This window comes from Mya arenaria, chromosome 15 (assembly GCF_026914265.1).
Source record: "Mya arenaria isolate MELC-2E11 chromosome 15, ASM2691426v1".
NCBI classification, from domain to species: Eukaryota; Metazoa; Mollusca; class Bivalvia; order Myida; family Myidae; genus Mya; species Mya arenaria.
This window is the reverse complement of record NC_069136.1, coordinates 23,659,871-23,731,959: the sequence shown is the minus strand read 5'-3', so window position 1 is coordinate 23,731,959 and position 72,089 is coordinate 23,659,871. Positions and strand designations below refer to the sequence as shown.

The following is a 72,089-nucleotide window of genomic DNA, read 5'->3' as shown; positions in this document are numbered from 1 at the left end:
ACTTGCAGCGTAGTAAAATGTAAAGACAGTGTAAACCGTCCATATATATCCGAGGTTGTTTTCGATTGAAAATGGCCGAGTGTATGCACCCACTAGATTCAACTTAATTTACTTTTTTATTCGAACACCGGAGAAAAGAATGTTACAAAATACGCTCAAAATGCACCATTTCGGACTAAAAACACCCAAAACACCTTGCCAACAATTTAAACCCATTTTAATTTCGGTTCTGAGGGAGGGTTCTGTCAAAAGATTGTGGCCCTAAGTAAAGCCCTCTTTAACACCAATTCCGAGGCAGATCGAATACAATTATTAAAGTGAAATATGAAGTGGCTTATGTTTCTTAAAACATTCAGTATTTGACGCTGCAACGCTTATTCCAATACTGTTCCAATTCACGTTCATGTAGCGTACATCTTTATCGGAACGCTTGTATCACCTTTAACATTCTAGTATACAGTAATGGGCCAGTTTTCATTTTAATTGGAACAACCGTTTGAAGAATTTGATTAAACAAGTCATATTTTGTTTGAAACGCATTTTAAAGTTTGAAGTAAATATGTCCGGTCTGACATTATTGAATAAATTCGGTTAAAATCCAGACATTATAAAAAGACATACCTGGATAACATAAATGTTCCATTGTCCGTCCACGAGCCATTCCTCCGCCCCCTCTCCACTACGTGACATCAATTCACAGGCACGTGTTTCACCATGGTAGCGAGCAGCATGGCAACGTTCCCCCTTCTCCTCTTCGTGACGCGAGCACAACGTGCTGCAGCGGACTACCGAGCGTGCGGACGTCTTCCCTAAGCTGGTCCCGGTGATAGCGGAACTTCCCGTGTACTTGCTGTAGTCTTGGACTGAAATGTCTCCTCTGACGTTCGCCAGTAGCTGGAGCAGTGAGTGGCACACCAGCATCAGGCAGAGCTTCATGACGACGTGGTGCCACGAACTCCGCATCCAAATGTTCACGTGTCACCTGTCACTTCAAACTTTGCAACGGGTCACCATTAACTGAGCAAGCGGTGGTTGTAACTAAAGTTGACGAGGTGATGATTTAGACCATTTTTGAAGTTATGACCACCTTAGAAAGGAATTGGCGTGAGTTTAATTCCCACACATCTAATATTTACATTCTTCAATACAGTCGTATTAAAGCAGATTGGAAGTCTTTGAAATGTTAAGGCTGCACTCTCACAGATTTACCGTTCTGACAATTGTTTTTATATGTTTTGCCTTGGAATGAGCATTTGTTTGCGTAAATGTCTGAAAACCAGCGATAAAAGACTGCTGACAAAAGATCAGATCGAAGATTTTCATATTTCCGTTCGAAAATGAGTGTTTTATGGCTAAAAGCTTTACTAAAGGTTTAAGAAAAATGCCTAAAACATCAATTTTTAAACTTAAATTAAAAAAATGCGATTTTTTAATCCTAACCAAATATTTTTGTAAGCAGTTTTACACTTTTGGTAGCATTTGAAAGACGTTTGATAGCTGAAAACTAATGTGTTAAATGCATGACATAAACAAGGCCAAACGCAGAGTTATTGCGCACTTTAACGAACTGATTCTGGTTGGTAATATGCATTTGCAACATGCCAACTTTAGGAGTACAGTAAATTTTCTATATGCTACCACCCCGTTGTAACTGTGATGCTGTGTGTCAACATGTTAGGGTAATTTGAGTACCCTTCATCATTGGAAAGAGTGCCAAGCCAAGCAGATTTCGTGACATTAAAGACGAGACTATGTCTGTCACCTGGAAATATAACAAGAAAGCCTGGATAGATAGTGTGCTATTTTCAGAGTTGACTACCAAATTTGATCGTAAGATGAGAAAAGCAGGCAGGAACGTTGTGCTTCTGTTAGACAACGCAACATCCCATCCCAGTGATCTGAATCTTACACATGTGAAATAAGTGTTTCTGCCAGCTAATACAACCTCCAAGCTTCAGCCTTTAGACCAAGGAATAATCCAGAACATGAGCCAGTTCTACAGAAAAAAGCTTCTGAGATCTGTTGTATCAAAGATTGGTCACGATGCAGTGAATGTTAACACTGTGTCAAAGTGCATCACAGTGCTTGATGCCATTCAGTGGGTTTCAACTGCTGTTAAGGAAGTTCAAGCAGAAACGGTGAATAAATGCTTCATGAAGGCTGGAGTAACTGTGTTCGGTGAGACTGATATTGATGATGAAGATGATGACATTCCAATTGCGGAGTTAGTAGAGCACAATCAAAAATTGTGTCTGACAGTGTCATGAATGCCGAGGAGTATTTGGACGTTGATGTTGATATACCGGTTCAAGATGACATTGATGAAAACTGGGAAATGAACCTTGTACATTCCAGAAAGGATAAGTGTTCTGGTGATGATGCAAGCAATGGTGATGTTGATGATGATGACAATGATGATGACTCTGAGGCTACTGAGCCATTGTTGATAAACACTCACCAGGATGCACTCAAGTGGCTGTTTCAATTAAAAATGTATTGCATGAGCAAGAACTTGAGTGATCTCTCTTAGGATTTAGTTGGAGTTGAGGATGAACTTGAAAAACAGTCTGTCAAAGCCAAATCTTATAGTAAACAGACCACACTGGCTAGTTATTTTAGATAAAACGTCCATGGACACATTGTTCTGTATATATAACTGATACACACATACAATGTACTTGTATTTCAAGAGCTTTATGAACATTTAAACAGTGTTGTTTTAATACATGTCATTATTTGAACAATTAATGATGTAATGAATAGATGACATAACTGTTTATTTTCTCTGCTTGATTAGCATTTCCTTTAACCCAATATTAGCAAAACCGAGTAATGCATGTACACGTAAATAGTAAGAATCCAAGGAATTCCACCCCTTGACTGTTCACAAAATTAATCGGCACAAACTCAGTAATAAGACCACCCTGCTATTAAGACCATTTTCTCAAAATCCCACAAGTGGTCTGAATGGAGGGGTTTTACTGTACTTACTTACTTACTTTACTTACTTACTTACTTTCTTACTTACTTATTAACTTACTTACTTACTTACTTACTTACTTAATTACTTATTTACTATCTTACTTACTTACTTACTTACTTACTTACTTACTTACTTACTTACTTACTTACTTACTTACTTACTTACTTACTTACTTACTTACTTACTTACTTACTTACTTACTTACTTACTTACTTACTTACTTACTTACTTACTTACTTACTTACTTACTTACTTACTTACTTACTTACTTACTTACTTACTTACTTACTAACTAACTTACTTACTTACTTACTTACTTACTTACTTACTTACTTACTTACTTACTTACTTACTTACTTACTTACTTACTTACTTACTTAGTTACTTACTTACTTACTTACTTACTTACTTACTTACTTACTTACTTACTTACTTACTTACTTACACCAGGCTTAAATTATGTCCTCAATATGTATAATCGTGACGGATCCGTGGTCTAGTGGTAACACACTTGACTATCAGTCCAGGGGTGGCGGGTTCGATTCCGTTTCGAATCACTAAAACACTTATCGTCTTCCGGGAGGGACGTTAAATGGGGGTCCCGTGTGACAGTGCTATACACTGATGCACGTTAAAGAACCAGGGTGGCTCTAACCAGGGTTACAGTCTGTCGGTGCTCTATGTTCCAAAAGCCTTAACTGACTAACAATCTTAACGGGGCACTCGCCGCATGGGCAAGGCCCGGTTGCGAATATAAATAAGCTTACACACCACCACTATGTATAATTCCAAATCAGTCTTTATTCTCAAGGATATTTTAATAATGATAAACGAGTCTTCAACCAACGAATGGGATTAATTTCACAGCCCTTCCATACCAACTTACAAACCAAAACAAGTCATTCTTATTATTAACTTATGGTCAATATGAAGACGCTGGTCGGTAATAAATATGGATAAACCAAACAATCATAAACAGTACAACGCTAATGCACCAGTCAATTGTCACCCCCCCCCCCCCTCGCGGGTACTTTGACTTTCGGTCCAGCCAAGCCAGGGTAAGATCCCGATATGGGATATACGGGCAAAGGAAACCATATCGAGTTAGAGCGAACTTCGGGTCACCTTCTAACCCAGTAAATATATATGACGTCGACAAACTACTGATAAAATCCCCGCCGAATGCCCCCGCACCCAGGGACCATAGGTAAGGCCCATTCCCTGCTATTTTTACGCGAAGACAAAACCATCAAATTCACCCGGCACTGCGGGGCTACCTGGAAGGTAAAAACCTGGAAGTTGATGAATCGACTCGTTGATGTTCTATGCATTCAAAGGGGCTAGACAGCAGATAATACAATTGCAAGAAAACAAGAAAATTGTCAAACATTTGCATTAAATTGATATCATTGTGTACAACGCATTGAATCTTACATACTGATTTATCACATTTGAATCTGTACTAATCACGTGACTTTCACATACTTAATATGCACACTATAACCTGGGAAATCATTGTGCGCTTTTTTAAACGGGTTAACTCAGCTTTGCTTTTGTGTCCTTTGTCTTTGGCGTTTACCCTGTGCCATTAAATGGGGTTTATGTTTAAACTTTCGGCTACTAAGCTTGCTTCTGTAGCCTTTCATATAAATACTGTCTTGTTAAAATAATGTATTTGCCGATTTTGGGACCATCTGGTGTCTAGCCCCTTAAAAACGTTAACTCCTACCACGTTTTGCAAATATGTTATCGAAGTTATCGAATGCAAAGAAAAACAGACATAGTAAGCTACTAACATATAAACACGAAATACATATACAGCTAAACAATTCATAGGGATATTATAGGTAACGGGGTTAGTAGGTGACCCGATATGGGATATACGGGCAAAGGAAACCATATCGGGTTAGAGCGAACCTCGGGTCACCTACTAACCCAGTAACGTATATATCATGTCGACAACCCGTTACATGTTAAAATGTTTCATTTATTCATCGGAATATTCATCGGAACCGGAAAATAGACGCCATTTCGGTACGATATAAAATTGGTGACCCAATATGGAAAAATATTGGGTCACCGCATGACGAGTCCTGGACCAATGGCGTTGGGTCCTTAATGTTGGAGGCGTGCTATAATGGTATATGAAACATGTAGGTATTCTAACGTTCGTATACGCTTGACGCTCTATTACTCACGTCAGGTATTTCCAGTATGGAGCAGCCAGCCACAGGCTTACAGAGATAGACTACTTCAACTAAATATATATCAACCTTTAAGATGCATTCCCTCATGGGATATGTATGGTAGGTTTATTGATTTAAAAAAAAAAATTTTTTTATTATTGACGCATCATAGATCTGCAAGCAGTACATGAATCGAAATATGCTTGTCTGTTTTCCATCTAGTGCAATACAGTCGTATTTAATATACAATACAATACAATGCAATACGTTTATTTCGGCTTTAAACTGACAAAGTTTATAGTAATAAAAAATAACATATGAAAAGTGGTAAACAAAACTCAACAACGGGATAACTGTGATTTTTTTTATCTTAAATCTTAAATCGATGTTTAAAACTTGGGGGGGGGGAGACATTTGTTTAATATCGTGTTGGTCTAAATTGGATTCTATGATAAGATCATTTTCATATTTTAAAAATCGTGCATAAATATTTTCCAATCCCCACTATTATATGGTCTAGATATAGTTTTATCCATAGAGTTTTAAGTGATCCCATAAAATGTTCTATATCTGTCAATTTAAGACCTCCATATTTTTAGTTTTGACATATTATTTTCTTTTAATCTTATCCGGTTTATTGTCCCATGAAAACTGTTTTGTAATGTCGTCAATGGTGTGTTTACTTGGAGTATATAAATTTCGGAAGCGCAAAGGTTTGACTTCCGTAACTTTTACCATAAGTGTGAGCTTTCTGTGCTGCCATTGTTATAAGACAATATTGAATTCTTTGATTTTGTATTTGTTCTTTTGTATATTCAATTGTCTGTTATTTGTAAAAGATATTCCTCATGTAGTTGCGTTATCAGAAGTCCCCATAAATCTTTTAGTGTTACAACAGTGGGTATTTTATTTTTTTAATGATCCCACTCTGAGGATTATGGATTTATTAATGTTGATGTTTAGGCCTGAACAATCAGAGCACATTTCTTGTGCCTTTACAGGGGTTTCCAATTATTGTCTACTATCATTAGTAAAGAATGTTAAGTCGTCTGCAAAAATGTTTGTTTTGTAGTTTTACATTAATTATAATTCCTTCTATTTGGTAATATTGTATAATATAGTTAGAAAGAGGTTGTAAACAAATTTGAAACAATGCCGCATACAAATGGCCTTTAGAGGTTTCTGTTAATATTAAATCCACTTTGAATCTTATTGTAAAATAGCTTCGTCCAATTTAAAATATCTGATCCAAAATTAACATCATACACTGATTGTACCAAAAGGTTTCACTGAGTCCAATTATATTTGCTGATTTAAATGTGACTGAAATTTCATCTGTTTTTGTGAGACACAGACACATTTTTTTCACACCATGAATATATACAATTTACATTATAAATATTTTGGATTTTCATATATGTTGTTCGATTAAAATATCAATATATTGTTCAGTTCCATTACGACATAAAGATACATGAAGTTTTTTTAAAACATTTATAAATGCACTTATCCTGAAAAAACATCAACAAATACATATTTTTAACTGCTTTCTACAGAAGAAGATGATCTTAATAAACTTTAAGCTTCCGATCAAATTCTTAGATATTTAGAATTAAATGTATATGTTGTCATTTGTATATTTAATAAAATAAATATGTTTAAACCAGCAAAACTAGAACCCTCAAGCTTATTCATAATACATGTATCTGTTTTCGGTATAATCGTTACATTTTCTTTTTCTATAACTTTTCTCAACGACATGAATAAATACGGAATCACCAGGCATCCGAACATCACATTATTTAAAGATGCAATCTTTCTCCTAAATAAGATTGACCACTATAAACAATACAGTTTTAGTATTCCAAAAATGGTGAATAAATGCTTAAAACAATAAAGGAAACTGAGTTTATTTTAGAAGAAATGTGCAGAAAAAACGGTTTTCTACCTTATTGGACCATAGTAAATCGCAGTAAATCTTTTAGCATTAACCAATCATTTAATATATTTACGTTTTCAGCTATTAAATACACAGTTATAATATTGTTTAAAGTAATTTATTTTTTCCATAAATGCATTATTTAGTTAGTAGTTGAGGGTGTATCATTCACAATTTATGTTTGTTTTACATGTGTATGTATTGATTTTTAATAAGAGTGTCACTTTAACAATAGCTTTTTAACAATTAATCTGATTAAAGCATATAGAGAAACTAGCATACAAAAATGAAATTAATTTAACTCGTATCTCATAAAGGTACAACAATGTGAGTGTTCTTCAAGAACAAATATTTTTTGAAACCGGTTCGTTAGCCGAAAGCAAAAGTAAAATCATGCATAACTAAAAGAAATAGTTTATAATAAAAAAAAACATACGATCATAATTTCTATTTAATAGCACGTAACTCAACCGCTCTGACTGCCATTTCAAAATTTGATAAAGCATTATTTACTAGAAATGCCAAAGACATTTTTTAAGTGATTTAATGAAACTGAGAAATTAGTAAGGAAAAGATCTGTCAAATTTACGAACAGAATGTATCATCTTAAGATTGAATAAAGTATAGTCTTATTTAAATCGCTTCATTGTCGTCATATTATTTTTTTGCTGATTGAAAGCTAGAATGAGTCATGATGCTTTTCTTTTAGGAACTTAACATGTTGTCCGAAATATTGCTTAAAGTTTCTATTTTGTTTATGCCATGTTTTGTTTTTGCAGTGACATCACAGGAGGCAATAGAAACGGAATTGCTGAGAGCTTGTCCTTTCGGGATATGTCAAAGAGGTTCGACAAACAGTAATTCAGTAAATGTATGGACGAACGAAACGAATGAATTACAGGAAATTTATTGCAACTGTCAGTTCAGTAAGTTCAACTTTTAATTTGTTGTTAAATAATATTAATGCAATTGTATGTTATTAATAGTGTAATGATTCTTGTCTTGCCTGTCTATGTCTTTGCAAATGGAGAACTTCTCTAACCACTGCAATACCGATTATACAGATTATTAAAGATGCACTCCTACTCCCGAATAAGATTTTCCACAATTAATACAATTCTTTTAATATACCAAAAAGGATGAATAAATGTCGAAAACAATGGTTCTTATGAAGGATACCAAGTTTAATTTAAAGTAAATGAGCATAAAACACGGAATTTCCACCTCATGAGACTATATTAGACCACGGTAAATATTTTAGCATTTACCAATCATTTAATATTTTTGCGCTTTCTGCTATTAAATACACCTTTTCAATCTTATTATCAGTAATTTATATTTTCCATTAATGCATTATTTTGTGAGTAGTTAAAGGTTAAAATTGGTGTTTATTATACATGTGTATGTATTGATTTTAAATAAGAGTGTCAGTTTAAGTATATATTTATATACACAAATGCTGTCCATCATGTCTTAATTGCCACCTACGGTCAATCTGCCCTTTTGCATTCATGACATGTCTCAATTTAGACGATACGGCTCTTTTTAAGAATTTGAAAGTAATTTGTGCTCCCAAAGCTTTTGGGTTTTCCGATATATAATAAAATAGTACAATACTAAACTAACTATTCTTGTTTTTACCGGGGTGGGCGCCGACGATCGTGAAAGTTGTTACCTGCCAAACTTTTCTGCCAGTTCTCAGATGGACTGTGTAAAGGCTTCGATCGACGACAAAAACGGTTTGGCCTTTGGTTACAGAATGGTGGCGTTCTGGACTGACCCTTCCAGCGATATTCAACATACGTATGAACACAACGTTGACTGAAATACAGAAACGTCGACTACCTTCGATACTTTCCAATAAATTGAATTGATACTTGAGGAATATGACATCGACAGAGAAGTGTGGAAAGCGAAGTACTGTAGAAATGATTGCCGTTCTGCTATACGGCATTGGGGTGGGTGGCCTGTAAGTGAAATATACACAGAAACAAATGCTTTATACACAGAAACTATCTACGTAAACAAATTATGCGCACTGTGTCACTCAGCGGCAAACATAACTGAATGGGATGCAGAGATCAAGTGTGAACAGTTTATAAATAACGAAGAGAATATGAACATCATTGTAAATTTCATTCAAAATCAGAATGCCATTCACCTATGTAAGGTACTTTTTACGCCATCTATAAAAAGTTCGAATCATGCAGTTGTAAATACCTTTCTTGAAAAAAATACCCGATGTGTTCTACATAGATTAACATTGTGCAGAAACGATTACATTTTCAATGTTCCTCAAGATATCAATCTGTCGTCAAAAGACATTATCAAAGGATTCGAAATGAAACATTCATTTTCACAGAAGTTGTACGCAAACAAAATTTTCAGCAACATATTATGTGAGATATGTAACAGAATATACAACAAAAATGAAACATCAAAAGTGGTCATGCTTTTTGAAGGGTAATCCACCATGGTCCCATTTACAATGTTTCTAAACTACCATGACCTCTCTCCCTTAATTGACTGAATGAAAGACAAACACCAACCAACGCACCGGAAGCCTGCGATCAAGATAATACGGCAAGTTAATATTTGTTTTTATTTTAAAATCCTTACGGCATTTACTAAATGCATATTTTTTTGAAACTAGTACAGCCAAGCACGCCATAAATATACAGCCATGTACTTGTTAAATAGTTGGTACCTTTCATCGGAATAATAAAATTGCGCAAATATTGTATTTTATTCCCTTCCTGTAAATCATCCAGATAAAATACTGTACCGTATAAATCGTTCATGGACTACCCACTCATCCTTTGCCCCCTCTAATACATTGTGTTATATATTTTTTGTTATATTTTCTGATGTTGTTTTTTTCTGGTAACATTATATTCCTTTATGTTTTGAATATAACTCAGCCCTTAAACTATAATGATCAATTCCACTTCAATATGATAATTCATGTTCTTTGCTGTGTATTTTCTCATCCGTATTTTCTTTGATACAGTATATATGTTATATTGTATAATAAAATTATTGTAATTTTGATTTTGGTTTCTATAAATTTTTAGTTATTTTTGGTCCCCCAACTTTTGTTTTAATCTAAAGTAACATTACCTATCGAAATAAGAGTCCACAAAAGTTTATTTTATTACTATGGTTTCAGAAGGACTGCCGGCCTATTCTGTGCCCAACAATGCAGGGTAGAAATGCTGTAGGACAATGTCAGCTCCTAGATAGCCGAACCAAGCTGTCCGGTCCGTTACACGTGAGTTTAATCGTTTGTCAGTATATTGTCGTTAATCTTATTTTGAAGAGTAATAAGCAGATAATTCGAATACTGGTTTTCATTAAAATGGTACTCAAAATAGTATACTGTAATCAGTGATGCTATGGTGTAACGCTGTGATGAAATACAATAACATTGGCCTGAATTGGTTAACGAACCAACATCATCAATGACCTTTGGATCTTAAGCGCGGGGTGCTACAAACTGCTTTAAATTGTAAAGTTGCGTCGTACGGCAAAGGTATTCCATTCTCAAACTACGAAGAACATACAACCATAAATATCTCTTTTAAGTGTTGCATGATTTATATGAAACAAACTGAGCTACCATCATTTTAATAAAAAAAAACATAAAATGTACTGTCTAGTATCATGAAACATCTGAATGAAAGGATATTTTTTATTTTACTGAGATATTGTTTTCGTTACAGGACCATTATAAGTACACCGTATCCATTGAGCTGTCTTATACTCACAGGATTTCATTTAGAAACTTTTACGACTTGTGCAAAACTGATTGTCTAGAGTTATTACGTTTTCCAAACAAAACAACACACACTGTACATTACGAATGGGAAATTATATATTTGGGTGCAGAATATAAATACTACGAGGATGCAGAATATAAATTTAACATGATTAGTGAATCATACTTTCAAACTCTTGTTATTTTCCTTGGATACACTGGCGATTCAACAAATTTAGAACAAATTTTAGAAGATTCCCGAATCCTGGCAGTAGGACAGTGGACGTTGGTCCTAGAAGATTCTTTGATGTACATGAAAGCTGGATTCTTCAAGCCTATTGTGTTATCACTAGAAGAGTTCAACGACACTGAATACTTCGATTATCCTCGTCGCAAGCGATTTGTGAAAAGGGAAACCTGGGTAATGGGAGATGAACGGCGTTTAACACCAGATGAACTAGCCAAAGCTGTTCCAGGATGGGTTCTCAATGAGGGTAACAAACCGACAGTACTGGAGTATCAGAGCCAGATCGTTCTATATACGAACCCATTTCTTTCTTTAGAGCATTCGAATAGTGACGTTGACGTTAACTTTCTAACACGTATGTACATCAGATTGGCTTGGAATCACTTTACGGAAATGTACTATTGCTATCAGAATTATATGTTCGAAACAGAGTTCGATCTCATGTTTTCTGACAGTGTTCTGTATTTCAAGAGTCAGAAGAAATATTTTTATCTGGGAGAGTTTGAATTGTATGAAAATGTTTTGTCTCAAAATGGTGCAAACATGGTAAGAGTTTGTTTGAGTTCTACTAATTTCGATTCTTCGTCACGACTTCATTCGAATCTACCATTGAATGCAGCGTTGTCGTCATTGATGGCATCAATACTGGAGACATCTCTTCAAAAAGTGTGGTGTGCATTTAGCTTGCTACTCTTGACCTTTGGATGACAGCAGAATACGGATAAAACACATTTGTACAAAGGACGGACTAGAGGTTTTTCAGGTACCATAAATTGTTTAATTAACTGCAAGCGGGATTTTGTTACATGTTGTAGTGTTTCATGTAGGGATTGCAAAAATGTTTTTATAGTCGTAATAATTAAAAGAATACCTTGACAATTTAAAGGTTGCTAAATATGTCATCGGTACATATGAGTACATCATTTACAATGATATAAATAAAAAAATCAACGCTGAAAAATGTAACAATATTTTTTTAATCAAGTTTGTTGTTCTTATGTTTGATTACGTATGAATGAGTGATGTTGTTCAGCTTTTTTTTCTTTTATAAAGGGAAAGTTATCAACATATTTAGAACTTTATTCCTGTTCTCCTGCTTAGTTTTAGGAAAATCAATAATTTTTTTTGTAAATTTGTATGTGTTTAAGAGTGGCATAAAGTAGTGCGAATGCCGCTCCCTCCGGTTATTGTCAAGGCTGTTACGTCTTTGGAAATATACCTTGAATTAAAATGGCTCTGCACCTAAAGGCTTAGGTAAGATTTAGGTTAAATCCAAATATATTGCATATGGTAGTGTCCATGCAGTCAACTTGTCGTGCATGGTAAGAATTTAAAACAATAAGGCAAAAGTGACCACCACATTGTGTTTCTCGAAAGACAAAGTTTCATATCTAAGATATTGATGTCACTTTTAGAGGTTACCCGGCGAAAATACGCAATTGCACTTAAAATAACTGGGCACAAATGATTATCATGTGATGTCATGCGTGTAAGACTGCGGGTTCCTACCTCGCAGCAATTACATTGAACTTGGTTGTGTCCGGGCGGTAACTTTCTCATATATGGAACGGATTTAACATACTAGTGTGCTCACTAATGGGGATAATGTATAATTCTTAAAGAGTAATGTATCACTCGGGGGTCGCATAACTGGAAATCCGATTATGTTAGTAACGGTCATGATAATGTCTGTATAAACAGTCATCTGTATTGCAACATAACATACACTGTACCCATAATTATCAATCTTACAAAAAAGCTGGAGTATTTGGATGTAACATACCACGTATTGTGAATAAAATGATAATAACAGGCATAATGTTAGTTGTTTTTGTGTGACACAACATATATTGTAACATGAAATATATCATATCAGATAAACAGGGCTGCAATTTGGAATTCCTCAAACTGAACAGTGTATAGTACAGGTGATATTACTTACCTGACAGAAGATTATTTCATGCAGATGCCGATAACTAGGATTGACTACCTTAAACTTTTAAATGTTGTTAATTTGACGTAAGAAAGAAAGTTTTTGTACATTTCACAAAACACGCTTAGATACCTGTGCATCGGCGTCTTGATTAGCAGCAATTTGAAATCATAAATGACGTCAAATAGATCACCAATATCACATGTTTACAAAATCTGAATAATGTGAAAACGTTTGTTATCAAATAAGTAAAAAAAATGCCGTTTTGAAACGTAATAAATTGATTTGTACAAATAGTAAGTCAATTCCAATCGGGGTGGAGGATCGACGTTTCCAGTACTGTAACCAGAAACGCTCTTTTTAGCTTTACAAGAAGACATACTAGCTCAAGTGTATATACCAACTTCAAATTGTGTAATTGCGTTTTATTTTAAACATAGTGTCTTAGTACGTGCATTGTTCAGGGTAGGTGCATGTTTATGATATACATAAAGTGAAATATATACTTTACCCATATATGTTACTAACGATTTAAATATATACACATACATACGAGGGTCAGTCGGAAAGTTCCCGGATGTGAAAATCACATTTTTTATTCAATCGTTTAAATACTCACTAATTGTTAAATACGACACGTTATATTCAGGTAAATAAAAACTTACACACACACACACCACAAACATACACACACACACACACACACACACACACACACACACACACACACACACACACACACATATATATATATATATATATATATATATATATATATATTTCTGTTTGATAGCGTTTACTTTGTTTTTTTTATTACACATAAGAGGGATTGTGTAACATTACATGCACGTGCACGTGTGCACTATTGTGTGTGCTTCTTTATCCGGGTATGTGTATATTGTAAACGTTCAAAGCGTGAAGTCAATATCGATGACTTGTGATCTACGATATACAGGTGTTTGTAGGCTCGTACGAGGTGATTGAAAATGGTATAACAAAACAACTAGAACATCAAGAGTCGCATGCCTAATTTATGTGTACATTGTACAAGACGTTGCGTACGTTGTTGGCGTACATCGGGAATTTGTTAATTTTTTGCAACTCAATGCTTCATGAAATTTGTTATAGAAATACGATTGTTGATATTCTTATATAAGAAGAAAGGCAAAACTGTCGCCCAAATAGTAAATGGGAATGCATGTAGGTTTATTAATTAGTATAAATTTAATTCGACATATAACAATAGAAAACATTACAAAAACGCCAAGTAAGATGTAACATAATTTACCAATGCGCATTGTTTAGCGGCTTGGTAAATTAATAAAATTATTTTTTTCGGCTAAAAAAGAAGACTCGGTGACGTGACGTCAACTATATATGACGTAGTTTTAATCATATGCAGTTCAAGATTTCCGGTAAAAAACGGCAAGCGAAAGACATATCAAGTTGAAAAAGTAAGATTTTATGCTTTCCCGCGACCAGATTTGTTAAAACTTTTGTATTTTGTTTATCTATTGTATGTTTTCTATAATATTTATGTCGACCAAAAGTACATTAATTATACCTTTTAATTAGTAAGTGTTTGTCCTATTTTAACTCTGATTTTAACGTTTATTATATGTATACTTTAATCTAGCCGCGAAGTCACATGTGTCAAAAAATGCCAAAAAATAAATTAACGAAGTTGTAACTTGCCGAAATATTTAAAGAAATATGCATTTGTTTATAAAGCTGCAACTGCAGTCTAAAAGTACATAAAATTGACTACAAATTGGTGTGCATTTGTCTTAAGTTGAATATAAACTGAATTTAACACTTGAAAATTGCAAAATCTAGCCACGATGTCACAGCCTTTGATATTAATGTGATGTCGACGTTACGTTTGAAAACTCAATAATGTTTACGTATACGATTATATACGAACATTGCAGTATAATTCACTCATAACTTATTTGTTTAGAATTAGATTAAAATGAATAATGTATAAATACTTTCATCTCCACTATTAAGATGAAGTTCGAAACTGGAGCAGAAAAAATAGCATACTATCGAAAAACACCTCAAGTAATCTATGCAACGTTAAAACGGTTAAAAATGACGATAACGTCGGTTACGCTAATGTACGCCAACATCGTACGCAACGTCACAAGTTCAAAGCATGAAGTCATATCGAGGTCGCTATTAATTCCTGTACTCACCAGAAGATTTCATTTATATGTATATAATGCTTCCAACAAAGGTTTTATCTGTTTTCCTATTAAATCACCGTGACCTTTGACTTACGCATCCTGTTTAGTGCCTTATATTTTGACCGCATAACTGAGCGAAATACACAGTAATTCGTAGCAATACATGCTTAACATATACAATTTACAAACAAGTAATCTCAACAATTCATGCTGACATTTTTAACTGGTTTGTTATTGCTAACAAAGCTTCTAAAGACGATTGCGTATGTATACATAAATCAATATTTCATTCAGTGAGTCACGGATGAACTTGCAGCATTTGTGAATTATTTTGTATTTCTGGGGTGGAGAGTGATCGAACTTTAAGACATTCTTAACAAAACATCTAAAACAAGATTATATGGAAAAGACTATGCAACTGTGTTGTTCTACATGTCATAATGCGATACCAATACCACGAACACCAATAAGTCACCCAGCAATAATTAGGATGAGTATCGCTGCCGTGTGATGCGTTTTTGATTTGACAAAACATTAGTTATCATTAAAAAACGTAAGGATTTGCAAATGCTCCATTTGTATATCAGGTAATTAAAGTAAAAGGCATGCAATAAAGTGTATTACATGGGTAACGAATTGAAGAAATATGCATGATAAGTCTTCCCGAACGCGATGTCAACACTCTTACTCCCAGATCATATTTACCTCAATTAAAATTGTTATAATATTCCAAAAAGGATTAATAAATGACGAAAACAATGGTTCTTATGAAAGATATCGAGTTTAGTTTGTAAGAAATGAGCATAAAACACTGTATATTTACCTAATGTGACTATAGAAGATCACAGTAAATCGTTTAGCATTCACCAATCATTTAATATATTTTGCTATTAAATACACGGTTATAAACTTGTTATCAGTAATTAATATAGTCCATGAATGCATAATTTAGTAGGTAGTTAAAGATTTATCACTCAAAATTGATGTTTGTTATACATGTGTATGTATTGGTTTTGAATAAGAGTGTCACTTTAACTCTTTGATGATTTGTGGGATGTTACGTTTAGAAACTACATTGCCGTAATAAATTCTAACACTGATGCCAATTCATCCAAATTATAAGATGATGTATCAGAAATTTGTCTCAGTTTATTTTTTGTATTAAAGAAGGGCCAAAAATGCTAACGTCGTATACCTTTGGTCAAATGCATTCGCGCTATTTAACACTGTAGGTTATAATTTATGGACGTAAAATTTGCTCTATACAATAGGCATGGCGCTTATAGATATTTCACTTTATCGATTTGGACAGGCTTTTATGGTTGTTAGGTTCTTTTGGTGTTTGTGATGTATTCATTTCCGAAGACGAACGAAACGTTATCCTATTGGCTCAACTATATATATATTTGTTTTCAATGATATAGTTAAGTTATAAGATATAGCAATGTTACGTTAGTAGTGAAGAATAAGATTAACTTACTTCTTGAAATGCGTGTCATCTTATATGCAGTTTATGTCCATACCCATAAAAGCTATGACGTAAAGTATGGTTGTTAAGGTATGGTAAGAAGAAAATTTCAGAGCTTGCAACCCACTCCATCGGCTGTTTTACACCTCAACTTCCATTCCTTAAATGAACTGCTTTTCGGCAATTGCGATTAACGTCCGATGAACGCAGCATCTTTGTATATGATCGGATACCGAATCATCGCATAACAATGGCGGCACTCTTTATGCGGCATAGACTGCCCTTAGTTTCATTTAAAACGGTGTAATCAAAGAAAATTTATCTTTGATTAAAGTCTTTATTTTAAGCAAATTGCTGCCTTCCGAATAAGCATATACGACGTTATTTATCACGTGGTATACACATACTCATCAAACGCTGGGAATCAAATGAAGGCGGGCCTCTTTAAGCGATATAGACTGCCCTTTATTTCATAGAACATGCTCTTCATTTGAAGCAAATTGTTGCCTTCCGACGTAGCAATTAATCACGTGGTATACACACATTGTACAGGAAACACGGATGTTCAAACTCAGAATTATAACAAAGATATTTTAAGATAATACGTCTGCTATAAAAAAAACTCAAAAAGAAATTTATAAACAATTGCATGACCCTTTAAAACAGATGATATGAATACCACGTGGGTTGTTTTAGTTTCAGGCGGGTCGAACTTTTAAATTTGACAACCCATTCATATAGGGCAATAGCGTGGGTTGATGACATTTTGAAATTATTGTTAATAAATTGTGTGGACTCTAGAGGCAAATAAAAAGTCATTTGAATAGTCATCAGCTGTTGCTGTGTTGCCTGTTGTTTATCAAAACATTATGAGTATTAGTATTATTTTGACCTATATAATAGTTAAAATATTAAAAATCATTTGTATAAAAAACAGCTGTTGCTGGTTTGCCTTTGGTTCATCATATTTCAAACACGTTTTAGTAAAAGGCCAAGGAAATCATTGTTGTGTTTTGGTCTAAGTTTACATGATTTAAATATTGTGTAAGACGTAGTATTGTTATAGAAATTAAAGAACTTAATGTATTTTGTGTGAGAAAACTCAAGTCAATTTCACACCACTTGTTCAATGTACAATAATACGTCTATTAAATTTGAATATTTACCATTTACAACCAACAAAAAATCAGTTTGCCGTACTGTTCCTTGATTATTTAGTATAAAAACCCTAGGTTTTCCTAACACCAGCACACGTCTAACCATGAAGACTTACCTTGCACTAGCCGTATTTACGTTGTCGCTCGTTGTGGAGGGAGCAGTCGACACTGGGAGTAGAAAAATGTTGACAATGGACCCACTGTCACTTTCATGTGAGTATTTTTTTTATTGTCAATACGTGTAATTCAGCGGCGTTTACTTCAAGCACCAGCTGTCCAACGCTCATTTAACCCTTTAGCGCATGTATACGAGATAGGCAGACATAGCTCATTAGCAGATGTAAACGCATCTGACCGACCCTATACACTACTGGATGTATACGCATCTCCCGCATATTTCAATAGGGTCATTTCAATACTTCAATTTTACATCTTTCTTTTTGTAAACAATATCCCGGATGTTTATAAAGCTAAAGCTTAACCTTTTGTGTATTGATTATTCCTCGAAAATATCGTCTGCTAAAACTTGAAGGTTATTATTTATACTGCCAATCACAGGTGTGAGATCCCACTGTGACGTAATAAATCCTCGAGGAATAGCAGTACTGTACAGTATGGAATTTCCCCAAAAACATTGATGCGTAAATCATTGAATATATTATGTCAATTGAATTAACCTTTAAAATCAATAAAGATTATAATTATTTGAAGATAATATTTTGTGTTACAAACAATAGAAACAATAAGTAGCCGAGAAAATGATGAGTAAATTTTCTGCTGAGCTAATCGATGGCCAGCATGGTTCCGGTCGTAAAATAGGTCAAGTAAACACATTTGTGCAAGCGTTTCATGATCTAGATCTTTTTATTCATTACTTTGAAAACATTTCTCGGCTTTAATTTTGTAAAGAATTTTATGAGGGGGTAATAAAGTTAAACAGACACTCTGGACTGGATCTCTCAGCTGGATGACACCGGATATTCCTGTCACATTTCTGTGTATTATACACAAGAACATCAATTGTCGGCTTTTTAATCCATATGGGTCTTTTTTATGATAGGGGTAATACAATTTAGATCGATCCCAGCATTTTTTTACCCTTTGATTTAATACAATTATGACATTTCAAAGAAATGTTACAATTCCGTCTTAGAAATGCATTCACAGATGAAATAAAATAATTTTATATTTCATTATTGACACCATTTATTAGATAATTTAATTATCTATAAAAATGTATTCACATAAAAAAGATTTGGAAACAATTATTTGGAGTTATATTGATTTTAAGGTCATACTGCTGTATTCATTTTCTCATTTTCAAATATCCTGAAAAGTACCTATGCAGATAAGGACTGCTTATCAGTAAGTTGGCTATTGACTGGGAGGTGTAATCTGGCCACTTGTCTATGTGCTAAAGGGTTAAGGCTAACAGTTGCTCACGACAGCTATACCAGTGTGTGTATACCACATGATAAATTGCGTCATTAATGCTACGTAGGAAGGCAACTTTTTCGTTCGATTTAAGACTTAAAGCAATAAATACTTTACTATTTCTCTACCAATTTAAATGAAACATAGCGCAGTCTACGCCGCTTACGGAGCCCCGCCATCGGTCTTTTACCAGAGTTTGATTGAGAGTTTAAGAAGAAAAGTTATATTTGATTTAAGTTTTAATTCGAAGCAAAATGTTGCCTTCCGACGTAGCATTTATGACGTAATTTATCACGTGGTAAACACACACTGTATACTGTGCGATTGGGTTCCGAGCTTGCAGCTGACGCTTTTCAATATAATAAGGATACAAAATAAAAGCAGTTTGCTGATTGAGCCTAAACTGAACGCAAGGACGCAGGAACGTTCATTGTGCTATAGCATTTACCTATCGTCTTATTAACGTAGATGTCTTTTTGATTCCAGGGCCGTATTCAATACGCATCTTATAACAATGTTCAACTAAGTGAAAAATTGCCTTTGTTCTAATTTGAATTATATAAAAAGGAACACTCTTTTTACACCAAAAAATATGAAAATAAGCAAGAGAATGGTCTAAACAATATATGCATATAAATAGATGTGATGAAAAGTAGCGGGTATTTAAAATAATCGTTGTCAAAAATTACGAAATTATCACTAAGTTGAAAAATTCACTAAGATGCTTAATGAATACAATCAAGAAACTGGTCTACAGAATAAAAAAAATATGCAAAGCTGCGTGTCTCAGATCCGCCATTGGTAGCATACCTTTAAAAAAATAAATAACTGTTTGACGGGAATTTGCAGAACTCACTTGTTTTAACTTGTTATATTATGTTGTTTAAGATTATATGTTTTTGTCATTATGCATTTTGAGTATTTCTGTTCTCAGTAGATATACTAGACACATTTACTGTACAATTTGTCTTATATGATCTTAATATCACCTTTGATAAAAAGGTTGTTTTTTTCTCGATTTTTCATCACATCAATACAAGTCTGAAATAGGGGATTTTTTTCTTACGATACATAATTTATAAACATGTTTAGAATCTAATCGCATTCTAAAAAAAATATATTTTGAAAACGCTTCTTTTGAAAAATGTTGTATATGTATTTTTAGCCAGTGTTATTTAAATACAATAATAAGGATTATAATAGAGATTTAAAGAGATACAAACTGGCGATATCTAAAAAAGTAAACTAAATTTCCGCGCTGACAAATATTTTTTTTTCACCCAACATTTTTTATTAAAATTTATTTTTGGCGTGTTCTTTATTTCGTTTTAGAACGAAGAAAGGTAACGCATCCGATTTGAAATAATCTAACAAGGTAACAATAATTGAAATCGACCAAATCGAGTTTAAAATTTTAATTTATATATGTTGTAATGTTTCTATATCAAAATTGTGGTTCTACTGTTTATTTTATAGACGCCCTTCAGCCGGTAGATTATTAGAGGCACTGTATGTTACCTTTATTAATTACAAGGTTAATGTCATAATTACTTTAACATAGAAATGAAAAGAATTGTAGTTTAACTTTTATAATATAAAGAACAATTCCATCAGGAAACACACTAAAGCTTCCTAGTAATTGGAAGACGAAAATGAGGAAGTCTAGAGGACAGTGAGTCGTGCCAAAACGTCAAATGGCGTTGTTTTAATCGGCTAAGAAAAGCAATATACACTTTGAGAAAGATCTAGTAGCTATTGGATAAATATTGGCACATCAATACACAATATGACATATTTTGAACAGGCCAAAGATATGTGTTTAATCAGTTAAACAAACTATGTTAAAACAACAACGCCTGTTTTGTTGTGTAACTAATACCATAATAAAAAAAAATATTGCATCAAATATTTAAAGCATACGTTTTCCTTGGTGGCTCTTGTTTGGATTGACACTTGTTCCGACGTGATTTTCAATGGCAATTTCCCATTAAATTGGTTCTTCGTGATGTAGCACGTCTGTTTTGTTTTTAAGAATTAAGTGGCGGTATAGTGATAATGCTGATACCGATGTCGTAATAGGACCCTAATACTCTTTGATACACAAATGAAATGTAGAACTGATGATGAAATATTCACATCTGTAGCAAGATCAACTGTTTTGCTTATTTAAAAGTTATGCTTAAGAAATGTCCCTTTTCGACTAACAAATAACAACAACAATAACATAAGAAAGTGTGAATTTGCGCGCGGGCATGTGCTTGTGTGTGTGTGTGTGTGTGTGTGTGTGTGCGTGTGTGCGTGTGTGTGTGTGCGTGTGTGCGTGTGTGTGTGTGCGCGCGCTCGTTCACGTGCGTTCTGTATCTTTGAATCTATTCAAACAGTATAATGTTTATACGTTTTTATTCAGCATTCATCAACACTTTTGGTGAAGCCCTTTTGAACAAGATTGCAGTTGAAGTAAACAGCACAATATCAATATCTGTGCAAAAGCGGTTGCAGCTCAACAAGAGACATGTACACTTTGCGCGACCAAGAAATGCAGGTACATCAAACAGAACTATTGCATAACAAATATTTTAGCACTCACCAATCATTTAATATTTTTGCGTATTCAGCTATTATTAAAATTTATGTTTGTAATACACATGTATATGTATTGATTTTAAATAAGATTGTCACTTTAATAAGACAGGTCAAAGCGCAAAAGTAGTTAGATTTATGACAATTCCCCTAAACACTGACACAACAAAATATAACATACATTTCAATTAGACTTTTACAGGATACATCGGCTACAGTACATACAGTGTTGATATATTTAATATAACAAAGTCATATTTTAGTTCCACCCCCAACTTCGGAGACGTCATCCTTGGCGGCCTGAAACTAGCGAACCCCATCCGCTACCTTTAGCCCGAACTGAACAAAATCGGTTCAACGTTAGGCATCGTTATCAACGTCTTTGGAAATGAATCAGTCGGCTTTTTGTCAACAATGAACACACTTGGAGACTGGTTAGGTACATTAGGTGGTGAATTCGAGGTATGTAGTACACTTTAACGGGCGTAGGTATATGTTTGCATATAGGGTCTTATACCGCCATAATATATCTTTTTCATATCCTTTTGTAAAATTTAATCGTATGAAATAGTATATATTTATAAAACACGTATTGTAAATAAGCTTTAAGAATGGCCAAAACAATGTAATATCATACTTGGGATTTTGTCCGCCAATGCTAAGAAGTGCTAAGAGGAAAAAGTAATAGCAGTTTTGTCAATGAAGTTTCAATTGCTCTTTTTCAGAATTTCGAATGATTGTTTTTTATATTCTAATTGGTTGTTATAATTGCTGATTTTTATTACTCGTAGTCATCGTCGGCAACCACGGTAATTTCTTCCGTTACACTTCATACGAAGCATAGCGTAGTGTGTATCGGGGATATCCGACGATGACTCGCACCAGGTTATTTGATAACTTCATGGAAACTGCAAAGTTTCAAAAGCATATATGGTGCGATACGTTAAAACAATAATGTACTAAAGTATATAGAATAACAAGAAAAACAGATTTTGAAGATCAGTATGTGATCTTGTCAACTCGATAGCCTACATAGTGCCGCCATCTTGTTTTAATTTATCGTTTCAAGGAAAATCAAATGACAGTTAAGTGAATGAATAGGGTGAAAGTTGCTTTTTAACATATAAATGAAAATAATATTAAAAGAAAACAACCATAGATAAATATACCTTCTTCTATGCCATGATGCTGCGTTAATTATTGTTGCTTTTTGTAGCATTTTCTTAGTGTATTGCATTACACATGTTTTACACATTTATAAATACTGCAAAAGGTTGAATTCGTTAAACGTTTCTGTTTTGGTTAAAAAAAAACCCTCTTTTACCCTGTAACGAATCCAAAATTGTAATGCATCTACACTAGTGAAAAATAATTAAAACAAATTTTGTATACACAGAATGCCTACGGTGAATTGAAAAGAGCGTTCAGTTCAAAATCAATCAATAAAGGTATTGAATCATTACGGATCGATATTAGAAATGTCGTCGTACCCGGAATTGACATCATTAAATCAGGTTTCACCTCCCTTGGGTCAACTATTGGCGGTGGTTTCGTCAGTGCCGGAAATTTTGTTGGAGGTGACACCGATTTCCATATTAACCAAATAGACTACACAAACATATCAAAGCACAACTTCGACTGATAACATATGATTTAACTAGATTATACATTAATTAACGAAGGTTCAGCAAGCCAACTGTTACGATTCATAGATTCGACGATTGATTAACGGCGATTAATTAAATTACAAAAATGCTCGAATTATGACGAATTATCGCCCATGACTTGTTGATAAAAAAACTAAATAGTTAGGCTAACTAATTGAGTCGAACCGTCGAAGCTATGAGTTAAACTCTGTAAAATCAAAGTGATCCACTGAAAACGATTTACGGCAAATTTGTAAAATTAACAATATATACCACCTTTCGCAGGTTGAGGAGAATTATACTTATAAAACAATTAAGTTCAATGTTTCAAATGCAGTTTCTAAAATGTATTTATAAATGACCACATCTCTCAACTGTTGTTTTCCGTTTAACACAGACTTCGTGGGTGGCATCTTCAGTGGCCGCAGGCGTAGGGACATTAGCGCAGCAGATCGAGCGTGCATGCAACAGTGCGACTCCTGTGCACCCTTCCTACTTAGTACACAGGATGAGATCATTGATGCGGGTGAGAAATAACTACGCTCAGACCACTGCGTTGCTTTATTTCTTATTTCGTAAATTACACAGTTGCTTCCATGAGAAAGTTTGAATGGACAAGATAAATTTAAACAACAAGAATTCTTTGTCAGTTTAACTACATAGGCAGATATCATCGCTGCGGATGAGAAAGAATTACGCTTAGGCCGATTTTTTTATTTTGCAAATCCCAAAGTTGCTTCGAAGAAAACGTTTGAATGGACAAGACAAACTTAGACAACAGGAATTTAACTACACAGGCTGGGATCTTTGATGCGGATGAGAAAGAATTATTCTTAGGTCATAGTTTTTTTCCCGTTTTTATTTCATAAATCACAAAGTTGATTCCAAGAGAACGTTTAAAATGAAAAGATTAAACTTAAACCAAGTTCCATCGACAGGAATTCTATGTCAATCAGAATATTTCTGTTGTGTTAAGGTTTCTACAAAAGCAGATGTTCAAAACTCACAACGAAAAGATACGCATAGATGCAAGAAACAGCGGTATAAGAAAAGAGTTTTGTAGATCTGATGTTTTGTCCAGTTTATTTATTTATTTTTATCAACTATATATACCAAATTTTAATATATACATTATAGTATGCGGTCCTGAGATAACCGCTATGAATGCAACTCTTCAAGCAAACATCAAGAGGATTGCGATTGTGTATGACGCCCTGATTGACAACGAAAAGCCCATCGTCGAGCAGGTTAGAATTTCCTCTTAAATCTATTCTCATTAATTTAGCTCGCTTGTAAAGACAGCTTGTTTAAACCCCCAGTGAGCTCCTGTTAAAGTATCTGTTCCTACGCGGCAACCTCAACATTTGCTATAAGTCTCGATAAGTGTCTGTTGTTCCTTGACCTTTTGCTTTTAAACAAGTTCATCATAAGGATTGTCCCTGTATTTTTCCTTATGTATTATGAATAACTCTCGATTCGTTTCTTTGGTAAAGAACATTATGTTATGGAGTTCCAAAACAAAATCAGTACTGGGAACCATGAGAAAGTAGCCTAGCCATTTGGGGTATTGAACCCATAAACTCTTGGGTAAAAGCGGAACCTTTAATCATTAGATAACTATTAATTGATTATTAAGACTTAATCTATATCCTCTTTTTAATATATGAAATATGATAGTTTAACGTACTGTATGTATGTTAAAATATAAAACCAAAGTAAGCTTGTTATAACACGTTTGGGTGGAGAGGTGTTATAATGCAGACGTACTCAACCTAGGTGACATATTAAGGAGATCTCCGTTCACTTACCTGGGAATCAAATGACACCACAATCAAGTTTTAATTGGATCTTAGAACAATTTAGTCAATCAATCCAATTAGGACTCATATTGACACATTGTCTATATATTATATTACGAATAGCATATTTTATTCAGAAATGATTTTTTGACATCTTTCAGATAAGATTTGATCCAAACTCGATGGATCCCACGACGTGGGAATTTACGTTTGTCACGATAAAGGCAAATGTCAGCGGCATATTTGATGAGTATCAGACGAGCTTAGCATACAGTCCAATGAACTTGCCAACTACGGCTACCTTGATGGCGCTTGAGTACTTGGGAGAAAAATTAGCACCTACAGAGACCCTTAAAAACACCAATACCCTTTACTCTATGTGTATACCGTAGAATAAAGTCAGCAGTTCAAAAAGCAGTACCACGTGGTTCTCTTTATTTTCAAATAATAAATGGGCATGCGATCCTATACTTTCGATTTTAAAGTAAATATTATAAGTGTGCACATGATCAGCCGAAGTATTACCCGAAGGGAAGGCGGCAGTGGGCGTTAGGTGACATATAAATGCTTAATTCAAAGAATAACCCCCATGCATGTGCATCTGTCTTTCATAGCAACGTTCAGTCTAATGAATGAAACAAGTTACCGAGGTATGCATGCGACCTTTATTGTCGGGGTCAAAATAGTAATTCACATGAAGCTAGTGCTCCATCCTTCAAAGTGGCATTTCCCATTTAAACTAGTCCTCAATCTTACAAGTAGGCATTTCCCAATAAGCTAGTCCTTAATCCTACAAGTAGGCATTTCCCAATAAGCTAGTCCTCCATCCTACAAAGTGTCATTTCCCAATAAGCTAGTCCTCGATCCTTCAAAGTAGCATTTTCCAAAAAAGCTAGTCCTCCATCCTACAAAGTGGTATTTCCTAATAAGCTAGTCCTCGATCCTACAAAGTGGCATTTCCCAATAAGCTAGTCCACCATCCTACAAAGTGGCATTTCCAAATAAGCTAGACTACACTCCTACAAAATGGCATTTCCCAATAAGCTAGTCCTCAATCCTACAAAGTGGCATTTTCCAATTAGCTAGACTACAATCCTACAAAATGGCATTTCCCAATACACTAGTTCTCAATCCTACAAAGTGACATTTCCCAATAGGCTATTCCTCAATCCTACAAAGTGGCATTTCCCAATAAGCTGGTCCTCAATCCTACAAAGTGGCATTTCCCAATAAGCTAGTCGTCAAGTTTACAAAGTGGCATTTCCCAATAAGCTAGTCCTCAATCCTACAAGTGGCATTTCCCGTGAAACCTAGATCGGAAGATGATAGTGTCTGTGAAGCTAGTGCTCCAGCCTACAAAATGGCACTTACGATAAGTTAGTTCTCCGTCTTATAGAATCGCATATCTCACGAACCTACAATGTGGAATTTCCAAATAAGCTAGTGCTTAATCCTGCAAAACAGCATTTACCATGAAGCGAGTGATCCATTCTACAAAACTGCATTTACCATGAAGCGAGTGATCCATTCTACAAAATGGAATTTACCATGAAGCGAGTGATCCATTCTACAAAAAGGCCTTTACCATGAAGGGAGTGGAGTGCTCCATTCTAGAAAATGGCACTTTTCATTAATTAGGTATTTCCCCATCCTTTAAAATTGCAATTCACATGAGACTTGTGCTTCCGTATAGGAGCTCGCACTTCTTGGATGAATTGCCTGATAACCTCAAGATCGTAATCAATGTTCAGGACAAATACACCAGTCGAGACAATTACAACAGTTAAACTATCTAAATTAGTTAATTAGATGATGCAAATGCTGATGCATTTAAATATACAGTCAATAAGAGTGTGAGGTACACAGAATTCGAGTAGAACGTGACAGTACTTAGACCATAGGAGTCATATTCATAAAACAAAATAATGAATACTTTAAACTTAGTGAACATTTCATAATTATTGATAACGATTATTTTGAATACCCTCCACATTTCATCAAACTAATTCATATGGCAGACAAACAGACACACAGAAAGACAGTTTATTTCGACTTATACAATTCAAATGTCAAAGTAAACAAAATATGTTGATAAATTGCTAAAAACAGAAATTAAAAACTTCTTTGAACCAGCGTAACCAAGCAAAACCTGACAGCTCCACCACATCATACAGCGTTACAATATTCTTTTCTAAGATGTCCCCTTAAAGGACAATATTACACGTTAATTATACCAAAATATCAAAATACGCTACATATAAGAGATTTCCCACGGACTGAAGCTGTCTTGTCAATTATGGTTGTGTTTATTGCTGTTTTTTAATTTTAAGTTCGCAGATCAAACATTTCATGTAAAATGTGTTTTTTTTCTCGAATAATTGGGGAAACGGCGATGTTGTAGAGGAAACCAAATAATTCATGGAATTATTTACAATGGGTCATCTTGCACATATCCTTGAAGGGAAACATTTCAATTTCTCGATTACTTGAATAAAATTTCTAACCTCTGGTCGTGTTTACCACACGTGTTTAGATTCTACTACTTACCAACGTTACCTCCACCACTTCACCTCGCAACGATTGGACACGGTGAACTTAAACTTCATAAAAGCATGAAAGAAAGCGAATCAAATGCGATTTTAACAAATAGGCCATCTCCGTCATGTTGAAAGATAATGTTCTAGTTAGACTATGATCCAAATATAACGAAGATGGCCTATTTGTTAAAATCAATGTGGATTACGATGTTCTTCTTATTTTGGAATGGACAACTATTAGGGAATGCGGTAAGCGGTGTATTAAGAAAAAACAAACATTACTGAAAACTTTGATATCCAAATAAATCCACTTGATATTTTTGGTACAGAAATTTAAAAACACCTTCTTGAAAAATTGAGTAATATGATATATTTAAATCTTCCAAGTTGGAGAGCATTCAGTGATAATAAGGACTGGATAAAAAGTGCAGTATTTCTTCATAGCACACCCATTTGCAATCCTTTTGTTTTAAATGTAAGATAATCGAATCGGTTTGCTTAGTGTTTATTTAAACACCACGCATTAAATTAAATAACTTTTTTTGTCCAAATGTTTTGTCAAAAGTCATCCGAATCATTAAGGTCTTATATTATAACTGCGTTGAAATGATTAAGATAAACTAGAAGGCTGTTCATGCCCCAAACTGACTGTACTTTTGTAATATCAATTGCGCTAAATTCTAAACAGGGTTTCCGTATCAACACTGGTAAGGTTTCTTGAAAGATTGGTATAATTTGCCGAACGATTACAATAAGTTAAACTAGGTGGAAAAAGTGGTTTACTGTTTGTTTAATGGAAAATGTATTTAGGTGCCAATCTCTATGAGAGAGTCCTTTCCCGATATAGATAACAAAAAGGCGAAGGGCCGTGACGTCGTCAGGAGTAAACAGCAGCAGACATCTCTATTGCAAACGAAATGTCGGTGGTAGTTTGTATTATAAACCGTTATGCATAATTAACTCCCTTCGTTTTTTTTGTTCTGTTGATTTTATTAAATCCGACATCAATATTTTCTCTAAAAAATATTCATCTTTTAACGAACAGTATTTTATAGGGTGGCACGAGCTTTATTCAGAATTTAAATCTTTTTGTTAAATACACCATATGGTCAGTTTCGCATGAGAAAAGTTTTAATTGTATTATTAATAATTTAACAGAAACAATGTTTATCAATAATTTTGTTATTATTCGACTAAAGAATACCGTCGGAACATTATTCCATTGTATTATTCAAGATTTGTATAGATAGTTCTAAAAGACGTTACCTGAAAACAGATAATGATCAGGTGGGTCTATGTAATCACTAATTAGTAACGGCGTATTTATCTTCTATTGAAAATTTATTTTGCATTTATTACATAATTAGATTTCAAAATACGCTGAGAAACACTTTTGGTATTCATTTACATACTTGTCGATAAATGAAGGTAGTCAACCCATACCATGAGAGGTTATCCCCTGAAATTTTCATATACATTTGATATTATCAAGCAATATTTTATTACGAGAAAGGTTAAACCTTCGACCAAAACATAGTTTTTGGTTTTAAAATATTGACGTAAGTATCACCTTCAATTATATCCCCAGATATCTTGGATATGTTCAGGAGTTTAGCCCGTCAATGTCCCATCACGCCGCGTCCATCACATGCTGCTCCAAAAGAACTGCACATACTTTTCATAGGAATTTTGGTCCGTTGTAAAGCGCAGATGAAAATGTTGTTAAATCATAAGCAAGGCATGTTCGGGCAGGGTGTAAGACTATTGATCACGCCTGTGATAGCTCTGACTTCGGTTAAAATAAAGAACAAACAATGATAAACAACAGCAACATCGTCTATATATTTTAATAAATAATTTATCTTATTAACACAATCATACTCAGAAAATACTGCCAATAGTATTTGTTTATAATGGTGTCACTGGACAACATCATATTCACAATTTTGTCAATATAACGTTTGTGGTACTAATTTGTTATCGATTCGAATACCTTAATGAACGCACCGATTCGCAAATTATTTAAGCAGAGTTCTTACCACTCAATTGTCTTAAATCATATAAAGATTGGGTTTCAGATATTTGGGAATTTAAAATATTCTATTTTTATTTATGATCCACAACTAATTTAACATGAGTTCTTATTTTATAGTGTTCTAAATGCTATCAAAATGGGCTTTAAGAATATCGAAGCTTTGAAATATTTATATTTTTATTAATTTCTGATTATGCATATAATAGACTCTTCTGTCTTGAAATCTTGTTTTAGAATATGTTCATATACGACTTTCAAGTTATATCACGGTAAGAAGCGACATATCGGAGTTAGGATGTGCAGCAAACTGCCTGAGTTTATCCAGGAATAACCAGTGCATGTCCTCCAGTTACAACAAAAGCTCCCATAACTGCTACCTGAGTATGGACGAACAAGGATTGGCCGAACATGTCAATGATCAAGCTTCTAAAATTATGTTGTTCTTAAACGGTAAGGCTTAGGTACAAAATAGAAGCATTCGCTTCTTTCAAACAAACACAAAGCGTGTTCAGTGAGCGAAAGACAAATCATTTTGTCTATTAATGAACTTGAATTGTTAGTGTCAATCAAAGTACGTTCACATTGCGCATTCGGCATAATGACAGAGTTCTGTTACACCGCTCAATCTTGAACAATCTTACTCGACAAATATGTTCCTGAAGGTAAGAAATATTGTCGTTTTTTAAATGTAGAGGATACAAATAACGCAATCATTCGTAAACAAATTAAATAGTATTATTAAAAAAACGCTGCATAGGAAACGTCATGATTTCTAATGAGTATAATGTCCAGACAAAGATGAAACTAAAAAAATATAATATTCATTATATATGTACGGTATTCTTTCGGCGTATTTTAACACTATTTTAGAGCAAACACATCGTCTTCAGTTTCTAGGTTAGTTTTTTTATTTCATTTATGTTCCCAATTATACACTTAGAATATGTAACACGGACACAAGGAATGGAATTAATACATATATTTTATATATTAAAATAGACTTTTTTTTTAGTCTTGAAAACATTTCTATTCCATTCTATTCCCCGGTTTTTGCAGGTAAAACCGGACCCACTACACCATAGAGACAGGTTATTGAAGAAAGTTTTATGAAATGTACAAACAATTTAAAACAATTTGTAATTTTGGGAGAGTTTGTAAGTTTTTAAGCAAAAGTGTTTACATTCACCGCATTTGTGTAAATGATTGACCCCCTTTGTTAAAATGAACTCAGCGAGAATTTACCGAAAAGAAAAAATTGACAGTTACTTGACTTTTACCACAAAATAAAAAAATACGTGGTTACCGGAAGTAACATTAGCGGCATCGATTTTTGACAACCACTATCGATTGTCGCCGACATAGCATTGTCAGCGACGATTTATCGATTGTACTTGATAATCGTTTCATCACTAGTTAAAACAAACCTGTTTACAAAGATAAAGATGTTGTTTTTCTAAGGTCAAAATAATGTAGGGTTTTACTTTATACCCCCAGGCACCACATGTCCACATGATGACTTCAATTTGTGTGGAAAAGCCCTGTATATGACAGCCAGTTATCCGCCTCAATCGTCCGACAAAGTGCGAAGTACTTCTTTGACCCAACACAAGGAAGGCTGCACAGCCAACGAATTGAACACTTGAACATCAAAGATGATGCCAGAATTTGGTCGCCGAAAGTATTTGACCAAAACCAGTTTATCCAAGTAGGTTGCTTTGCGTAACTAAATTACCTAGACTGAGCTGTATAACCAACCGTACGTGTGTGGACCATCCTTTCTCCAAACCCACATATCTAGATCCAAATATTTGGCCATGGTGGAAATTCTTAGCTTGCACAACGGGCAATGATAAAAAGGAATCCGTCTGCACTTCTACGTACAAAATAGTTTCAGCGGAAAAATACAGTTTTTCTGAGCGGAGGTGGGAAAAAAAAACATCTACCATTCGCAATTCACACTGTTAAATGATAAAGATGAATCCCACGAGAAGAAATGGCAAGTTTTAAACCTCGATCTATAGATAAAATTCGCAGTAAATTCGGCACTCTAAAATAACGTATTATTTAGTCGTGAATTACTCATCATAACCAGTATTTGCTGCAGTATTTTATAATCATAATTTATTATTATTACCTTTTTACCTTGAAAGATATATATAAATATATTTGTTAATATAACAAAGTACAATACTTAGCTTCGAACATCATTAGGGGGATAAACGTTTGTGAAATTGGAAAAAATGTGTACGTGTGAGTGGATGCGTGTGTGATTGTATGCGGGAAGGTAACCACATACAAAATTTATAATGCCATTACTGCCTTTTTGTATGTGTACAGATTTGTACTTTGTGTAAAATATTAATGAGAAAAAAAGCTTGTCAACTTTTGAAACCTCTGCGGCCAAAATTGGCACATGTTTCCTATTTTTATGGCTTTCCAGAGCGGTCCTGCCATTTTCTACTGTCGCTTAATTAATAGTCTTGTTTACCAAATTATTCGAACGCGGACACGTTTAGATTTAGTGAAAGTTATGTTTTGGTCATGTATTTTTACTCAATTTATAAATTTTTATATTTTTTTATATTTTATTTTAGTTTTAATTACTCCAAAAGTAAACGTGTAACACAATATCACAGTAGCACTTCATGACAAGGTTGTTTAGTGAGGTTCCTTAGCTAAGATGAACGCATAGTACTCAATTGCTTCAAACGACATCTTCTTTTAAACTGCTTGGCTACAGGTTTCCTATAGACTCATATTTTTTTATATGAAAACTATTCTTGTCTGAAACAGCTTTGTCGGGACTCTTGACAATTTGTATGAAGCATCATACAATGGTCCTCCAACAATTTTGTTCGAATTGTGCTTCTGTGGACAAAAACGGTCACGTACTAGAGTTAAACAAATGATATGAAAATAGTTTTATCTGAAACTTCCAAGCCAAAACCTTTAGTAGTTTGTATGTAGCATCATACAGTATTCCTCTATCAAGCTTATTCAAATCGTGCCCCTAGGGTCAAAACTAGTCCCTGTCCGGGGGTCACAAGTATATGGTCGTTTACCATCGTTTCTTTGAAATAAAGCTGGATCACCTCCTTTTACCTTTTAAAGCTAAATCCATGAAATTTGGACATGTGTACTATTTTGAATTTTTTTTTTCCTAGGATGACCTTACCTGTGACCTTAGGGGAACTTACCCTTCTTTTTATGTTTATAACATATACACTTACAGAAATATGATTGTCAACATCATCAACATACGTAACTAAGTCGAGTTCATGCCACCAGACTATCAAATGAAATACGTGTTTATGTATTACAAGGTATATATAATTTATTTTTCTGGTTTTAGATATTATTGGATATTATAAAATCTAAAATTATACATAACCGTGCGTTAAACTCTGTTGTAACCTGCTTCCAACCCTCTTGCTTTTTCGAAATGGTTACGGCATCCGTTGTTTTATTCTCAATAAACATTTTATACTTATCAACAATTTCTAAAATAACATTTTTTTCTCAAATGTTTCGCTCCTTATTTATAAATCAAATCAGTCATGTATCCAGATGTACCGCAAATGATACCATTTGCCCGTGCAATGTTACGCTTTTAAGGTTGAAGGCTCTGATCAACATAACCCTGTGTAAATCTCGGATTTGTAAATCTTTTCGAAAAAACGCAGTGCGAATGATTCCGGATTACGAATTGCATTGAAATATTCGCGAGTTTACAAACCCCGGATTAACCCACAGTTAATTCGCCGGTATAAACACTGGCTATGACACTAGAAATAAATGAATACATGGTTTCATATTACCACTGCCTGAAAAAGCATTTCTCCCAAGATGAAAATTTTAAGTATAAAAAACAGGTCTCCTTTAAATGTATAAAAATATCAGATGGATAAATGAAACCCTAAATTAATCAAATAATTAGTAACCTTTGCTTACAAAAAAACAACAACAACAAGTATGGCATTAGGCAAAACATTACAATAGAATGATATCTTATATGTGTAGCAATTGTCTCCCTTGCATAAAAAACTGCACGCTGTGAAATAATGAATTTATCATTGTACAAACTTCAAAATTAATATAAAATGATGATGATAATCCTAGAAAATATAACTAGTGTAAATAATGCTGTTGTACATCTTTTCAAACTTTTTAAAACAAAATGACAATTAATTAATTAATTAATTTAAGCACAATTTTTATGCAAAAAGCTACAGAAACAAGCTCAGTAGCAAAAAGTTTAAACATAAACCCGGTTTAGTGGCACTGGGCACAAACAAGAAACATAGAAGAACAGCACAAAACTCCACAAACAGCACAGTGCATACGTACTATATATAACAAATAGGTATGTTTATCAAGAATTGTTAGGTACCGCCTTGGAACGGTCAGTAAAATGTAAATTTACTGGGGGTTTAAACCAGTTTATGTGCACAAACCTCACTCTTATCCCAACAATTCTTAATAAAGATAAAACGCAAAAGGTAAATCTTATCAAAGTATCAAATCGAAAATACACAGTAAAACGTAATAAACACATTACAGGAAACTGTCTGCTGTAATAATCTGCAAAATAAAATCAAACACAGCAAAGCATATTGCAATTGAAAAATCTAGCAAAATAGACACAAATTATGCAAACTTGATATTATAATTCCAAAATATGTATGAAATGAACACTTCATATGCAATTTTATAGATTTTTATATTGTAAACTTAAAGGGAAATTATTTCATCTGAATGAAGAGAAATATTTAAGGCACAGTAAAAATGTTTACAAATAAAGATTACTCATGTAAAACTATATTTGAAAATATCAAAGAAATCATTTATAACATAATATGAAATATATGATTACTGCATGACTTTACGCACAATATCCATTCCATAATACAAGCGTGACAATATATAATAGTAGTTAAACCATACAGCAGATACCAATCCGAGCAAATGAAATGCCAATCGAATACCAAAATGTTAAATATACTAATACTGATTATGGTTCACAATGTACGATATGTTTATAAGAGAACACAGAAAATCAAGCAATTGGAATTCAACTTTAAGAATGGATACCCCCCCCCACACCCAATACTTTCACACATTTAACACAGGAATTACACAAATAATTGTTGAGCGAGCTCCTCTCCATATTCGTCCGATGCTTTCGTCACTCATCTTAACGTGGGCTATGGTTATTCTTGGACAACCGAACTAGCATATTCACCTCGACCAGGATCTACAGAGACAAATGAAGGAGGATTCGCATCCCTCGAAGGAATCTCATAGAAGTGTTTGTAGGTTTGACAGTGACAGGACAAGGAAACGACAGTCTGGAGTCTGGAAGAGGAGTCAGTCTAGGTCTACGCTGTTGGATGATATAACTGACAGAAGACAAATAAGAAGAATCAAAATCCTCTGAAGGACCTGCTGCTTCAACAGCTCTTGAAGGCTCTAGTTTCCATCTAGGAATAGGAGAAAGGACAGGCTCTCCAAGAGAGATGGTAAAAACAGACAGAAGAAGTCTCAGTGAATGGTTCTAATTTGGACCTATCTGTGTTTTCCTTTAAATCCTCTGTCCCCACGCCTGGTGGAATATTAATATTTATTTTATTATATTTTTTAAAGTTGTTTGGATTCTAATAAATTTTCCAGTAACCTTTCGTAAGTATTAAAGATGCACTCTTGCTCCCAAATAAAATTTACAACAATTAATACAAATGTTTTGATATACCAAAAATGAGGAATAAATGTCGACAACAAAGGTTCTTATGAAGGAAACCGAGTTTAATTTTAAGGAAAGGTGCAGAAAACATGGTATATCTACCTTATGAGACTATAGTAGATCACAGTAAATATTTTAGCATTCACCAATCATTTAATATATTTGCGTTTTCAGCAATAACATATACGGTTACAATCTTTTTATCAGTTATTAATATTTTCCATAAATGCGTTATTTAGTATTTTAAGAACTTAAAGGTGTATCACTCAAAAATAATGTTTGTTATACATGTGTATGTATTGATTTTGAATAAGAGTGTTACTTTAATCCCAAACAATAACAATAAACGTTTAAGGAATCCTATCCACAAATAAGCTAGCTATCTGATAGCTCGTATACCCTTTAAATGTTAAATGTGGATGCTTGGTAACCGCATACAATTTTGGTACCATTAGAAAGGTATGTGCTCGCTGATAAATCAAATGACCGTCTACAAAACGCCATTGTGTTCTCAAGTTTTATAGCTGGTAACTGCTTCAAAACAACATAAATCGATGACATAAAAACAAACACCAAACGTAAATAAATGGTTCACCAGTTCTGTTTCACGAACATGATAGTTGTTCTTCCTGTGTTGGACGTATATGACGTCCTATGCATCTTTCTCACAGACGTACCAGGCCCCATACTCACAAAGATAGTCAACCCACCCATCGTAGCCGATCACCCAGATAACCAGGCAGTTGTACCCAGCATACCCGAGGGGTTGTACCCAAGGAGTCACTGCCCAAGCAGTGAAGCCCCAATCTTCCCCCGTCTCCCATTTAAACACGCCTTCTTGGAGCACGTCATTAGCCCCAAGCCAATAGTAGTGTGATCCGTACACGGACTCCAGAAGACCTTTCAGGAAGCCATTCTCGCCCAGGGTAGTAATGACGGCTAGTGTCGCGCCCATCTGTATACAACTATCCCGAGCCGTGTACCAATCCACTGCTGCCTGATTAGAGACAGGAAGTTTCGTAATCGTGCCAGCCCTCACCACACGCAGCAACGCCCTGTAAGAATGATTTTGTGTATTTGACCTACATGCGTAAACTCTTGGGTTAAGCCAGTGGTTTGAGAAAAAGTGAACGATTTAGAGAAATAATGGTACTCTCGAACAAACAAAGAATGAACAAAGTCATAGTATGTATACCCTGAAACATAATCCAGAACTAGAAATGTATAAACATTGGTAATTCAATATTCTAACCTTGCTTATTCTAACACTTTTATACATGGAATAAATAGAAAATAGAAACAAAAAATAGGGGAAAACCATTGTTTACTTTAATGAATCTATGTCACCTAACAATGAAAGACCATTGAACAATGATATAATCATTTACAACATATGCATGTTACCCAACAATCTAACTCTTAACGGGATGACGTCCATGGATAGTCTCGGGACATCATTAATTAATGGTCCCCTCTCAAACACAAAAAGAGGAATGATTCCTATAGGTTAATTCCAAAATTGGTAAATTAATTCAGATTTTATTTCAGAAGTCCATTTAAGGGACCTGTTCCCAGATTTCAAAGGCAAGAACTCTATTTTGACCTGTGAATTTGTTTATATTAACGAATGAAGAGAACAATAACTCGGTGTAAAGGACCAATAGGAACACCTCGGCCATTTGACGTCTTAAACAACCTCGGATGTATGCCGGTGCAATAGTAAAAGAAGTCTGTACAATTACTACTACTACGACTACTACTACTACAACAACAACTACTACTACTACTACTACTACTACTACTACTACTACTACTACTACTACTACTACTACTACTACTACTACCTACTACTACTACTACTACCACTACTACTACTGCTGCTGCTGCTGCTGCTGCTGCTGCTGCTGCTGCTGCTGCTGCTGCTGCTGCTGCTGCTGCTGCTGCTGCTACTACTACTACTACTACTACTACTACTACTACTACTACTACTACTACTACTACTACTACTACTACTACTACTACAACTACTTCTACAACTACTACTGCTACTGCTACTGCTCTGCTACTACTATTACTACTACTACTTCTACAACTACTACTGCTGCTACTACTACTACTACTACTACTACTACTACTACTACTACTACTACTACTACTACTACTACTACTACTACTACTACTACTACTACTACTACTACTACTACTACCACTACTACTACTACTACAACTTCTACAACTACTACTGCTTCTGCTACTTTTCTGCCACTACTACTACTACTACTTCTACAACTACTACTCTACTGCTACTACTACTACTACTACTACTACTACTAATAGTTATAGTAAGAGTAATAATAATAATAATAATAACAAAAACAATAATAATAATAATAATAATAATAATAATGATAATAATAATAATAATTTATAATAATAATAATAATAATAATAATAATAATAATAATAATAATAATAATAATAAATAGTACCGTTTGAACGTGATAAAGTGTTTTATCGCGTAACTTATTAAGAATCATACGAGTTTAGACCTTAGGCTTAACTGCTCAAAATAAAATTACTATGCGATCTACTTGCAGCGTAGTAAAATGTAAAGACAGTGTAAACCGTCCATATATATCCGAGGTTGTTTTCTTTTGAAAATGGCAGAGTGTATGCACCCCCTAGATTCAACTAAATTTACTTTTTTTATTCGAACACCGAATACAAAATACGCTCAAAATGCACCATTTCGGACTAAAAACACCCGAAACACCTTGCCAACAATTTAAACCTATTTTAATTTCTGTTCTGAGGGATGGTTCTGTCAAAAGATTGTGGTCCTAAGTAACGCCGTCTTTAACACCAAATCGAAGGCAGCTCGAATACAATTATTAAAGTGAAATATGAAGTGGCTTATGTTTATTAAACATTCAGTATCTGACGCTGCAACGCTTATTTCAATAATGTTCCAATTCACGTTCATGTAGCGTACATCTTTATCGAAACGCTTGTATCACCTTTAACATTCTAGTATACAGTTATGGGCCAGTTTTCATTTTAATTGGAACAACCGTTTGAAGAATTTGATTTAACAAGTCATATTTAGTTTAAAACGCTTTTTAAAGTTTGAAATAAATATGTCCGGTCTGACATCATTGAATAAATCCAGACATTATAAAAAAGACATACCTGGATAACATAAATGTTCCATTGTCCGTCCACGAGCCATTCCTCCGCCCCCTCTCCACTACGTGACATCAATTCACAGGCACGTGTTTCACCATGGTAGCGAGCCGCATGACAACGTTCCCCCTTCTCCTCTTCGTGACGCGAGCACAACGTGCTGCAGCGGACTGCCGAGCGTGCGGACGTCTGCCCTAAGCTGGTCCCGGTGATAGCGGAATTCCCCGTATACTTGCTGTAGTCTTGGACTGAAATGTCTCCTCTGACGCTCGCCAGTAGCTCGAGCAGCGAGAGGCAGACCATTATCAGAATGATCTTCATGACGACGTTTGGCCACGAACTCTGCATCCAAATGTTCACGTGTCACCTGTCACTTCAAACTTTACAACGTATCACCTCTAACTGAGCAAGCGACGGTTGTTACTAAAGTTGACGAGGTACTGATTTGGACTATTTACGAAGTTATGGCAACCTTAGAAAGAAAAGTTGTGATTTTAACTCGCATAAATCTAATATTTACACTCTTCAATACAGTCATATTGAAACACATTGAAAGTCTTTGAACTGTTAAGTCGTACTCGTCATCGGCACAAAATTGCATTTAAAAGCTTGTATTGTTTTATTGATACCATTGTCGATTTGCAAATAGTAATATTCTTTCCTGAATCGTCAGGCTTGCTTTCATTGCCATAATTCATGAAAGGTATCATGTTTGACTGGAATGCTGTTCTTATCAATACAAATTGAATATCACCGCCGATTTTGAAAATGAAATCAATATTACACAAAGCGTATTAAATACTAGACCCGCAAAAGCTAGTTCTCGTATAGCTTTATGAACTGCAATGTTAAGTTTGATTTGTGCTTGGGCCTAAAACAATACGTTTGGTAAGGGTTACCCGACCCTTACTATACGAAAGAGGCGCGGACCCTACTGTTTTTATAGTCAATTGGTAAAAAAAATGAAAAACTAAAAAAAATATTTTTTGAGTGTGTTTTAATATGTAGTTTAAAACCTTAAAACCTTGAAGGCTTTATACAGAAGATATCTTAAACACCATTCTCCAATGAGGAAAATAACGTTCTTATATAAAGCCTAATAAAAAAATAAAAATAAAAAAGCCTACTTACATAACCTATTTTTGAAAAGAATGTAATCCTATAAACCAATAGCAGTAGCAGTTTTACAATTTTGGTAGCATTTGAAAGACATTTGCTTGTTGATAACTATTGTGTAAAATAAATGACCCAAACAACATCAAACATAAAGTTATTGCGCAATCTTACGAAATGATTCTGGGTGCTAACATGCCCTTCCAACATTTCAACTATAGGAGTACTTACTTACTTACTTTAACTTCCTTAACACTTGGTTTACGGTCTTAACACGCGGCTTACCGTCTGAACACGAGGCTTACGGTCTTAACACGTGCCTTACGGTCTAATCACGTGACTTAAGGTCTTTACATGTGGGTTTCCTCCTTAACACGTGATTAACGGTCTTAACACGCGGCTTACGGTCTAATCACGTGGCTTACGGTCTAATCACGTGTCTTACGGTCTAATCACGTGACTTAAGGTCTTTACATGTGGGTTTCCTTCTTAACACGTGATTAACAGTCTTAACACGTGGCTTACGGTCTAATCACGTGGCTTACGGTCTAATCACGTGTCTTACGGTCTTATCACGTGGCTTACGCTCTAAACAAGTGGCTTACGGTCTTAACATGTGGGTTTCCTCTTTAACACGTGACTTACGGTCTTCACACGCGGCTTGTGTCCTAAACACGTGTGTATAAATTCGAATCTGTCTTAATTCTCAACGATTTTTAAATGAGGAGTGGCGCGGCTTCAATCAACGAATGAGCTTAATTTCACAGCCCTTCCTTACTTAAATACAGTGTGTGTATACCACGTGATAAATGACGTCATAAATGGTAAGTCGGAAGTTAACATCTTGCTTCGAATGAAGACTTTAAACAAAGACCCTCTATTTATTTAAAATATAAAATGACACATGGCACAGTCTACGCCGCTTACATAGCCTCGAATTTTGTCTTTTACTAGCGTTTGATTGACAGTTCAATTTCTAAAAACACTTCGACAAACCTTTACCTTTGCCTGATGGAACACTATCAAAACATTATTTTGAAAACAGTTTGTCGAAGTGTTTGAGTAAACTAATCACCTAATTGAACCCTATATATGTCACAAGGCTAACGCTAAATGTCGGGAAACCTCCTGGCGTTATATGTCGCATATGTTACGCCAAATGTCGCAAACGATTGTTGATGTTGCTTTAAGCATTTTACAACTGTAAAGTTATAATATGATTGAAGTGCTGTACGTGGTAATAAATGACTGAAATAATTAACAAATCCACAGCATGCCTTGCTCAAAAACCTTTTAGCATTAATTGATGAAATCGTGCATGAGTCTTAATCCTTATATGAGCTTGTGTATTATCTATTCTTCATCACGGGAGAGGGCCGTAACTGATGTTGGCAAAACTCGTGGCCCAATCCCTTTGCATGCTTGATTTTATAACGTCGGTTTAAATATTGTGTTTAAATTTGCATTGATATTCTCAATGTCAAATGTGTTCTTATGCAATAAAACATTATTAAATCCCCTGAACTGTTCAAATTAATGTATACCTTTCTTATACCATTCCTTATAATATAAGTTGCGACCATTTTGCTTAAGTAATTTGTTATTTCATATAACCATTTTGCTGAAAGTAAAATTATTATTTTCATCGTGATTCTTTTTGTTATTGTATCCATGACATCAATACGTCGTTTAAAATGTGTGTTTTTTCGAGAGACATTAGCTGAATATCGCTTGGTCTATATCGAATTCAATGATAAGATCGTTTTCATTTTTTATTAAATGTTCTTGCATAAATATTTTCCATTCCACGTTATTATATGGGTCTAGATATCGTTTTATCCATAGAGTTTAAAGTGAGCCAATAAAATGTTCTATATCTGTTAATTTAAGACCTCCATATTCATAGTCTTCTTTTAATCTTATCCGGTTTGTTGTCCAATAAAAACTCAAAAACTGTTTTGTAATGTCGTTAATGGTTTGTTTACTTGGATTAGGATGCACTGCAAAAGTGTGTATTTAAGTTTCGAAAGCGCAAAGGTTTGACTTCCGTAACTTATGTTCTTTTGTATATTTAATTGCCTGTTATTTGTAAAAGACATTCTTAATGTAGTTGAGTTATCAGAAGTCCCCATAAATCTTTTAGTTTTACAACAGTGGTTGTTTTTATTTTTCAATGATCCCACTCATATTATGGATTTATTGATGTTGAGGTTCAGCAAAAACCTTAGGCCTGAACAATCAGAGAACATTTCTAGTGTCTTTATAAGATTTTCCAATAATCGTCTACCATCATTATTAAAGAATGTTAAGTCCTCTGCAAACAAGGTTTGTTTTATAGTTTATTATTAATTTTAATTCCTTCTATTTGGTAATTGTTTGCAATATAGTTAGATAGAGGTTGTAGACAAATTCTAAACAATGCCGCAGACAAGGGGCAACCCCGTCAAACGCTTTTTAGTCAAAAGATTGTTAGAGGATTCCATTATTACTACTCAAACTTTGAGTTTCATTGTGAATTAGCTTCGTCGAATATAAAATATCAGGTCCAAAATTTAACACTCCTATACTGATGTTTCACTTATTTCAATTGTGTTTGCTGATTTGTGGCTAAAATATCATCTTTTTTGTGGGACACAGACACATTTGTTTCTGTTTTTCACCCCATGAATATATACAATTTACATTATAAATATTATAGATTTTCGTATATGTTTTTCGATGAAAGTATTAATATATGTGCTTAGCTCCATTACGACATATACATGCATGACGTTTTTTAAAAAAAAACTAAAACATTAATGCACTTATTGTAAAAATCAGTAACGAATGAGAATTTTAACTGCTTTCTACAGAATGAGATGATCATAATAAACTTTTTAGCATCTGATCAAATACTTAGATATTTAGAATACAATAAATGTTGTAATTTGTATATTTTCCTGAAATAAATATGTTTACTCCAGCAAAACTTCAACCTTGAATCCTATCAAGTTTCTTCATATCTGTTTTTGGTATGATTGTTACATTTACATTTTCTACAACTATTCTTTCAATGATATGAATAAATACCGCACCACCAGGTATTCGAATAAAAACTATTTTCAGATTCACTCTTACTCCCTAATAATATTTACCACAATTACTAATATCGTTTTAATATTCCCTAAAAGAATGAATAAATGTTAAAATCAATGGTTCTTATGAAGGATACCGAGATTAATTTGAAGTAAATGAACATTAAACACGGTATATCTACCTTATGAGATTACAGTAGACCACAGTGTATCTTTTAGCTTTCAACAATCAATTAATATTTTTTTTGCGCTTTCTGCTATTACATACACGGTTACACTATTGTTATCAGTTATTACTATTTTCCATAAATGCAAACTTAAGGTTAAAGGTTTATCAGTCAAAATTTATGTTTGTTATACATGTGTAAGTATTGATTTTGAATAAGAGTGTCAATTTAACCTTAAAATGTACGACCTGACCTTTGAAAGCTATATGCGTTTTGGTGTTGTAAGTGAATAGTAAAATTGTCATTAGCTTTAACAATAGCAGTTAACTAGTAATCTTTTTATAGGAATATAGAGAAACTAGCTTACAAAGAGTGAATTAATTTAATATTTATTTACTCGTGCCTCATAAAGTTACAACAATTCTTCAAGAAATGTGTTTTGAAATAAGTTCGTTAGCCGAAAGCTAAAGTAAAATCAAACATAGCTGAAAGAAGTAATAATTAAAAAAACACAAAGGATCCTGATTTCAATTTAATAGCAGATACCTCAACCGCTCTGACCGCCATTTCAAAATTTAATAAAGTATTCTTTACAAGTCATGCCAAAGACATTTTTTCAAAGGATTTAATGAAACTGAGAAAATTAGTAAGGAAAAGATCTGTCAAATTAACAAACAGAATGTATCATCTTAAGATTGAATAAAGTATATTCTTATTTAAATCGCTTCATTGTCGATCCTCAAATCATTTCCAATAACCATCATTAAATGGCGTATTTAAAAAACCTGTCAAATTAGCGAACCATCACAGCATTGAATAAAGTATACTATTATTTTGTAAACCTTTATTAGTTACTTAATTAAATTCCATCAACGTCAAAGCTCATGTCATTGCCAAGAAGCGACCTAAATTGTCATATATAAAAGCGACACATTATCTTTTGCTGATTATAGTGTAGGATGAGTCATGACGCGTTTCTTTTAAGAACTTAACATGTTGTCCGAAATTTTGCTTAGAGTTTCTATTTTGTACATGCCATGTATTGTTTTTCCAGTGACATCACAGGAGGCAATTGAAACGGAGATGCTGTGAGCTTGTCCTTTCGGAATATGTCAAAGAGGTTCGACAAACAAGTCAGTAAATGTATGGACGAACGAAATGAATGAGTTACAGGAAATCTATTGCAACTATCAGGTCAGTAAGTTCAAATTTTATTCTGTTGTTACATAGTATTAATGCAATTGTATGTTATTAATAGCGTTATGATTCTTGTCTTTTCTGTCTATGTCTTTGCAAATGGATAACTTCTTTAACCACTGCAATATCAGTCAGATAATTAACTATTGTATACCTATAAAATGACATATTACAGGTTATATAAGATGCACTCTTACTCCCGAATAAGATTTTCCACAATTAAAACAATTGTTTTAACATACCAAAAAGGATGAATTAATGTCGAAAACAATGGTTCTTATGAAGGATACCAAGTTCAATTTGTAGTAAATGAGCATAAAACACGGTATTCCACCTCATGAGACTATAGTAGACCACGGTAAATCTTTTAGCATTTACCAATTTAATATATTTTGCGCTTTCTGCTATTAATTTCACCGATACAATCTTATTATCAGTAATTTATATTTTACATAAATGCATTATTTAGTAGGTAGTTAAAGGTTTATCCGTCAAAACTGATGTTTGTTATACATTTGTATGCATTAATTTTGATTGAGAGTGTCACGTATATATATATATATATATATATATACACACAAAAGCATTTGGGTTTTCTGATTAATACAATATAATATAATATAATATAATACTAAATTAACTATTCTTGTTCTTACCGGGGTGGGTGCCGACGATCATGGAAGTTGTTACCAGCCAGACTTTTTCTGCCAGTTCTCAGATGGACTGTGTAAAGGCTTCGATCGATGACAAAGACGGTTTGGCCTTTGGTTACAGAATGGTGGCTTTCTGGACTGACCCTTCCAGCGATATTCAACATACGTATGAACACAACGTTGACGGAAATACAAAAACGTCGATTATCTTCGATACTTTCCAAGAAATTGAATTGATCCTGGAGGAATATGACATCAACAGAGAAGTGTGGAAATCGAAGTATTGTAGAAATGATTGCCGTTCTGCTATACGGCAGTGGGGTGGACTTTGGCCTGTAAGTGAAATATACGCAGAAACAAATGGTTTATACACAGAAACTATTTACGTAAACAAATTATGCGCACTGTGTCACTCAGCGGCAAATATAACTGAGTGGGGTGCAGAGATCAAGCGTGAACAGTTTATAAATGACGAGGAGAATATGGACATTATTGTAAATTTCATTCATAATCAGAATGTCGTTGAGCTATTATGTAAGGTACTTTTTACGCCACCTATATTCAGTTTGAATCATGCAATTGAAAATACCTTTCTTGAAAACAATACCCGATGTGTTCTACACAGATTAACATCGTGCAGAGAAGGTGACCTTTTTAATGTTCCTAAAAATATTAATTTGTCAAAACAAGATATTATCATAGGATGCGAAATGAACCATTCATTTTCAAAAAACTTGTACGTAAATGAAATTTTCAGCAACATATTTTGTGAGATATGTAACGGAATATACAACAAAAATGATACTTCAAAAGTGGTCATGCTCTTTGAAGGGGAATCCACCATCGTCCCATTTACAATGTATCTAAACTACCATGACCTCTCTCTTGAGGGACTGAATAAAAGACAAACACCAACCAACGCGCTGGAAGCCTGTGATGAAGATAATACGGCAAGTGAATATTTGTTTGTTTTTTAAAATGTCATTTACTAAACGTATTTATTTTTTTCGAAATAGTACAGCCAAACACGCCATAAATTAAATTGCCATGTACTTGTTACAAAGTTGGTACCTTTCATCGAAATAATAAAATTGCGCACGTATTTATCTGTACGAAACCGAGTTCGATCTCATATTTTCTGACAGTGTTCTGTATTACAAGAGTCAGAAGAAATATTTTTATCTGGTAGAGTTTGAATTGTATGAAAATAATTTGTCTCGAAATGAGTCAAACGTGGCAAGAGTTTGTTTGAGTTCTACCAATTTCAATTCTTCGCCACGACCTGATTTGAATTTACCATTGAATGCAGCGTTGTCGTCATTGATGACATCAATATTGGAGACAACTCTTCAAAAAATCATGTGTGCATTTAGCTTGGTGTTCTTGACCTTTGGATAACATCAGATTACGGATAAAAACACATTTGTACAAAGGACTTACTAAGGTTTTTTCAGGTAACATAAATAGTTTAATTAACTGCAAGCGGGATTTTGTTTCATGTTATGGTGTTTCATGAAGGGATTGCAAAAAATGTGTTTTATAGTCGTAATAATTAAAAGAATACATTGACAATATGGTACATATGAGTATATCATTCACAGTGATTTAAATATAAAAATCTATGCTGAAAAATGTAACAATATTTTTTATATCAAGTTTGTTGTGCTTATGTTCGATTACGTATGAATGAGTAATGCTGTTCGGCTTTTTTGTCTATATTGGCAAAGTTATCTACACATTAAGAACATTTTTCCTGTTTTCCTGTTTACTTTTAGAAAAATCTATATTGTTTGTGTTTCAAGTCAATTTTTATATGATTAAGAGTGGCATAAAATAGTCCTTATGTCGCTCGGTCGGGTTATTGTCAAGGCTGTTACGTCTCGTTACTTTGGCCATCCCCCTTATTTTTTAAAATGGCTATGCACCTAAAGGCTAAGGTAAGATTTAGGTTAAATTCATATACATTGCATATGGTAGTGTCCGTTCAGTCAACTTGTCGTGCATGGTAAGAATTTAAGACAATAAGGCAAACGTGTCCACCACATTGTGTTTCGCGAAAGACCAAGTTTCATTTCTAAAATATAAATGTCACATTTAGAGGTTACCCGGCGAAAATATGCAATTGCACTGAATTTCGTTGTGTCCGGGCGTTGGACAAGTTTAAAATAACTCGGCACAAATGTTCATCATGTGATGTCATGCGTGTAAGACTGCGGGTTCCTACCTCGAAGCAATAACATTGAACTTGGTTGTGTCCGGGCGGTAACTTTCTCATTTTTGGAACGAATTTAACATGGTGTGCTCACTAAAATGGGGATGATGTATCATTGTTAAAGAATAATGTATCACTCGTTAATCGCCTGACTGGAAAACAGACAGTTAGTAACAGTCATAATAATAATGTCTGTATATACAGTCATCTGTATTTTAAGTGCAACATAGTAACAGTCATAATAATAATGTCTGTATATACAGTCATCTGTATTTTAAGTGCAACATAACATACACTGTACCCATAATTATCAATCTTAACTGTTTCATTTGGATGTAACATATTGTGAATAAAATGATAGTATCAGGCATAATGTCAGTTGTTTTTGCATGACACAACATATATACATTACAGGTATTATATCAGATAAACAGGGTTGCATTTTGCAATTTGGAATACCTCAAACTGAAAAGGGTATATTACAGGTGATAGTACTTACCTAACAGAATATTATTTCATGCAGGGGCCGGTCACTAGGATTGACTACCTTTAACTTTTAGATGTTGTTAATTTGAAGTAAGAAAGAAAGTTTATGTACATTTCACAGAACACGCTTAGGTCCTTACTTGTGCATCGGCGTCTTGACTAGCAGAAATTTGAAATCACAAATGACGTCAAATAGATCACAAATATCACATGTGAACAACAACTGAATAATGAGAAATTATCAAATAAGTATGAAACAATAATTGCCGTTTTGAAACGTAATAAATTGATTTGTACAAATAATAAGTAAATTCCCATCGGGGTGGGGGGATCGACGTTCCCAGCACTGTTCAGGTAACCAGAAACGCTTTTTTTAGCTTTACAAGGAGATATAATAGCTCAAGTGTATATACCCACTATAAATTGAGTAATTGCGTTGTAGGTTAAACATAGTGTCTTAGTACCTGCATTGTTCGAGGTAGGTGAATTTTGATGATATACATAAAGTGACATATATACTTTACCCATATATGTTACTAACGATTTATATATAAATATATACACATAAATACGAAGGTCAATCGTAAAATTCCCGGATGTACTAATGAAATTCACATTTTTTATTCAATCGTTTCAATACTCAGTGATATTAAAATACGACACGTTTTATTCAGGTAAATAAATAGAGTTTACTTTGTTTTTTGATTACACCAAGGGAGGTGAAAAATTACACCCACGTGCACGTGAACGTGTGCACTTTTTGTGTTTCTTATCCAGGTAAGTGTACATTGTAAACATTCAAAGCGTGAAGTCAATATCGATGACTTGTGGTTTACGATATACAGGTGTTTGTAGGCTCGTACGAGGTGATTGAAAATAGTGTAACAAAACCACTAGCATATCTTGAGTCGCATGCCTTATTTATGTGTACATTGTACAGGTTCAAAGCATGACGTAAATATCGAGGACGCTATAAATTCCGGTACTCACGGGATGATTTTTAATGTATATTATGCTTTCAACAAAGGTGTTAGCGTTTTTCCTATTAAATCACCGTGACCTTTGACATACGCACCCTGTTGAGTGCCTTATGTTTTGACCGCATGACTGAGCGAAATTGCAATACATATTAATTCGTAGCATCACATTTTATACACATAAAATTAACAATTTTACAATAAGTATAAAATATTCATACTTACATGTTTACATCAAACAGTTTTTGCAATTGCATGCAAGCTTCTAAAGACGATTGGATTGCGTATGAATACATAAATCAATATTTCATTTAGTAAGTCTCGGATGAAATTGGAGCATGTGTTTATGCCAAAAACTTGAAAAGCTTAATTTCAATTGGTTAGTGCATTATATGGGAAAGATTAGGCAATTGTGTAGTTCGACGCGAAGCGATACCAATGCCACGGATACCAATACGTCACCTAGTAATAATAAGGATGAGTATCGTTGCCTTGGATGCGTTATTGTTTTGACAAAACATTAGTAATCATTTAAAAACCGTTAGGATTTGCAAGTGCTCCATTTGTATAACAGGTAATTAAATAACTAGTTCCTTTTAATTTGTTAGTAAATCATTTGTGCATGATTTATCTAAGTACAATCTTATGTATTTCTATTTAAGAAAAGGCATGTAATATAGTGTATTACATGGGTAACGAGTTAAACAATGATAAGCCCCGTTTTCCCGACCGCGTTTTGAACACGTTAACTATTTGATGAATTGTGAGATGTTACGTTTAGGAACTACATTGTCATAATAAAATCAAACGCTGATGCAAACCATTATCCCAATTATAAGATGGTGTATTAGAAGTTTGTCAAGTATATTTTTTTGTATAAAAAGGGCCGAAAATGCTAACGTCGTATACCTTTGGTTAAATGCTATCGCACTTTTCAACATTGTGGGTAATTATTTATGAACGTAATTTGTTTCTATACAATAGGCATGGCGCTTATAGATATTTCACATTATCGATTTGGACAGGATTTTATTGTTGTTATGTTCGTGTCGTGTTTGTGATGTATTGATTTACGAAGACGTACGAAACGTAATCTTATTGGCTCAACTTTAAATATGTTTTTAATGATATAGTTAATATCATTTCAGATTTCATCAGTTTTATCATTTAGGAGTATGTACGAAACAAATTATGGTGATAATTAAAGAAGTCCAACTTCAACACAAATTATTTATTTATGAAACAACGTTTCGGCCATTCGGCCTTCATCAGGTTGTATGTATATAATGAACAGGAAATGACGTCAACATCAAATGACGTCAACGTTGATAACGTCAAAATATAGCATACATTTTTGCGCAAAATAATGTCTTATAGGATCTAAAGAGATACAATTATACTGGTAAAATGCAATATAAATGCATAAACAAACATCAATAAACCAGTATAATTATGCACATTCTTGGCACAGTCATCCCTAATGGTATGAATTCAAAAATATTATTTTAATTCTTCTTGCAGAATTAAAAATCACAGAATTAATCTGGTTTATAACTGTTTTAACCTTTTTAATGTTGCATAGTTTATACTGGTTTATTGATGTTTGTTTACGAAACAAATTACAATTTTATTTAGTGGCTCTTTGTAAAAAAGTCCTATATTGTTGACAAAGCTGTTACATACAGTGCTTAAAGGCGTATTTCAAACACAACGTAATTTATCACGGAAGTCACGAAACGCCTAGAGTACATGTTCTTTTATTATTATGTGAAGTTAGTATTAACACTAACAGTTCACATTTAATATGCAGGAGTATTCATAATATTATACATTAGATGAAATCGCCCACATACGAGTGTTAATAAATACTATTTATATATAAAAACAGTTTCGAAATTCCTATTATTGTTTGCAAATTAACATAGCATTTCAAGGTTTTGAAGCATTAAGTAATTGTTACCTTAATCCGCCGCCCAATACTATTTAGTTAATGTCGAACCAAGTGCAACATCTATGGCATCTATGACGTAATCGTTAACGGGTCACATCGAACTTTTTACAAAAGAGATGCGCATTTTTAGCAAAGAATCCAAACGTGTACAACTTACACTTATTTAAATCAACCGGTCAATTAAATCCTGACTGTCCGAAGCCATCGTTGATGCGGTACTAAATGAATATCTATTCGCTGCGTAATGATATTGCGATCCCTCTTGTTCAACTGATTGCCAAGCATGCCTAACAATGGCCTTTTAAAACCATTATTAAACTTTAACTGTTAATAGAACTGTGCTGCAAATGAATAACACGGAGTTGGTTTGAAGAATTTAAACCAATGTTAAATTAGCAGTGAAGAATAAGCTTAACTTACTTCTTGAAATGCGTGTCATCTTATAATATATGCAGGTTATGTCCATACCCATAAAAGCTATAACGTAAAGTATGGTTGTTAAGGTATGTTAAGAAGAAATGTTCAGAGCTTGCAATCTCATACTGCAACCCACAGAGACTTGAATGTATTATGCAGATCCCGACAGCTGACGCTGGCTTACTTTTAATAGTTGCCTGTGGCCTCAGCTGCGTAAAATCAGTCTTGATCCTGAAAATGAAAAAATATATTGTTGAACTATCGTCGACAAATCATGATTTATAGTTGTATAGTGTCCCATGACGTGATAAGCAGCCCAAAAATGTTGTAATTTTTCATTTTCAGGATCAAGACTGAAAAAAAATCAACATTTTAGAAAGTGTTAATTTATGATATGTTCAATGTATTGCTGTCATTACTGTTTCAAATTTACGTTTCAAAGTGATTTCAAGTGTTCTTTTCCCGCGTTATGGTTACGTCATTTGATAAACTGTTTTCTGTTATGGTCGGATCGTTCTATTTACAGAATGGGCGAGAAAGGATTAATGTAGGGTTTTCTTAAATGAAAATAAGTATCTTTTAAAATTCTTAAATGAAATAATGAGCTATTGGTGTAAATATAAGTAATGAATTGCTGGATTGATGTCTTTATCGGGGATATGAACGCAGTTGGGCTGGTCAAAGTACGCGTGAAGTCGTTCGGACTCAACACACTTTGACCAGCCCAACTGCGTTAATACCCCACTAATGACATCAATCCTGCAACCCATTCCTTCAATATTACCTGGCGGAAATCCGCTCCTTGTCTTTGCTCACATACAAATATATATTCATAAACATAACATAAAACATGAACAAACATGGCATAATAATATCAATATATTTTTTTAAAAACAGTCTTAACACGGATCTCATTCGTTGCTTATGATATTGATAATGAATTTATTTTTTAAGTCTATTGTGAATTCATTTATCTGTATATGGTCTTTGTTGGATAATAGAATGAGTTTAGATATATATAAATTCAGCATATAATAATGAACTTCTATTAACTTGCTCCTGTCTTCCTTAAACACTTCCCTTCTCAATGTGCATATCTCGCTTGTCTAACATATTCGAATATAAATTCTTTTTTTTAATAGATATATATATATATGCACCTGATGAACTCTTACTACCATAAAGGATTTCCAATAAGTAGTTCAATTGTTTATATATATAAAAAAGGATAAATAAATGTCGAAAACAATGGTTCTTGTGAAGAATAGCGATTTTAATTTGAAAGGATGGTGCAGAAAACACGGTATTTCTACCTTATGAGACTATAGTAGACCACAGTAAATCTTTAAGCATTCGCCAATCATTTAATAGTTTTGAGTTTTCAGCTATTAAATACACGGCTACAATCGTAATAACAGTAATTAATAGTTTCGATATATGCTTTATTTAGTAAGTTCTTATTGGTTTATCACTCAAATTGTGTGTTTGTTATACATGTGTTTGTATTGATTTTGAATAAGAGTGTTTCTTTAAAACCTTACCTACTTAATGTTCATATCTCGCTTGTCTAACATATTTGAATGAAAATCCTTTTCTTTTATAAATATATTTGCACCTGGATGCATTCAAAATATAGTTAATAGTGTAAAATAAACTTACCCAGTGTGTGTATACCACGTAATACATTGCGCCATAAAGCTATGTCGGAAGGCAACATTTTGCTTCGAATGAATACTTTAAAGAAAGATATATTCACTATTTTTTCACCATTTTGAATGAATCATAGCGCAGTCTATGCCGTTTACGTAGCCCCGCCTTCGGTATTTTACCAGCGTTTGATTGAAAGTTTAGTTCTTAAAACACTACGACAAACCTTTTCACAATACGACCGTCTGACGTAGAACTGTCAAAACATTTTTTGGAAACAGGTTTGTCGAAGTGTTTGATAAACTTAATCACCTCATCAAGGTAATGATTAAAAATTTAAAAATTAAAGGCGGGACTCTTTAAGCGGCATAGACTACCCTTAATTTCATTTAAAATGGTGTAGTAAAAGAAAAGTTATCTTTGTTTTAAGTCTTCATTTTAAGCAAATTGTTGCCTTCCGAAGAAGAATATACGATGTAATTTATCATGTGGTATACACACACTTATCAAACTCCGGGAATAAAATGAAGGCGGGTCTCTTTAAGCGATATAGACTGCCCTTTGTTTCATTTAAAATGGTCTTCATTTGAAGCAAACTGTTGCCTTCCGACGTAGTACATTGTACAGGACAAACAATTGCATGACCCTTTAAAACTTATAAATAAAATTAATTATATGAATATCACGTGGGTTGTTTTAGTTTCAGGCGGGTCGAACTGTTAAATTTGACAACACATTCATATTGGGCAATAGCGTGGGTTAATGGCACTTTGAAATTATTGTTAATAAATTGTTAGGACTCTAGAGGCAAATAAAAAGTCATTTGAATAGTCATCTGCTGTTGCTGTGTTGCCTGTTGTTTATCAAAACATTAAACATTATTAGTATTATTATGATTAATATGGCTAATATAATATAATTATTGAATTATTAAAAGTCATTTGTATAAAAACAGCTGTTGCTGGTTTGCCTTTGGTTCATCATATTTCAAACACGTTTTAGTAAAAGGCCAATATATTCATTGTTGTGTTTAGGTCTAAGTTAACATGATTTCAATATTGTGTATGACGTATTTTGTTATACAAATTAAACAACTTATTGTATTTTGTGTGAACCAAACTTAAGTCAATTGCACACCTTTTGTTCAATGTACAATAATACGTCTATTAAATTTGATTTACCAAATTAAATTACCATTTACAACCAACAAAAAATCAATTTGGTCTAACTGTTCCTCGATTGTTGCTATAAATACCCTTAGTTTTCCGATCACCAGCACACTTCTAACCATGAAGACTTGCCTTGCACTAGCCGTGTTTACGTTGGCGCTCGTTGTAGAGGGAGCGGTCGACACTGGGAGTAGAACAATGTTGACAATGGACCCACTGTCACTTTCATGTAAGTATTTTATTATTGTCACTGCGTGTTTGACGGGAATTTGCAAAACACACTTGTTTTAACTTGTTATATTATGTTGTTTAAGATTATATTTTTGTCATTATGCATTTTGAGTATTTCTGTCCTCAGTAGATATACTAGACACATTTACTGTATAATTTGTCTTAAATGATCTAAATATCACCTTTGATAAAAAGGTTTCTTTTCTCGATTTTTCATCACATCGATACAAGTCTGAAATAGGGGATTTTTTTGTAACGATACATATGAACATGTTTAGAATCTAATCATAGTCAAAAACATATCTTATTTTCATATTTTGAAAACGCTTCTTGAAAAATGTTTTTTTTATGCGTTTATTATTTATTTATTTATTTGTTATTTAAATGCAATAATAAGGATTATAATAGAGTTTTAAAGTTATACAAAATTGGAATATCTAAAGAAATAAACTAAATTTCCGCGCTGGCAAATATCATGAATATTTTGCACCCAAAAATGGCGTGTTCTTCTAGGTTTATTACGAGGAATGGAATCGCATCCATGTATTTGAAATAATCGATTAAGGTAACACAGTACTTATTATTGAAATCGACCAAATCGAGTTTAAAATTTAAACTCATGTATGTTGTAATGTTTCTATATCAAAATTGTTGTTATACCGTTTACTTCATAGACGCCTTTTAGCCGATAGTTTAGTTGAAGCATGGTATGTTACCTAATGATTACTTTAACATAGAAATGAAAAGAATTGTAGTTTAACTTTATTAATATAAAGAACAGTTTCATCACGAAACACACTAAAGCTTCGTAGTAATTGGGTGCAACGCCAGTTCACTAGATGGTCTCTTCTTGAAGTAATTTTTAAAACGCAAACGAGGAAGTCACAAGAAGGACAATGAGTCTCGCCAAAACGTCAAATGGCGTTGTTTTCATCGGCGATGAGTAGCAATAGCAACTTGGGAATAGTATAGAATGATCTAGTAGTTATTTGATACAAATTGGCATATCAATAAACATTTTGCCGTACTTTAAGCAAGCCAAAGCTATGTTTTTAATCAGTTAAGAACAGAGTTTAAAGATGCACAATTACTCAAAAATAAGATGAAACACATTTAATTCAAGTGTTTTGAAATACCAAAAAAAAAGACAAATAAATGATAAATGTCGAAAGGAAATGCGTTTATGAAGGATACCGAGTTTAATTTGAAAGAAATGTGCAGAAAACATGGAAACGCTACCTTATGAGGCGATAGTAGATCGCATTAAGTCTTTTAGCATTCACCAATCATTTTTTTGCGTTTTCAGCTATTAAATACACGGTTATAATATTGTTATCAGTTATTAATATGTTCCATGAATGTATAATTCAGGAAATAGTTAAAGGTTTATCACTCACATTTTATGTTTGTTAAACATGTATATATATTGATTTTGAATACGAGTGTCACTTTGAACAAATTATGTTAAAACAACCACGCATATTTCGTTTTTCTACTTATACCATAGTAGTACAATTATTGCATCAACTATCTTAAGCATACGTTTTCTTGATTGGCTCTTGTTTGGATTGACACTTGTTCAGACCTAATGTTCAATGGAAATACCCCCAAATTTTGGTTCTCGTGTTGTTGTTCCCCGTTTAATTTATGATTTATAATAATTATGCTGAAGTCGATATCGTAATAGGGCCTGAATACTCTATTATATATACATGAAATGTAATGATGATGAAATATTCATATCTGAATCAAGATCAACTGTATTTGCTTATATCGAAGTCATGCCTAGAAATGTCCCTTTTCAACTAACAGCAACTTAGAACTTTTTATTCATATTAAGGCAAATAGTATGCGTGTGATAACAACAGGATCAAGCAATAATGAAACAGTCAATGACAACAAATATGGGAAACTACTTGAGATCGTATAAACACACAATCATCTACATTTATGTATTTAAATATATATACACACACCACATTAAAACTAATACTGAGATTAAATGAAGAGATTTAAACTGATACACTTATAGTTTTAATTATGATAAAAGATACGAATTCATACATATGTTCCATATTGTTAGAGAATGATTATCATTTAAGTTTGGATAAAATGTATTTTTTCAAAACAAAGTTAAACGAACAAATATACTTTTATTTTTACAATTTATAAGAATATTAAGTCTGTAAGAATAAGAATGGATGTAATAGTATTTTGGTATAAGAATAAAAACAACAATAGCATAAGAGTTTGAATATGCTTGCAGTATTCGCGCGCGATTCGATTCAAACAGTAGAATGTTTATACATTTTATTTTCAGCATTCATCAACACTTTTGGTGAAGCCCTTTTGAACAAGATTGCCGTTGAAGTAAACAGCACAGCGGACCTGGCTGCACAATTGGAACCCAGAGTCAATATTTGTGCAAAAGCGGTTGCAGCTCAACAAGAGACATGTACACTGTGCGCAACCAATAAATGCAGGTATATACAACAAAATTATTGCATTACAAATTGATTCAGACATCACTAAGTTTATTTTAACGTATCAACATGTTTTTATTAGATGCTTTCCAAACATTCATAGAAGGTTATCAGTGATATATTTTGATATTTAAAGAAACGCTCTTAAAAGAAATAAATTTATGTGTATGGCATTTGCATGTATGACCATTTTATTGTACTAGTGACCATGCTACTATAACACAGAAATTTCCTCTTTTAATATAAATAGTTCTATTCCGGATGATGCAATTGCCGTACAAAATATAAGTTGAAGGTAACACTATAAATAACAAATTGGTCGTATAAAGCAAATTGTTATTTTAATACAACAGGTAAAAACGCAAAAGTAGTTAGAGTTATGACAAATCCCCTAAACAAAGACACAACAAAAGAGAACATACATTTCAATTAGACTTTTACAGTATACATCGGCTACAATACGTAAAGTGTTGATATATTTGATATAAAAAAAGTAATATTTAAGTTCATCCCCCAACCTCGGAGACGTCATACTTGGCGGCCTAAAACTAGCGAACCCCATCCGCTACCTCGAGCCCGAACTGAACAAAATCGGTTCCACGTTAGGCGTCGTCATCAAGGTCTTTGGAAAAGAATCGGTCGGCTTTTTGTCAACAATGAACGCACTTGGAGACTGGCTAGGTACATTAGGTGGTGAATTTGAGGTATGTCGTACACTTTAATGGGTGTAGGTCGCTGTTTGCATATAGGGTATTATCCCACCATGCCTTATACTATCTTTTGAGTATCTTTTTCGTATTCATTTGTAAAAATGTAATTGTATGAAATAGTATACTATTTCTAAAACACGTTTTGTAAATAAGCCTTAGAAAATGGACAGAACAATGTAATAACATGCATGTCATTTTGTCCGCCAATGCTAAGAAGTGATAAAAGGAACAAATAGTGACAGGTTTGTCCCAGTAGTTTCAATACAATCTTTTTCTGAATTTCGAATTATTCATTTTTATATTCTAATTGGTTGTTATAATTGTTGATGATTATTACTTGTACCCATCGTCGGCAACCATAGCTCATTCTTCCATGGGACCTGCAAAGTTTAAAAAAGTATATATATATATATATTTAGCGCGATACATTTAAACAATAATGAACTATAAAGATAAACAAGTAAAGTACATTTTGATGATCAGTATATGACTCTTGTCAACTCGATAGGCTACATAGTGCTGTTATCTAGGTTTTCCATTATCGTTTTAAGTAAACTCAAATGATAGTTAAGAAAATGTATAGGGTGAAAGTTGCTTTTTAACATCTGATTGAAAATAATATTAAAAGAAAACAACCATAGATGAACATATATACCTTCTTTTTGCCTTGATGCTGTATTATATATTGCGGTTATTTGTAGCATTTTATTAGTGTAATACATTACACATATATAAAGACTGCAAAAGGTTGAATTCGTTAAATGTTTCTGTTTTGGTTAACTAAACCATATTTTACCCTGTAACGAAGCTAAAATTGTAATGCATCTACACTAGATAAAATAAAGAAAACTTTTTATACACAGAGTGCCTACGGTGAATTGAAAAGAGCGTTCAGTTCAAAATCAATCAATAAAGGTATTGAATCATTACGGATCGATATCAAAAATGTCATCGTGCCCGGAATGGACATCATTAAATCCGGTTTCACCTCCCTTGGGTCAACTATTGGCGGTGGTTTCGTCAGTGCCGGAAAATTTGCTGGAGGTGACAGCGTTTTCCATATTAACCAAATACACTACACAGTAATATCAAAACACAACTTCGACTGATAACATAAGATATAACTAGGTTATATATTAATAAATGAAGGTTCGACAAGCCAACTGTTACGATACATAGATTCGACGATTTATAAACAGAAATATGAACGCGATAAATTAAATCACAAAAATGCTCAAATTATGACAAATTATCGACCACGAATTGTTGATAAAAAACCTAAAAAGTTAAGCTAACTTATGGAGTCGAATCGTCTAAGCTATGAAGCTTAACTCTGCAAAATGAAAGTGATCTATTGAAAACGATTAACGGCAAATTTGTAAAATTTAAAGTATATACCACCTATCGCTGTTTGAGGAGAATTATTCTTACAAAAACAATTAAGATCAATGTTTCGAATGCAGTGTCTAAATGTATTTATAAATGACGACATCTGTCAACTGTTGTTTTCCGTTTGATACAGACTTCGTGGGTGGCATCTTTAGTGGCCGCAGACGTAGGGACATCAGTGCAGCAGATCGAGCGTGCATGCGGAAGTGCGACTCCTGTGCACCCTTCCTACTTAGTACACAGGATGAGATCATTGAAGCGGGTGAGAAATAACTACGCTCAGACAACTGCGTTGTTTTATTTCTTATTTTCTTACACAGTTGCTTCCATGAGAAAGTTTAAATGGACAAGATAAATTTAAACAACAAGAATTCTTTGTAACTACATAGGCAGAGATCATTGCTGCGGATGAGAAAGAATTACGCTTAGGCCATTGTTCTTTTTTTCCGATTTTTATTTTGCAAATCCCAAAGTTGCTTCCAAGAAAACGTTTGAATAGACAAGATAAACTTAAACAACAGGAACTCTTTGTTAGTTTAACTACACAGGCTGGGATCATTGATGCGAATGAGAAAGAATTATTCTTAGGTCATAGTTCTTTTTCAAAGTTGCTTTCAAGAAAACGTTAAATATAACATGATTAAACTTAAACGAAGATCAATCGACAGGAATTCTATGGCAATCAGAATATTTCTGTTGTGTTAAGGTTTCTACAACAGCAGGTATTCAAAACTCACAACGAAAAGATACGCATAGATGCAGGAACTAGCGGTATAAGAAAAGATTTTCGTAGATATGGTGTTTTGTCCAATTTTATAGTTATTTTTACCAACCATATATACCAAATTTTGATATATACATTATAGTATGCGGTCCTGAGATAACCGCTATGAATGCAACTCTTCAAGCAAAGATCGAGAGGATTGCGATTGTATATGACGCCCTGATCGACAACGAAAAGGCCATCGTCGAGCAGGTAAGAATTTCTTCTTATATCCATTCTCATTAATATAGATCGATGACAAAGACAGCTTGTTTAAAGTTCCCCCAGTGAGCTCCTCTTTCATTGACTGTTCCTGCGCGGCAACCCCAACATTTCCTTATAAGTCTCGAATTATTGTATACTTTGATAAGAATTACCATTTACGTTTTTATTTTATTTGGGATTGTTGGGATAAGAGTGTGGTTGTGCACACAAACTGGTTTAAACCCCCAGTTATTCTTCATTGTACTGACCATTCAAAGGCGATGCATAACACTCCTTGATAAATATACCTAGAGTTTATACAGTATATGTGCACTGTGTTGTTTGTGTAGTTTTGTGCTGTTCTTCCATGTTTCTTGCTTGTGATTTTTTTTTGTTTTTGTGTTCTATGTCTTTGGCGTTTATCCTGTGCCATTAAACCGGGTTTATGTTTAAACCTTTGGCTACTGAGCTTGTTACTGTAGTTGTTCACATAAGTCTCGATAGGTTTCTGTTGATCCTTGACCTTATGCTTTTAAACAGGCTCATCAAAAGGGTTGTCCCTACATTTTTCCTTATGTATTATGAATCACTCTCGGCTCATTCCTTGGTAAATGCTGTTATATAGATCCAAAACAAAATCATTACTCGGAACCTTGAGAAAGAAGCTATTGTGGGTATTGAACACATAACCTCTTGGGTAAAAGTGAAACCTTTAAACATTAGATCACTATTAATTAATTATTAATACTTAATCTATATCCTCTTTTTAATATATGAAATATGATAATATAACGCACTTTATATGTGTTAAAATATAAAACCAATGTAAGTTTGGTAGAATGTGTTATAATGCAGACACGCTCTCTTCTTAGGTGATATATTAAGAAGATCTCCGTTCACTTATCTGCGAATCAAATGACACCACAATCAAGTTTTAATTGGATCTAAGAAAAATTTAGTCAATCGATCCAATTAAGACTCATATTGACACATGGTCTATATATTATATTACGAATAGCATATTTTATTCAGAAATGATTTTTTGACATCTTTCAGATAAGATTTGATCCGAAATCGATGGATCCCACGACGTGGGAATATACGTTCGTCACGATAAAGACAAATGTCAGCGGCGTATTCGTTGAGTATCAGACGAGCGTAACATACAGCCCAATGAACTTGCCAACCACGGCTACCCTGATGGCGCTTGAGTACTGGGAGAAAAATTAGCTCCTACAGAGACCCTTAAAAACACCAATATTCTTTACTCTATGTGTATATCGTAGAATAAAGTCAGCAGTTCAAAAAGCAGTACCACGTGGTTCTGTTTATTTTCAAATAATAAATTGGCATGAAGTCCTATTCTTTCGATTTTGAAGTAAAAATTATAAGTGTGCACATGCTCGGCCGAAGTTTTACCCGAATTAAGTTTGACTCGGGGAGGCTGCAGTGGGCATTAGATGACATATAAATACTTAATTCAAAGAATGATACCCATTCATATTCATCTGTCTTTTATAGCGACGTTCAGTCCAAGGAATGAAATAAGTTGCGGAGGCATGCATGCGACCTTTATTGTCGAGGTCAAAATAGTTATTTATATAAAGCAAGTGCTCCACACTACAAAGTGACATTCTTAAATAAGATGGTTCTCAATCTTAAAAGTAGGCATTTTTCAATAAGCTAGTCCTCATTCCTACAAAGTAGCATTTCCCAATTAGATAGTCCTCAATCCTACAATGTGGCATTTCCCAATAAACTAGTCCTCAATCCTACAAAGTAGCATTCCCCAATAAGCTAGCTCTTAATCCTATAAAGTGGACTTTTCCAATAAGCTAGTCCTCAATCCTCCAAAGTGGCATTTTCCAATTAGCTGATCCTAAATCCTACTAAGTGGCATTTCCCAATAAGCTAGTCCCCAAGCCTACAAAGTGGCATTTCCCAATAAGCTAGTCCTCAATCCTACAAGTAACATTTCCCTTGAAACCTAGATCGGAAGATTATAGTGCCTGTGAAGCTAGTGCTCCAGCCTACAAAATGGCACTCACGATAAGGTAGTTCTCCGTCCTATAGAATGGCATTTCTCACGAACCTACAACACGTATTTCCAAATAAGTTAGTGCTTAATCCTACAAAATAGCATTTACCATGAAGCGAGTGATCCATTCTACCAAATGACATTTACCATGAAGCGAGTGATCCATTCTACAAACTGGCATTTACTATGAAGCGAGTGATCCATTCTACAAAATGGAATTTGCAATGAAGGGAGTGGAGTGCTCCATTCTACAAAACGGCAGTTTTCAGTTAGGTATTGCCACATACTTTTTTATGAATTGCCAGATAACCGCAGGATCGTTATCAATGTTCAGGCCATATACAAAAGTCGAGACATTTAGAACAGTTAAACTATCTAAATTAGTTAATTAGGTGATAACAACAAATATGTTGATAAATTGCCCAAAACAGAAATTAAAAACTTCTTTAAACCAGTGTTACCAAGCAAAACCTGAGAGCTCCACCACATCATACAGCGTTACAATCTTCTTTTCAAAAATGTCCCCTTGAAGGACACAATTACACGTTAGTTATACCAAAACTATCAAAGTACGCTACGTATTAGAGATTGCCCACGGACTGAAGCTGTCTTGTCAGTTATGGTTGTATCTATTGCTGTTTTTTAATTGCAAAGTTCGCAGATCAAACATTTCATGTAAAATGTTTTTTTCTCCAATAATTGAGGAAACGGCGATGTTGTAGAGGAAACCAAATAGTTCGTGGAATTATTTACAGTGTGTTATCTTGCACATATCCTTGAAGGGAAGCATTTCAATTTCTCGATTACTTGAATGAAATTTCTTACCTCTGGTCGTGTTAACCACACCGATCCAGCGTTATACCACCACAAGCCAACGTTACCTCAACCATCTCGCAACGATTGGACACTGTGGGTATGCAACCTCAATTGCTTGATTACTGAAGTAAATGTCTTATTTTGGTGTTGTTTACCCCCATAAACTGGCTTTTCCCACTACTAACCAACGTTACCTCAACCACCTCGCAACGATTGGACACGGTGAAATTTAACTTCATAAAAACAGGGAATGAAAGCGAAAAAAAAATGCGAGTTTAACAAATTGGCCATCTCCGTCATGTTATGAAGATAATTTGCCACTTTTACGAAAGTAGCCGAACGGGTCACGATGTGGATTACGATGTTCTTAGTACTTATTTACAATAGACAACTATTAGGCAATGCGGTAAGCGATGTATTTAGACAAAACATTACTGAAAACTTTGATATCGAAATAAATCCATTTTATCTTTTTGGTACAGAAATTAACAAACATCACCTACTTGAAATATTGTGTAATAGGGTATTTTTGAATCTTCCAAATTGGAGAGTATTCAGTGATAATAAGGACTGGATTAAAGTGAATTATTTCTTCATAACACACCCATTTGCTACCCTTTTTGCTTCATATGTAAGATAATAGAATCGGTTTGCTTAGTGTGTATTTGAACACCAAACATTAAATTAAATAACTGTTTTTAGTCCAAATGTTTTGTCAAATCCGAATCGTAAAGGTCTTGTATTATAACTGCGTTGAAACGATTAGCATAAACTAGAAGGCCGCTCATGCCCAAAGCTGGCTGTACTATTGTGATATCAATTGCGCTTAATTCAAAACGGGGTTTCCCTTCAACACTGGTAAGGTTTTTTGGAAGATAGGTATATTTTGCAGAGCGATTACAATAAATTAAACTAGATTGAAATAGTGTTATACTGTTTGTTTATTGAAAAATGCATTAAGGTGCTGATCTCTATTAGAGAGTCCTTTACCGATATAGATAACAAGAACGGTAAATGACCGTGACGTCGTCAAGAGCAGCAGGAAAACTCTTTTGCAAACGAAATGTCGTTGGTAGTTTGTATTATAAACCGTTTTGCATTATTAACTTACTGCGTTTTTTATTGTTTGTTTTTATAAACCTGACTTCAATATTTTCTCAAAAAAAAAAAAAAAAAAAAATGACGAACAGTGTTTTATAGGGTGGCATGAGCAATATTCAGAATGAAAATAAAATAGATTTTTGAAATACACCATATTGTCCGGGACAGTTTCGCAAAAGAAAAGTTTTAATTGTATTATTAATAATTTAACAGAAACAATGTTTATCAATAATTTTGTTATTATTCGACTAAAGAATACCGTCTGAAAATTATTTCATTGTATTGTATTATTCAAGATTTGTATAGATAGTTGAAGAATACGAAACCTGAAAACAGATAATTATCAGGTCGGTCTGTGTAAAAATTAATTAGGAACGGCGTATTTACCTTCTATTGAAACTTAATTTTGCATTTATTACATGATTAGATTTCGAAATACGCTGAGAAACCTTTCTGGTATTATTTTACATACCTGTCACTGAATTAAGGTAGTCAGCCCATACCATGATATATTTTCCCCTGATATTTTCATATACTTTTGATATTATCAAGCAGTATTTTATTAGGAGAAATGTTAAACCTTGGTCAAAAACATAGTTTTTGGTTTTAAAGTATTGACGTAAGTATCCCCTTCAATAATATCCTCAGATATCTTGGAAAAATAAAGGAGTTTAGCCCGTCTCATCCAATCACGTCGCGTCTGTCACATGCGGCTCCAAAAGAGACTCACTCACACTCTTTAGTCATGGAATCATATTTTCGAATATGTTCAGATATGCAACTCATATCACGGTAAGTGATGAGAAAAAACATCTGGTTAAAACGAATGCATCTTAAGATAAAGAACTTTCCTAAGGAGGTTTACGCAAAAACAATTATGTTTAGTTTACCAGTATTTGTTTCCAATAGTGATAAATAAATCATGAGCATTGAAACTGAAAAAAGGGAAAAATATATAGTGATTTCAAATATAATATAGAACGATGTTATCACTAATATTCGTTCTACAATTTTATTTCTGAGTCTCTCTTCTGTTGTTATTGAATTGACTTTGGTAAAAACAAACCTGTTTACAAAGATGAAGATGTTGTTTATCTAAAGTCAAAATAATGTGGAGTTTTGCTTTATACCCCTAGGCACCACATGTACACATGATGACTATCTTGTGGATGAAATAAGCCCTGTAAATGACAGCCAGTTATCCACCTCAACCGTCCGACAAAGTGCGAAGTACTCCTTCGGTCCTACGCAAGAAAAGTTGCACAACCAACGAATTAAACACCTGATCAATAAAGATGATGCCGGAATATGGTCGCCTAAAGAATTTGACCAAACCAGTTTATCCAAGTAGGTTGAGTTACTAAAAAACCTAGACTGAGCTGTATTATCGGCCGTAAGTGTGTGGACCATCTTTTCTCCCACCCCAGATATCTTGATCGAAATATTTTGCCATGCTTGAAACCCTAATCTTGTCCAAGGGGCATAGATAAAAAGAACCCACATGGAACTATTACGTACAAAATAGTTTCAGGGAAAAAAGTACACTTTTACTATATAATGTTAAATTGAGGTACGAAAAAACGCATCTACTATGGCCGCTCGTGTAGGATAGTTTCTTCCAACTCTTGAGAAGGATGTTCAGCGGGAACTCAGTACACTTGGATTGGAATGCTCTAGGCCTTGGAAAACACTTAAAATCAACGCGAGAGCGTCAATGTTAAGTAAGATATAGAAATCCGAATGCATACTCCTGAGTGTCAGGAATTGATGAAATATTTAATTTGCAAAACTAAATACACCGTATGCAATATTTTAATGCGGTCTATATGTTTTAAATGGTTTGTGTTCCAACTAAAAAAGGAGTTGCGACAAATGGATGGAAAAATGCGCTCGAAGAAAAGGGTGGTCTTCGGTGGCAAAAGTCCTTCATTCGATTTTGATCTGGGGAAACATATTCACCATATTTTGACCTTTACTATTACCTTTACTATTACTCCATTTGTTTTAACAATCGCAGACAAAACAATTTGTCTCCACTAAATACACTTGCCGTAACAATTCCTTCATCGTAATTATGTTCGTGTTTTTGCAGCTTAAGTTTTGTGACATTAGAACAATACGCGATATTGCATCACAAGGATCACCAGTCTACATTCACTATGTGACGTCCTATCGCATGATGTACAGCAAGGATTGTGTCAACTTTTTCACAAACAAAAACATCAGCAACGCGTGCCTGGTTTAAAAAGTTTTTATTTCATGAAGAGTTTCAAATTACAACGTACATTTCAATACAAGTATTTAAAAATTTGATTTGAAGCTGAAAGCTTATACAGACATTTTTCTGAGTATTTAAACGTTATTTTATTATCTTATAAATTTCAAACAATGTGTTGGTATGAGACTCCTGGTTCTTATTATTTTTGAGAACGAAAACAATGTAGCGCCGTCCGTCCGTCCGGCGTGCGTCAACAATCGTTTCAAAGGACATCTTCTAAACCGCTTGACAGACTTATATATAAAAAAAGTTTGAAATTTGTTTTTCTGAAACCGTTAAGCCCAGGCCCTTGACATTTTGAATGAAGCAACATACAATGGTCCTCCACCAAATTTGCACGAATCGCACTCCTTGGGACAAAACTGGTCACGTCCTGGGGTTCAAAAGTTCCCTTATTTTTAAGGAGAATCTTTGAAACCATTCCTATCTGAGACTGTTAGGACGAGACCCTTGATATTTTGTATGTAGCATCAAATAGAAGTCCTCTATCAAGTTTATTCAGATCATGCCCCTATGGTCAAAACTAGCACCGCCCCGGGGGTCCTCTACCATTTTTGTGAATTATGCCCCTTTGGGTTAAAGCTGTCCCACCCCTTTGACCTTCTTACTTTTTTAAAGCCACATTAATGAAATTCGGACCATGTGTCCCGTTTTGAAAGCAAATTTTAATGCTGTTCTTGGAATACCTTGCCTGTGACCTTTTGACCTACTTGCTTTTTTTAAGTTCCTGTAATGAAATTTGGACCATACGGACAGTTTTGAAATCAAATTTCAAAGTTGTACTTGGATGACTTAACCTTGACCTTTTGATCTTACTTATTTTTGAAGATACATAAATGAAATATGGACCATCTGTGCAGTTTTGCAAAGAGATATCGATGTTGTCCACGGATAAACTACAATGTGACCATTTGCCAATTTTTCTTATTTTGTAAATATGCAGCAAGGACATTTGGCCAATGTGTACAGTTTTTAAAATAAATTTCAGTGTGTGGATGACTAAAACATTACACAATACTCAATATGTTTATTCCTAGTTGCATTTTCATTTACCAATTAACTCACTCGTACGCATTAAACACAAATGTTTAAAACTTTCACTTAGGTGAGATTTCGTTGTATGCCGTTATTACATAAGCACATTTTGTTGACGTTTGCCCACATGACTCAAGCATATCTTAGTAGTGTTTGTTGTTGTATGCCGGTATGACTTAAGCACATCTTGTTGTTGTATACCGGTATGACTTAAGCACATATTGTTGTTGTATACCGGTATGACTTAAGCACATATTGTTATTGTATGCCGGTATGACTTAAGCACATCTTGTTGTTGTATACCGGTATGACTTAAGCACATATTGTTCTTGTATGCCGGTATGACTTAAGCACATATTGTTATTGTATGCCGGTATGACTTAAGCACATCTTGTTCTTGTATGCCGGTATGACTTTAGCACATCTTGTTGTTGTATACCGGTATGACTTAAGCACATATTGTTATTGTATGCCGGTATGACTTGAGCACATATTGTTGTTGTATGCCGGTATGACTTAAGCACATCTTGTAATTGTATGCCGGTATGACTTGAGCACATCTTGTTCTTGTATGCCGGTATGACTTAAGCACATCTTGTTGTTGTATACCGGTATGACTTAAGCACATATTGTTGTTGTATACCGGTATGACCTAAGCACATCTTGTTCTTGTATGCCGGTATGACTTAAGCACATCTTGTTATTGTATGCCGGTATGACTTAAGCACATCGTCTTATTGTATGACGGTATGACTTAAGCACACATTGTTATTGTATGCCGGTATGACTTAAGCACATATTGTTATTGTATGCCGGTATGACTTAAGCACATATTGTTATTGTATGCCGGTATGACTTAAGCACATATTGTTATTGTATACCGGTATGACTTAAGCACATCTTGTTGTTGTATGCCGGTATGACTTAAGCACATCTTGTTGTTGTATACCGGTATGACTTAAGCACATCTTGTTCTTGTATGCCGGTATTCGTTTTTTATTTTATTTGTTTAATGTTTATTTATGTTAATCGATGTTTATTTCAAATTCATAAATTGGTGTTTTATGCAAATTTGGCTATATTAACTTGAAGAGCAACATATTTTTCAGATATTTCCTCGAAATTTGACAAAAACACGGTTGTCGTAAATCAATTGGCATGCCCTGTCGACGCAAGGTGCGTCCAGATCATTCCCTGGACCTGACATAATTTCTTGGCATTGCGATTTGATACCGTAGGATGTGCACCATAAGTTATCGGGATTTGTTAAGATATAATGAGTCCGTTGGTGTGTGTACGGCCTTGATCCAGGCCAGTACCTTTAAACGGGATACAACTAAGGTAGATTTTGATCGAAATAAACTAGTCTCGTTCTCTACGGTATTAACGAACTGTGTATTTGATGTAACAGTTTAAAATAAAATTAAAACTGGTTTTGTCGTTTGTTTTACAGAAAAACGAAACTCGATTTTGAAACTATCGAAACTTACTCCGCTGGCATCATTCCATCCGAAAACTAGTTCAGGATGAATAAACAACATGGCGGATAGTGATGCAACAAGAGTGTTAAAACACCATTTAGTTAAACAGGCAAGCTACTATCTGTGGTATGATTATTTTGAAAGAAAAACACATAAATATTAGCGTCATGTGAACTTTCCCTAGAATATTGAAAATGTAAACACAACCAGTCGTTTGGTACTTTAAGCAAACCTTGTTTCCAAACGCCGAACCAATTGGAACCAAAACTCATCCGGTATACAATCCTTGCGTCAGATTTTGCGTTCACAATGTCTCAGCCAGTGAGAATACTTCGGAAATGTGGGTTAAAATGAAACGCAACTAATTATTAAATTTATTTCACCCAATGAAAACACAACTGTACATCAAATCAAATCATTAGAGCTGACAAACAACTTGACACAGAGCCTGGGTTCCAAACACGTTTTTGTCTGAGCTTATGAAGCAGCCCCACTTTTTCACACAAGCCTTCATCGAATGGCCATACGTCCATTTCAGCACCTTAACAGAATCTTTGCAGCCTACGTGCTCCTTAGGTGCTATGAGGCATTCTGAAAACGAACGCACCTGATAGTAAGATAAGATAAGCTTGTTTGTCTTTTTCTTGTCCTAGGACAAGCCATTTTTTGCGGAAATCCATAGAAATAAATTATATAAGACTGCTGACAAAGAAGATCGCAATTTTTTTCAAATATTGATGTATTATGCACTTTTCTTAAACCGTTAGTAAGCCATAAAGCATTAATTCTCGATTGGAAATAAGTCTGTGATCTGATCTTTTGTCTGCAATCTTTTATCATTGGTTTACAGATATTTAAGAAAATAATGCCCTTTCAAAGACAAGAAATAAAAAGTTGACAAAATGAAATATCTGTGAGAGTGCAGCTTTTACTCGTTCTAGTTTTATTGATGCAAATTTTCGGAAAACATTTCGGTTTGACATGATTAAAAAGTAAAACAAATAGTTAACATATATTCTGTAAGACTATACTGTCGGAAACAAAACAAATTTACTCATTTTGATACTTAAACCCCTTTTAAAAAGTATATACATATACTAATTAAATATTGGTAAATCTATAATAAAACTGCAGAGATGGTAATAGCGTTGTAAGCATTATCCGATAGTAAATTGCAGGTACGCGACTGAATCGAAGTCAGTGTTAAAAGATGAATAAGATGCTGACACTATTTAAAGACGGTATCCTTTTTAAAATCCTTTGTTTTCGATATTTCTTTATCCTTTTAGGTAAATTAAAGCATTTGTATTAATTATGGTCAATCTTATTTGGGAGTAAGAGTGCATCGTTAACATTTCAGGTAAAATCTTATACAGGAATTGATATTAACACTATTTTCACAAAATTGTTTTTGTATTGGTCTGAAAAAAAGCATTAAAAAAACATTATACATTTGATTTGTATATTGCATGTTTTCCATTGTTCTCACGGTATAACAAACATAGGTTTGAACATCGAACATTAAAATAAAATGTTTATACCAGAAGAACAATACAAAAAACCAAAGTTACATTTGGTTGAGTGAACGGTTCGAAACTGACAGTTGTTTGGCTTGCTTCTCTTTTATAAGCGTTCTGTGGTTCCATCTGTTCCATAAATCGGTCTATGTCACCTCGGAAAGGCTTTCCGAATAAATAACTAAACTTACCTGCGGCCTTTGTAAATACCAACTGTTCACTTTTTCCCTGTTGAAAATGAGTCATGTTTAACCTTTTACAACTGTGCCTACGAATGGACATCGTACACCCTGGCTTCCCATTGTGTCACAATGTTGCTCTGTTGCAAACGTTGTTTGGAGGCACTTAGCATATTTCACAACCAGTTTGAAATCGGCATTCTTACTTAGAATGACAGTGTCCTGGTATCTATTATGATATTGTCGTAGTTATTACATTGCGAAGAGCGCCAATAATAAATGTTTTGGTCTGAAGCACGTAGAACTTTTTATGAATTGCCAAGGCCTATGACAGGCATAAGAAGTTGATAACACTATCAAATAATGAAATGCTCTTACGAGAAAACTCGTGTACATATAATACGTAAAGTCTACAATAAAAACGGCCAAAAACCAAACACAATTTCAAGAAAAAAAATACGCGGTATTTTTGATGTTTGATCAAATTAACATAATTTAAGGATAATAGATTTTCAAAGGAAAGGTAAAAACAAATTGCAGTTTGGAGAGATATGCTGAAGTTAAAATAAAATTGTAGTTATATCTGTTAAAAATGAATATACATTGATTACCTGTATGTAACAAACAAAATATAATATTCATTTATTTTTAAGGGGGGAGCAGTATGTATATAATGGCTGGTTTACTAATTCTGAATATCGATTGCCACATTACTCACTCGACCCGCTACCGAGCAATCAAGAGAATGGCCTTGTTTCTAATTTATACCGTTACGAATGCATACATGTGCTGTCGTTTTTTTACATACAAGATTCAAGAAAATTTATTCATTTAATTTATTCTACGTCGGATATACATTACAAATTACAACACTAGCTCGCAGGGCTATTTTAAAACAAAATTCAAATCAATTCAACAGTTCCAAAAATGTAACAAGAACATTGAATATAATAAATGCATTCAAATAAGATTTCGAATTAAATAGTATTAGCAAAATAGTTAAGACATAGCATAATATCATGTTTAATGATTATAAATACATCGATCCTCATTTGGAATGTTGTTCCACACCTGGGCAGTCTCTAAACGAAATGAGTTCTTTACATATGTTGAAGTTGTTACCCTGTGAGTGTCAATGGTGTTTGCAGATCTGATTCTGTATGCAGCTGTTTTATCAAATTTTACAAAATCATTTAAATATTCTGGTGAAATACAATGTAAGCACTTGAAACTTTCAATAGCAATTGTCTTTATTCTTTCAGCATGAAGGTTAGTAAAATGACAGCGATTTAAACGATGAGTTAAAATCATTCAAGACTATTCGAAGGGCCTTGTATTGAAGTTTTTTATAATTCTTTAGAGTGTTTCTTACTACAAAAATGTCAAATGATAGGACTATAGTTAAAATTTGATCTGATAAAAGATTGACAATAAGATGTCTGTACTTTTCAGAGAGAAATTTGCTTAGTCTTCGAAGATTGTTCGGTTTAGTTTCCGTTTTTTTTGCACAGGTGTGATTTGTGTGTCAAATTTTTAGATGAAATCTTGTTCAATTCCTAGAAGTTTGACCTGTTGATCACACTGTATTGTGTTACTAAATATAATTAATGAGTAATTTCATTGTATATTTTTGCCAATTGATACAGCTTGAAATGGGTTATGGTTTGCTTGTATTTGATTAAATGAGAACCAGTCAATGGGTTGATTGCTCTCTGCGCCTAGTGTTGAATTAGTACATCTTTATTTTGGCGCCAGTAAGAAATTGTGTTGCCATGAGCAATCTTGTAGAGATGGGCATTGCTGGTCAATAGAAATATGTCGTTCATAAAGATCACGACGATCAGACGACATACACAATAGTGTTTTAATAACGAATATAAACAAGTATTATCTAATAATAACAAGATTTTTGTCATTTAAAAACAATGATTAAACAAACATGTTTACTGAACGATCACGCAAACAAAATGCAACATGTTGGTAACGTG

The 72,089-nt window shown here is 33.9% G+C and overlaps 4 protein-coding genes across 4 annotated transcripts in view; 1 reads left to right on the top strand and 3 right to left on the bottom strand.

Annotated features, from left to right (window-relative positions):
* The window catches only part of LOC128219216 (uncharacterized), a 2,508-nt gene extending 1,572 nt beyond the window's left edge, over positions 1-936 (bottom strand). The window contains exon 1 of the mRNA XM_052927030.1: positions 622-936. Within this exon, the coding sequence (XP_052782990.1) occupies positions 622-936 (315 nt within the window). The remainder of the gene's footprint in view (positions 1-621) is intronic.
* Positions 937-36,282: 35,346 nt separating this feature from the next.
* LOC128219215 (alpha-N-acetylgalactosamine-specific lectin-like) lies at positions 36,283-36,585 on the bottom strand. Its single transcript, XM_052927029.1, has one exon. It carries the CDS (start codon positions 36,583-36,585, stop codon positions 36,283-36,285), a length of 303 nt encoding a protein of 100 aa, XP_052782989.1.
* Positions 36,586-36,631: 46 nt separating this feature from the next.
* Positions 36,632-39,382, bottom strand: LOC128219214 (uncharacterized). The gene is made up of 2 exons (XM_052927028.1): positions 38,820-39,382; positions 36,632-36,685 (listed from the first exon to the last, which is right to left on the bottom strand). Exons 1-2 carry the CDS (start codon positions 39,159-39,161, stop codon positions 36,632-36,634), a joined length of 396 nt encoding a protein of 131 aa, XP_052782988.1. The 5' UTR covers positions 39,162-39,382.
* Positions 39,383-53,996: 14,614 nt separating this feature from the next.
* On the top strand, positions 53,997-60,886 carry LOC128219213 (uncharacterized). Its single transcript, XM_052927027.1, has 7 exons — positions 53,997-54,105; positions 56,428-56,590; positions 57,096-57,294; positions 58,164-58,344; positions 58,823-58,951; positions 59,556-59,665; positions 60,713-60,886. The coding sequence occupies exons 1-7, from the start codon at positions 53,997-53,999 to the stop codon at positions 60,884-60,886; spliced, it is 1,065 nt and encodes a 354-aa protein (XP_052782987.1).
* The last annotated feature ends 11,203 nt before the right edge of the window (positions 60,887-72,089 follow it).

What these genes read in the sequence shown, in the direction of transcription:
- LOC128219215 (XM_052927029.1), bottom strand. Translation starts at nt 36,585, where the DNA reads ATGGGCGCGACACTAGCCGTCATTACTACCCTGGGCGAGAATGGCTTC.
- LOC128219214 (XM_052927028.1), bottom strand. Translation starts at nt 39,161, where the DNA reads ATGCAGAGTTCGTGGCCAAACGTCGTCATGAAGATCATTCTGATAATG. An exon ending in GGAACATTTATGTTATCCAG is followed by an intron (nt 36,686 to 38,819) that starts GTATGTCTTTTT and finishes TCATTCTTACAG; the next exon opens with GGCGTTGCTGCGTGTGGTGA.
- LOC128219213 (XM_052927027.1), top strand. Translation starts at nt 53,997, where the DNA reads ATGAAGACTTGCCTTGCACTAGCCGTGTTTACGTTGGCGCTCGTTGTA. An exon ending in TGCCGGAAAATTTGCTGGAG is followed by an intron (nt 58,345 to 58,822) that starts GTGACAGCGTTT and finishes CGTTTGATACAG; the next exon opens with ACTTCGTGGGTGGCATCTTT. An exon ending in GGATGAGATCATTGAAGCGG is followed by an intron (nt 58,952 to 59,555) that starts GTGAGAAATAAC and finishes TATACATTATAG; the next exon opens with TATGCGGTCCTGAGATAACC.